General features: G+C 45.3%; 1 protein-coding gene and 1 long non-coding RNA gene across 4 annotated transcripts; one reads left to right on the plus strand and one right to left on the minus strand.

Moving 5' to 3' along the window:
* Nucleotides 1–6,096: 6,096 nt before the first annotated feature.
* LOC132531972 (uncharacterized) lies at nt 6,097–8,040 on the minus strand. The gene is made up of 3 exons (XR_009544253.1): nt 7,863–8,040; nt 6,634–6,693; nt 6,097–6,277 (listed from the first exon to the last, which is right to left on the minus strand). It is a non-coding gene; the product is annotated as an uncharacterized LOC132531972 (long non-coding RNA).
* A 788-nt stretch (nt 8,041–8,828) lies between these two features.
* ST3GAL5 (ST3 beta-galactoside alpha-2,3-sialyltransferase 5) lies at nt 8,829–58,315 on the plus strand. Of its 3 annotated transcripts, XM_060168717.1 has the most exons (8): nt 8,949–9,021; nt 9,357–9,570; nt 34,306–34,429; nt 36,925–37,036; nt 46,954–47,297; nt 51,186–51,372; nt 52,831–52,989; nt 57,159–58,315. In XM_060168717.1, the coding sequence occupies exons 3-8, from the start codon at nt 34,308–34,310 to the stop codon at nt 57,405–57,407; spliced, it is 1,173 nt and encodes a 390-aa protein (XP_060024700.1). In that variant the 5' UTR covers nt 8,949–9,021; nt 9,357–9,570; nt 34,306–34,307; the 3' UTR covers nt 57,408–58,315. The 3 variants fall into 3 exon arrangements, with proteins under 3 accessions (XP_060024699.1, XP_060024700.1, XP_060024701.1); XM_060168716.1 differs by lacking the exon at nt 9,357–9,570 and having other exon boundaries at nt 8,829–9,021; XM_060168718.1 differs by lacking the exons at nt 8,949–9,021; nt 9,357–9,570; nt 34,306–34,429; nt 46,954–47,297.
* Nucleotides 58,316–71,356: the final 13,041 nt, after the last annotated feature.

Below are 71,356 nucleotides of genomic sequence, written 5' to 3' on the forward strand. Positions count from 1 at the left end.
GAGCCATTTGGCAGGTGAAAAGAAACAGGCCATCTGGAGAGGCCTCTGAGACCTCGGTAATTTGAACCAATGACTCCCCGCATTTTTAGTTATTGTAAAAAACATTTAGCAACCTGGAAGGACATTCCTTAAAAAGGAAAAAAAGATTATTCATGATCTCACCACCCTAATGCCACAACTGGTTTCTTTTTCCAAGTTATCTTCCAGTTTTTGGCCACATGATAGAAATTTGCATACAATCTGTATCCTCTTTTTGTTGTTGTTGTTTTCACTTAAGTTCTGTCTTAAGCCTTTTCCAGTGTTGGAATAATCTTCACATTTGTCTCTCTCTCTTTCTCTCTCTCTCTCTCTCTCTCTCTCTCTCTCTGTTTTTTAACTGCAAATATTCCAGCCAATTTGATTGAGGCATAATTAATGATTCCTTAACCCTTCGGGATGTTGTTCATTCCCCTGAATCTTTGAAGTTGACTCCTGGCAAAGCTGGAAATGAAAGGAAGTTTGTTTCCTAGGCCCATCTGCATGCCTTACAGATCTTATATCCCTGCTAGCAATTTTAGCCCAAGAGTTCTCTCGCCGTGGGAGCAATCTGCTCTCCAATCCCAACCTGCAAAGCCTTGCCCCCATTCGATGGGCTATTAAAAAAATAAGAATATAGTTCTATTTTTTTCTCAACATAAAAGTGATACATGCTCATGTTATCCAATCTGAAAATACATAAAAGCAAAAGAAAATAAAAATCTGCTATAATCTTCCTATTCAAGATCAGATGCCACTGTTCCTTGTTCCTCTCAAAAATGTTGGCACTTTTGACGTCACTCATCTGTGCTAGGTTCCTTTCCTCCCAGATCCTACTCTGCCTTCCAAGTTCACTTTAGAAGCTAATTTGTGTTGCAGTGATGAGGACTGGATGAGTAAACCCTAGAAAGTATATTATCCTGAGGTCTCAGGCACCTGTTGAGGAAAAAAAGAAATACACACAAACAGGTACATAATGCATCAACTGCGGCACCTGAGGTTGGCTAGTTTAACCACAGTGGAATTCGTTGGCTAATAAAACTGGAATGTGTAGAAGTAGGATGGGCTGCAGGTCTGGTTTGATCAAGTGGCTCAAAATGTCAAAAAGGAAATGGTTTCTTTCTAACCTCTCTCTCTGCTTTCTCCACAACATTATTTTCTTCTTAAGGTAAGTTCTTCTTACTTGGCTGCCTTTTCAGCAATTTCTAAGACTACGTATTGCCTGGCTCCTGTCTTGCAGGATATGAGAGCATCTCTTTCTCACCACTTGATAAATTCCTGGGATCTCCTCTGATTGGATCAGTCTTGTTCCTATGGCCACCCATAAACCAATCCTAGTGGCAAGGAGGATGAGACAACTATGGGTGGTTGAAACCAGTAGGTCTTAAACTATAGTCTCAGAACCCCTTTACACTCACAGAAATTAACGAGGCAACCAAAGAATCTTTTTAATGGAGATTTTATCTATTGATACTTGCCAAATTAGAAATTAAATTCATCGACACCGAAGAAATACAAAAGATCATAAGAGATTACAATGAACGATTTTATGCCAATAAAAAGGACAACCTAGAAGGAATAGACAAACTCCTAGAAATGTACAATCTCCCAAGGCCAAACCAGGAAGAAATAGAAAATATGAACAGACCAATTTCCAGCAATGAAATTGAATCAGTAATCAAAAAATTCCCAACAAACAAAAGTCTAGGACCAGACAGATTCATGCGTAAATTCTACCACACATGTAGAGAAGAGTTAACACCTATCCTTCTCAAACTATTCCAAAAAATTGCAGAGGAAGGAATACTTCTGAACTCTTTCTGTGAGGCCAGCATCACCCTGATACTAAAACCAGAAAGATACCACACAAAAAAGAAAATTACAAGCCAATATCACTGATGGGCATAGATGCAAAAATCCTCAACAAGATGTTAGCAAACTAAACTCAACAATACATTAAAAGTATCATACATTATGATCAGGTGGGATTTATCCCAAAGGTGCAAGGATAGTTCAATATCCACAAATCAATCAGTGTGATTCACCACATTAACAAATTGAAGAATAAAAATCATTCGATCACCTCAATACAGGCAGAATAAACTTTTGATGAAATTCAACATCTATTTTTGATAAAAACTGTCAACAAAGTGGGTATAGAGGGACCATACCTGAACATAATAAAGACCATATATGACAAGCCCACATCTACTATTATACTAAATGGTGAAAGCTGAAAACATTTCCTCTAAGATCAGGAACAAGACAAGGATGCCTACTTTTGCCACTTTTATTGAACATAGTATTGGAAGTCCTAGCCACAGCAATCAGACAAGAAAAAGAAATAAATGGAATCCAAATTGGAAAGGAAGAAGTAAAACTGTCACTGTTTGCAGATGACATGATACTATACACAGAATATCCTAAAGATCCCACCAAACAACTACCAGAACTCATCAATGAATTTGGTAAAATTTCAGGATAAAAAATTAATACAGAGATCATTTCTATACACTAAGAGTGAACTATCGGAAAGAGAAATTAAGAAAATAATCTCATTTACAATCACATCAAAAAAAAAATACCTGGGAATAAATCTAACTAAGGAGGTGAATGACCTCTACTTAGAAACCTATAAGATTCTGATGAAACTGAAGATGACCCAAACAAATGGAAAGATATACACATAGATTAGAAGAACTAATATTGTTAAACTTACCAAGCTACCCAGTGCAATCTACAGATTCAACATAATCACTATCAAAATACCAATGGCATTTTTCACAAAACTAGAACAAATAATTCTAAACTTTGTTTGGAAACACAAAAGACCCCAAGTAACCAAAACAGTCTTGGAAAAGAAAAACAAAGCTGCAGGTATTATGCTCCCTGATTTCAAACTATATTACAAAACTTCAGTAAGCAAAACAGTATTGTACTAGCACAAAAACAGACACAGAGATCAATGGAACAGAATAGAAAGCCCAGAAATGAACTCACACTTATATGGGCAATTAATCTCCGACAAAGTAGGCAAGAATATATAATGGGGGAAAGAACATCTTCAATAAATGGTGTTGGGAAAACTGGACAGCTACACGCAAAAGGACCAAACTGGACTACTCTCACACACCATGCACAAAAATAAATTCAAAATGGATTAAAGACTTAAATGTAAGACCTGAAAGGTCGAAGAGTATAGGCAGTATACTCTTTGACCTCAGTCTTTGTAATTTTGCGGGGGGATATTTCTCCTCAGGCAAAGGAAACAAAAGCAAAAATAAAAAAAATGGGACTACATCAAACTAAAAAGCTTTTGCATAGCAAAGGAAACTACCAACAAAACGAATAGGTCACCTACTGAATGGGAGAAGATATTTGCAGGCGATATATCCAATAAGGGGTCAATACCCAAAATATACAAAGAATTCATACAACTCAACATCAAGAAAACAAACAACAGATTAAAAAATGGACAGAGGATCTAAATAGACATTTTTCCAAAGAAGAAACACAAATGGCCAATAGGCACATGAAAAGATGCTCAACATTACTAATCATCAGGGAAATGCAAATTAAAACCACAAAGAGATACCATCACACCTGCCAGAATGGCTATCATCAAAAAGACAACAAATAACAAATTTTGGCGGAGATGTGGAGAAAAGGAAACCCTTGTGCACTGTTGCAGCCACTATGGAAAGCAGTATGGAGAACCCTCCAAAAATTGAAAATGGGACTACCATATGATCTAGCAATTCCACTCCTGGATATTTATCTGAAGAAAATGAAAATATTAACTCAAAAAGATATATGCACCCCTATGTTCACTGCAGCATTATTTACAATAGCCAAGATATGGAAGCAACTTAAGCGCCCATCAATAGATGAATGGGTAAAGAAGATGTGAGATACACACACACACACACACACACACACACACACACACACACTGGAATATTACTCAGCCATAAAAAAAGAATGAAATCTTGCCATTTGTGGTAACATATATGGACCTAAAGGTATTATGCTAAGTGAAATAATTCAGACAGAAAAAGACATAGACTGTATTTCACCTATATGTGGTATCTAAAAAACAAATGAACAAACATAACAAAACAGAAACGGAGTTATAGATACAGAGAACAAACAGGTTTTTGCCAGAGGGGAGAAAGGTGAAGGGAGGAAAGAAATAGGTGAGGGTGATTAAGAGATACAAACTTCCAGTTGCAAAATAAATGAGTAACAAGTATGAAATGTACAGTGTGGGGAATATAGTCAATAATTATTTAATATCTTTATATGGTGACAGATTGTAACTGGACTTATCATGGTGATCATTTTGAAATGTATAGAAATATTGAACCACTATACTATATAACAGGAACTAACATAGTGTTGTAGGTTGATTATACTTTAAAAACAAGCAAACAATAAACAAGCAGACTCAGAAAAAGAGATCAGGCTTGTGGTTACCAAACGCAGAGGATGGGGAGGAGGTGAATTGGATGAGAGCAGTCAAAAAGTACAAACTTCCAGATATACAGTAAATAAGTACTAGGGATGTAATGTACAACATGATAAATATAATCAACACTGTTGTACATTATATATGAACACTGTTAAGAGAGTAAATCTTAAGAGTTCTCACCATGAGGGAATAATTTTTTTCTATTTCTTTAATTTTGTATCTATATGAGATGATGGGTGTTCACTAAACTTATTATGATAATCATTTCATGATGTATGTAAGTCAAAGCATTATGTTGTGCATCTTAAATTTATACAGTGCTGTATGTCAATTATATCTCAATAAAACTGGAAGAAAAAATTAAATTCTTTAAAAATAACATAATTCATAAAAAATAATAAAATTATATGTTAACATGTTGGCAAAAAAGCCTATGTTTTCCAAAACAAAAAGATGGTGAGAAGAATGGCTTTTTTAAAAAACATATTTGCAAGTCTCTTTAAGTCTGGCTTAATAGAATTAAGCTGGATTTTCATATCTGCTTCTGCATTCAATCTGTTGAAAATCGTTTTGGTTAAAGTACGTGAAGAAAACCTGCTTCACATTAACATGTAATTGGAAAAGCGAGGAATATTTTAATGGCCTTTTAGGATAATTGTGGATATTCTTTGATAGTACACCAAAACTCTACAAGAGGTGATTTCTTAAAAGTTTGTTGCATTGTGGAATCTGAAACCTTATCTATGAACTTTTCCTACTGTTAAATTAAAATCCATTGGGGAATTCCCTGGCGGTCCAGTGGTTAGGACTCCGCGCTTCCACTGCAGGCGGCAGGCGTTCAATCCCTGGTTGGAGAACTAAGATTCCCATATGCCACGTGGCTCGGCCAGTAAATAAATAAACAAGTCAAATCTGTTTTATATTAAAATATAAATAAAATAAAAGAAAACCTATTGTCTGCCTTGCATTTAAAATGGATCTTTTACCCATACATGATTTTGTAACATCATGCATTAGCCATTTGGAAAACATCGATTCACTGAGTAAATGCAGGTCTTCCAAATATTGGCACACAATACATTATCCAATGTCCAAAAATCACCTTCATTTATATTACCATTGATCACATCAGAAAAGTCCTGAAATACTGACAAGCTGTCAAGCTGATGGTGATACAAGTTTTCCAAAATTCCAAATCCCTTTTGAAATCTGGAATTTTTTCACCATTGGCAACAAGTAGTCAATTGTTGTCCTTGAAGAGACAGGATTGCTTAGTTGATTTTCAGGAAAATGTCTACCAAATACCCAAGTTGAAATAACCATAATTTGTCAGCTGTTTTCTCAAGCAAAAATGGTGTTCCATGAAAAAAACAAAACAAAAACCAACCAGCTAGTTCAGCTTGCAACTCAAACGATTGCATGAGTGCTTCTCCTTACACAACCATCATACTTCAGTTTGCAGCAAAAGTGTTTTATGTGCAGTTTCCATTTTGCCATATAAAATATTTAAAAGGTGTGTACTCAAGAGAGATTGAGTTTTTTTTTAATTTTTAAATTATTTATTTGGTTGGTGCAAGCAGCTTTTCTCTAGTTGCGTTGAGCAGGGGCTACTCTTCATTGCGGTGCGCGGGCTTCTCATTGTGGCGGCTTCTCCTGTTGCAGAGCATGGGCTCTAGGCGCGTGGGCTCAGTAGTTGTGGCTCACAGGCTTAGTTGCTCCACGGCATGTAGGATCTTCCCGGACCAGGGCTCGAACCCATGTCCCCTGCATTGGCAGGCGGATTCTTAACTGCTGAGCTACCAGGAAGGTCCCAGAGATTGAGATTTTAATGAGGTAATCACATTTTTGCTGCTCCATCAAGAACATTCTTAAATGAAACCGCATTTTTTTTTCACCATGAACGTGTGGTGGTGAAAATACTACTACAGTTGCATACCTTTTGCACACCTTTGCTTTTGCACCATCAGTGAGAAAGGTAAATAAAGTCTTAGATTATAATGAGATAATTTTGACTTCAGAGATACTCTGAAAGGTCCTCAGGGATCCGATCCCCACCCCCGCCCCTCCCCAGCCAAGGGTCTGCGGACCATACTTTGAGAACCACCAATCGCAGCCCAGTCATAGAGCTAAGAGTGGGGCAGACTTACCTAAACCGTATGTTGCATCACAGAGGGGGAAGATGGGATGGATGTTGGGGGCAGTGCCTGCTAGAAGAATGACCAAAGTAATGAGCATAAGGAACTAACAAATTACAAAATCATGGGTGCTGTCCCAGATTCACAAATAGCCCCACCATTTTTCTAGTCAGGGTCCAAAGGCTTTTCTGAGACCAGTCACTGACTTGAAGAGATTCTAGTTGAGGCTTTGAGATCCAGTGGCTGATTCTCATCTACCGTTTGGGGATCTCTGTCTTAACCCTGAACAGTAACTAAGCGTGGCAGGGACTCCCCTGGCGGTCCCGTGGTTAAGACTCTGTGCTTCCACTGCATGGGGTGCAGGTTAGATGCCTGGCCAGGGAACTAAGATCCTGCATGCCCTGTGGTGTGGCCAAAAGTAACTAAGGGTGACCCTGCGGGCAGTGGAAAGGATGTTTAGGGCACAGCTTGTCTTGCTGCACAAGTGGGTCAGCTTCTCTCACTACCCTCCAAGCCAGAGTACTGCTGACCCCCGTGCCAGCCATAAAGGGTGTCTGGGCCATGCCTGCCTCAGGGCTGGCTGAAATGCGGAGGTGGATGGATGAGGGTCCTGCCCAGGAGAGGACAGTGGTGGTGATAAGGCCTCATCATGGTTCTGCTAGTGGTGGATTGACTGGAAGGTCAACTGTTCCTGCTCTAAATAAATACTTCCAAACAAGGCCTGGCTTTATGGACAAGCAGTATCTGGGAGAAAAGGGGAAAAGCCAGTGAGGCAAGTAGAGGTAAAGAGTATCTGATAATCAGGCAGGCAGCCGCTGAGGCAAGTAGAGGTAAAGAGTATCTGATAATCAGGCAGGCCTCTGCTGGTCTCCAAGAGAGGAGGGGGAGGTGCTCAGCATTTTCCTTGCAGCTGTCACTGACCCCGGAGACAACAGGGAGCTAGGCTGCTGCTCTGTTGGCCAGCCTTGGCCAATACACTGGATTCAGATCTCCTAGTGACAGCTTTTCCTCCAACATTTTCAAAATGCTCATGTGTCTTCAAATTAAAATAATCCAGAAACATTTTTACTACAAAATCCCTCTGAAAGGTGTGAAGGCAGAGTCCTTCCAACCCTTCATCTCCGAGATTTCCCTTCTGATTTTGTTACCCAGATACCACAATTTTTTTTCCCCCCAGCACCCCTGCCCCCACCCAGGGAAGAACACAGACAGCTCCAAAGAGAGTCTGGAGCTATACAAACCGTGTGCAAGCTGTTGAACAAAAAGAGTGACAGGACTCTCGGTGCACGCAAATATATTTTGCTCCTTGTCTAGGATCTTCTTTTTCAAACGGGAACTGGAACCGGTATCACAGGCACACGACTGCGATGCTCTGTGCTCACCAACCCGAAAGGAAATTATGAGAGCAGATCAACTTCACTGACTTTACTGAAGAGTCAACAAGTCCTACGGCACAGCAATGTACCAGGCGCATTATACACACCTGCCTGTGTTAAAGAAATAACATATCCGTGCTTTCAAGTCCTCTTAATTCCTGAATTTGGGGATTCACTAATATTCACACTTTTAAAAATTGGATGACACTTCCGCTCCAGAATCGAGGGGGACTCCGGAGTTATGGAAATGGGAGCTCCAAGCACAGGTTCTGATCCTGGCTCTGCCACTAAATGCCCTAATGATTTAGGGTGACTCACTTCTGCTCTCTGGGTCTTAATTACCCATCTGTGAAACTAGTGCTCCCTCGATTTTTTCTGATACGTGGAACAACAGAAAGCTGTTCGGCAAATGCCCAGACACACTCAGGCTGCTCTCATTGTGTCGAGGGCTCCAGGAACTCCAAACCAGTATTGCCTGCGGGTCCGTCCTAGAGAATAAAGCACGTGACTACATAAAGCCCCTTGAGTCCTCTGTGCAGTAAAAGCCTATAACCAGCCTATAAACACCTTTTGTTCCTTCGCCATCTAACCGCACGCAGAGATCCAGAGGGCGGTGGGTGCCCGGGACCCTCACCCGGGCCAGCACACAGCCAAGCGCGTTTCCAGCTACGGGCGTCTGGCTAGGGGTGGCCAGTTCCCCTAAGCCCGCAGGGTGGAGGATTGAGCATCGGTGGAGCAGGGCAGCCTCTGGGGCCCTCGCGCGCTCCGATTGGTTCTCGTGTCCTCGTGACTCCAGGCCCCGCCCCACGCCCCTCCTCCGCATCTGAGCTGGGGAGCGGACGGTCCGGGACTGAATGGGCGCTAGCGCGGCGCAGGGGGCGGGCCGGGGCGCCGGGCCCAGGACTGGTGGCAGGCTGGCGCCCGCTCCCTAATATGCGGACGAAGGCGGAGGGCGGCGCGGAGCGGCGTCCCCTACAGCCGCGGACCAAGGCGGCGGTGGCGGCGGCGGCACCTGCCGGTCGAGGTACGTGGCGCAGCCCCCTCCTCTGCGTAGCGGGGCCCGCGGGCAGGGGGCGGCGGCTCAGATCCGTCCCTGCCCCCGCGTGGCTGGGCCCGGAGACTCCGCCCAAACCCCCGCGGGCAGCGCCCAGGGCACGGTTCCCCAAAACGCGCCTAGCGGGGGCGCAGGCTGGGAGTCGTGGCCTCGCGCGGAGTGGACCGGCGGGAGGCGCCGCGGCCCGCGCAAGTGTGGACGCGGTGGAGGCGGAGGGGTGAACGACCGGGACGTGGGGTCCAGGCGCGGTGTCCCTTTCCCCTCAGTCTTTCACATCGACTTGGGGTTTAATTCATTGCTGGAAGCTTCCGAGCCCAGGAGAGCAGAGTTGACTCATTTCCCCGGGACAGAATTGGGGGACCCTATGACTAGCAGCTCCGGAAAGCAGCTCCTTTGCATCCATCGGGAAAGCGTGCGGTGTCTGCAGGTAGAAATTCGCCAGTGATCTTCCCTGCTTCCTCAATGCGGCCAGCCCTGCGGAAGAGACACGTTTTGGTGACCTTTGGTTTCTCCTGAATTGTAAGCAGTGGCATTCATATGAGCCTTTAGTGTGTAAGTAATGCAAGATTTTCGGGGAGCATCTTCGAATAGGAAGAGGCGAGGGGTCCTGCCCAACCCCACATCAGGTGGGTGACCTTGGCGGACACTGATCCCCCTGTAGGACTCCATCTCCTGATCTGTACTGGGAGGTTTGACCTGCTGATGGCCAAGGCCCCTTTCAGGCCCCTGGTTCTGTGGTTCTGACTGCAAAATGTGTTGACCAATGAAGAGGGTCCTGCAGAATCATTAGCTGACTTGAAAGACAAATTTATGTCCTCATGTCTTAATTCATGTTTACGACGTTGCTTAGGTATTGTTCATTAGGTATTAGGTATTGTTCATTTAGGTATTTCATTTAGGTATCATTAGGTTCAATTAGGTATTGTTCATTTAAAAGGGAAAATGGTTTTACCTGCTACCCTTCATCTGGCACCCTCATGTTGCCTGCTCATTAGGCCACGCACCATGCTGGGTGTTGGGATTACAAAGAGAAAGGAGACGCATCTCCTGCCCTCTGGTGTTAAGCGGAGCCCTTCTCTTGGTAATCCTCTTCCACAGAAGAGTTGCGCTATCCTGAACCTGGAAGAGGAATCCTGTCTGTTGAGTGAAGGGGCACAAACTCAAAACTGTCAGGATGGGTTGTGGTTTCACTCACATAATCCTGAAAGCTTGATGGTTTAGAAGAATGTCTTAAATTTCTAGTCGTAGAGCAGGGGATCACCTAAATTCCAGTCAGTGCTGGGACAAGGAGAGACTGATGTGAACTGGCAGAGCCCTGTGACTGGAATGTTGTTAGCCTTTTCATGTGTCTGTCCGTTGTCTGAGTGCCGCTGTTTCTGTAAGATAAAATGAACCTTGGTTACGATTAGTAGCTGTGTCTTCCTCTAGGCGAGAAAAGAAATGGGTGAGGTGGGAAGGCACGAAGGTGTTTGTAGAAGACGGAGAGGGCCAACAGGCAGAAATTCTAAAAATGCACATTATGACTACTTATTTTGAAAATGCTGATAATTTTGGCACAGACTGCCAAATTGTTTCATATTACCACAATAGATTAGTATTGAATTTTTGTAATTTAATTTTTATTGGAGTATAGTTGATGTACAATGTTGTGTTAATTTCTGCTGTACAGCAAAGTGTATCAGTTATACATGTACATATATCCACACGTTTTTAGATTCTTTTCCCATATAGGTCATTACAGATTACTGAGTAGAGTTCACTGTGCTATACAGTAGGTCCCTATTAGTTATCTGGTGTATATACGGTAGCGTGTATATGTCAATCCCAATATGTCAATCCCAATCTCCCAGTTTATCCCTCCCCCCACCCCCTTTAGTAACCATAAGTTTCTTTTCTACATCTGTGACTCTATTTCTGTTTTGTAAATAAGTTCATTGGTACCATTTTTTTAGATTCCACATATAAGTGATATTATATGATATTTGTCTGACTTCACTTAGTATGACAATCTCTAGGTCTATCCATGTTGCTGCAAATGGCATTATTTCGTTCTTTTTTATGGCTGAGTAGTAGTATTGAATTTTAAGACTATATTCAAGACAGGATAAGAACAAACCCTTTGTTCTTTGATGTGTCTCCTTCAGTCCTTCCCTGCTTTCCCTGCTGGTCTGTTTGGCAGGAGTTTATCTAGCAGGTTGGCTCTTGGGAGGTGAATGGGACAGTAAAAAAGGTTCTGGGTCCTCTGTGTGAGTCATCCAGGTGCTGAGGGCGGAAGGGCTAGTCTTGGAAGAGGGTCAAACCTCACTTTCCACACCTTGCTAGTTCCTGAGAAGCGATTTAATCTGAACTGCCTGTGGAGACACTCCCAGAGAGCATGCTCTATGTTTTTGGTCTAGCTGGGAAGCCTTGGCAGAATTAAAGCAACTGGGAGTATACACACATTAATGATGGAACGAACTTCCCTAACTGCTGAGGAAGGAGAAGCAAGGGCTGGATCGGTATGAGGGGTATAAGTTAGCAAAGGCATCCAGAAGTGGGTGAATCAATGGCCTAGTGTGGGAGGGAGCCATGACTGCATGACTGTGGTTGGTGACACGCAGGCTGTCCGGGGAGAGAGACCCAGCTTGAGCACACGTGCAGAGGGGGAGTGAGGAAGAGGGATAGGGGAGCGGGAGAAAAACGAGGTTGGAGGGCTACAAGGACGCTACCAGGCTTTCCTTACCTGGACAGCTTTTTCTTTGTTTTTCTAAGTAGAGCATACATACTAGGAAAGTAGGCATAAGTATACTACTGTTCAACAGATTTTCCAAACTCAGCAAGACATTTTTGTTCCCCCTTTAGAGTGTGGAAGAACATCCAGGATTAAGTTACTGGATGGTTCATCAACGCCTTATACCCATGAATTCTTCCCCTTTTCCAGTTTTAAATATCTGGAATTAATAGTTCAGAATCAGGTGGTATGATTTGATTAATTTAAACAGGGAAAAAGTGATACAAATAACAAATTTGTTTTGATGGAATAGTAGGTTGTGTTTTGAACATGAAGTCTGCCTTTAAGACTAGGTGTCATTTTCATAATTAAAGGCTTATATGTATTGAGTTCATCAACTCCTTTCTGCTTTTCACAAGCGTCTTGTTCTCAGTTCCAATCTAGACTTCAGCAGCAAGAGAGGAGAACAGAGTTGTGGTACTTTTACAGGGCTGCCAGTACTCTCCTCTCTTTGCTTGTCATTTTCTGCAGTCAAGTCCTTAGTCGCCCAGGATTTGGTAGCTGGTTTCCTTGCTTATTCTTCCTCTAGACCAGCTCTGTCCAACGGAAATATAACCCAAGCCATGTATATAATTAAAATTTTTCTAGTAGCTACATTTAAAAAATTAAAAGGAAACCGGTGGATCAAAGTTTCAGTTTCCCAGGAAGATAAAAAAAAAACCTTCTAACTCTTATGCTTATTCTTCTAACCTAATGACACAGCTTCAAACTGTATAAAGTAAAAAGTGACAGAATGACAGAAAAAGTTGACAAACCTGCCGTAATAGTGAGAGATTTTAGCATATCTCTTTCCGTAATTGATAGAACAAGCTTACTAAAAACCAGTAAGGGATTTTTTTTTTCCCAATAAGGGATTGATTCAACAAGCAACACAATTAATAAGCTTGATCAAACTGATTAAATAGAAAACATAGTTCCAGCAAGTGAAGATTATATGTTGACAAAAATCGAACATATACCAGGTCATAAAGTAAGTCCTAACATTTAAAATAATCGGTATCGTATTGACCAAGTTCTCTGAACACAGTGAAACTAAATTATGTATCAATTTAAGAATATAATTTTAAAAATTAAAAATTTTGAATTTGAAAGATAAAGAAGTAATAACAATGAAAATATATAAATCAAAACTTGTAGAATGGGGCTTCCCTGGTGGCGCAGTGGTTGAGAGTCCGCCTGCCGATGCAGGGGACACGGGTTCGTGCCCTGGTCCGGGAGGATCCCACATGCCGCGGAGCGGCTGGGCCCGTGGGCCATGGCCGCTGAGCCTGCGCGTCCGGAGCCTGTGCTCTGCAGCGAGAGAGGCCACAACAGTGAGAGGCCCGCTTACCGCAAAAAAAAAAAAAAAAAAACTTGTAGAATGAATTGTACACGTAAGGCTTGTGGGATGCAACTAAATCAGTATTTAAAGAGAAATACACAGTCTTAATTACTCATATTAGCAAGAAAATAGTCAAAAACTAATGAGCTAGTCAGCTAAATTAGGAAGAAGTTAGGAACACAGCAATTAAAATAAATCCAAGGAGTTAGAAGGAAGGAATTTAAAAAAAAAAGGTGACTTAATTTTAATAATATATTTTAGTTAACCCAATATGTATAATATATTATGAAATCAATATAAAAATTGTTATTGAGCTATTTTACATTCTTCTGGTCAAACTAAGTCTTCAAAGCCTTGTGTGTATCTTATACTTTTATTAGCGCACATCTCAATGTGGTCTGGCCATGTCTGAATTACTCAGCAGCCACACGTGACTATGGTGTCTTCGCCTCCTGTAAATGTTGAGGAGATCTGTGATGATAAACAGGACAGTCAGAGCTAACAGTGGTGGGGTTCAGTTATCTGCCAAGTGAATCGAGGGTCATGGGAATCTAAGAGTGTTTTGTGGTTAGCAGAGGGTGGCTCTTTTTGAAAATCTTATAAGCACCCCCCCCAACAAACCCACATGCTACAAAACATAGGACAGAAACAAAGATAAATGCTCTACTGACTCACTTTGTCCTTACCTGTTTTAGACATGTTACGTATATGTGTGTGTGTGTGTATATATATATATGTATATATGTGTGTGTATATATATATATATATATATATGTTCTTTTAATTTTCACAAAAGCCATATGAGTTTGGTACCATTATTATCCCCATTTTACAGATGAGGATATTGAGGCTCAGGGAGGTTAAGAAACTAAGAAACTCGAGGGGACAGAGCCGGGATCCAGACTCAGGCAGTCTGGCCTGGAGGGCGCAGATGAGGCAAATGCATCCCTGTCTTTGCAGTGTACAGGACATTCCTACCCCACCCCTCAGAAGGGCTCCTAAGAGGATGATCTGAGGTGGCTGAGGCAGCTCTGTTCCCTGGTCCAGGTTCCTGCGTTTCCAGGCACAGCATTGTCACTCTGCTGGGTCTCCACGACAGCCTCCTCACTGGTCCTGCCTCACAAAAGGACTTCCCCATCTCCAGTCCTGCCTCAAGAGAGGTCTCTCCAAACTCCAATTCCAGTTCAAATCCACACCCCAACCCCCAGTTGCTTCTTTTATCTTAGGATAAAATTCCAACCCACCATGGCATGACCTGCTTCCTTTCCCAGCCTCTGGGTACGTTGTTCCCTCTGGGGCTAGACCTTCAGAAACTCCCCTCAGTGCCTACTGTCCCTGCTCAGGCGGCACCTGACTCCCCACCCCCAGCAAGTCCTACCCATTCTTTTCCTGGGGTGGGGGTGAGCCTTTTCTAAGCCCCTCCCAAACACACACATACACACGTCCTCCAAATGTAAAATACCTCCTGACACTGCCCTCATGTCCAATGTAGAGTGAGTTAAAAAGAAAAATGAGGAAAATAATTACATTGGTGTTAGATCTACTTGTCTGATTTTGAAAATGAGATGAGAGCTTTTAGAAGAGGCTGTTTCTGTGTTGCTTCTTACTCTACCCCCAGGCACGTACTCCCTGCCTGTTTAAAAACGGGGTTACGTGAATGACAGTATGCCTGTTTGGGAGCTTGCCCAAGTGCTGGTTTCCCAAATTTTTGGAGCAGAGAGTAAAAGGGACATGTGATTGGGGTGTGAAAGGCAACTGTATGTTTTAACCATGCCTCTTACAGACCTAAATACATGTTGTCAGTTTTAGGAACTCAAACATGCTTAACTTATTCTGGGCTTAAAGCGACCCAAACAAAACTTTCCTTTGTCTCCTGTGTTTGCTCCCTCTCAAGTCTCTCAACTGCCAGGGCCTGTCAGCCTCCAGGTTGTTCCCTGTCGCTGTCCCTCCAGTTCCTTTTCTGGGGTCATTACCACTTTCTGGTAATGGATTTGGGGTTTTACATGACTAGTATGGTTCTTATGTTCCAGTAGAACAAAGAGGGTTATTGAATACAGCCAGCCCTCCGTACCAACCAACCGTGGCTCAGAAATACTCAAAACGGAAACTTTCTTGAAAGTTCCGAAAAACAACGCTTGAGTTTGCCGCATAGTGTCAACTACATACATAGCATTTACATTGTATTAGGTATTATAAGTAATCTAGAGATGATTTAAAGTATACGGGAGGGGGGCTTCCCCAGTGGCGCAGTGGTTGAGAGTCCGCCTGCTGATGCAGGGGACACGGGTTCGTGCCCCGGTCCGGGAAGATCCCGCATGCTGCGGAGCGGCTGGGCCCGTGAGCCGTGGCCGCTGAGCCTGCACGTCCGGAGCCTGTGCTCCGCAACAGGAGAGGCCACAACAGTGAGAGGCCCGCGTACCGCAAAAAAAAAGAAAAATAAATAAAGTATACGGGAGGATGTGCATAGGTTATATGCAAATACTGCACCGTTTAACATAAGGGACTTGAGCATCCATGGATATGGTATCCAAGGGGGGGTCCGGGAACCAATTTCCTCTGGATACTGAGGGACCACTGTACCGGATTAGTGCATCAACTGCCTATCGAATCCTCCACCTTCCCTTCCCCATTGACCAGCCAGCTGCTCCCTGAGGACTATTGCTAAGGTCCTGTTTGGGGATGTCTCTTCATAATCCCAAACCTTAAGAAGCCATATCCTCACCCTTTCTTTCTGGGGTGGGGTCTTGGTTATTTTAGAATTTGCACACTCACTTTTCCATCATCTACCTGGTGTTTCCCTTTATGCTGCTGTTTGGGGGAAGGTCGCCATTTTGGAGCTTGTTTCTGTTGGGTCCCGGAGTTGCTTTTGTTAACTGTTCATTCTACTGACTTTCACTTTCTCCTGTTAAGTATTCTTTATTCAGCCTGACTCCTTGTATTTCCTTTAGATTAAGAGGGAAATCTCCCGTTAAAAAGGCAGCTTCTAGATTTGGCTTTATTTATAGCACTCATGAGGTTGCCACAGACGTGCTCTGCTGTAGCATATTCTGCTCGTCTAATTTGCTGTCACGTGGAGGCCCACCGCCAGAGAGCTGTTACGTAAGGTGTTTTGTTAGAGCTTGGTGGGGCCCAAGGAGGACAGGCAGTTCTCTGGGCAGTTTCCTCAGTTTATCCCAGTGTCCTGTCTTATTCCCTCTGGCCTCCTCCTCTTTGATGGGTGCCCACACCTCCGCCGGGAAATCATCTCAGCAGATGGTGGAATGGTGGCAGCTGGTGGAGCCTTCTTGCATACTTTGCTATTCTTTTTCTTTTTTTTCTCCCGTTAGCGGCCTGAATTTGTTATGCAGGCCGGATCTCGGCTGGCTGGGTGCGACAAGAACAGCCCCTGCCAGCTCAGTCACCAAGTTCCGTGGCCTCTTCTTCCTCCACCACTCTTGTCGGCCCCCATCTCGCCGTCCCTGCTCTGGCTCAGCTGCCCCATCACCCCTGGCTGCGGTGGTCACAGCAGCCCCTTGACCACTCCGTCCCGTCGCCTCCTACATCCCAGTGTGAGCTCTCCGCCCCCCTGCTTAAGAACCACTTAAGGCCGCTTCCTCCTCTGGGGCCAGTTGGGAGGGCCTGGTTCCTTCTTTGTCACATCTTCTGCCACTTTCCCCCAGGTCCCCTGTGACCTGGCCTGAGCAGCCCTCTCTGGGCATCTTGACATGTCCTTCCTTCCATCCAGAGTGCCTGCTCTCTCTTCTTTCTGTCTCTGAGGTCTTGCCTATCCCTCAAAGATCCGTTTACACATCATGTCCTCAGGGAGGCCTCCTTGATTTCATCTGATGGAGCTAGTGGTCCCTTGGCCCGGGGCTCTCCAGGTTCCTCTGTTATTTGGCATTTTGAGTAGTTAACTATTTTTTGCTTTCCCTAGCTGGGTTTTTCATTTCAAGAGAAAGGCTGTGTCTTAGTTTTCTTTATATTCCCAGTGCTTGGTGTATGCTTATTAAATGTCTGTTTAAAGGATTATTAGGTGAACAAAGGAAATTATACAGCAGTACAGACCAGCCCTCCCCAGCTGGGGCTCTACAAGAGAATTAAGCCCTAATGCGCTAAGGTCACCATTGTATACTATGAATGAACTTCTCTCCTGTGCTTCTGGAGTGATTCTAGTTATATACCATCCTTGGGAGAATTAAGAAAATAGACACTCAGGGACTTCCCTGGCAGTCTAGTGGTTAAGACTTCACACCTTCCAGGGCAGTGGGTGAGGGTTTGATCCCTGGTCAGGGAGCTAGGATCCCACATGTCTCGCAGCTGGAAAACCAAAACGTAAAACAGAAGTAATATTGTAACAAAGTCAATGAAGACTTTAAAAATGGTCCACGTCAAAAAAAAAAAAATCTTGAAAGAAAATAGACACTCAAATCCTTTTCTGTAGGGCTTAATCTCCAGTGGACCCAGCCTGAAGAGGGCTAGTATAGGTAATATGATCCCAAACCTGATAAAATATACATACGCCAAGAGGAAAGGCAGATGGAATATAGACCAGAATGTTAGCAGTGGATATCACTGCACTGTAGTGTAACGACCGGTGTGTGATTTCAAAATGTTCTCTCTGAAGTTTCTAACTTTGCGATAACAGAGTTGTTGTTGTTGTTGTTTTTAACGTTTCTTGAATAATCCAACTCGGAGTTCCTAAACCTGATTGTGCTTTAATATAAGGCAAGGGAGAGTTGGAGTTTTGTTTTTGAATATAGCTCCCTGTGCCATGCCACAGCGGACCAGAAATCACCGAGCTGACCCCTCAGCATTGCCCCTGGAGAACCAGGCCTCCACAGGAGGATGGGTAGCTGTCAGCCCTCTGAACCTGGGTGTTGCCACTGGACACTTGTAAATGAACGGCTGTGTCCAGCAGGTATGACTCAACGTAAGAGAAAATAGCACAGTCATAGGCACTCATGGTATACTCTCCAAAGCAAATCTAGAGGTGTTTTTTTCTTAATAGCAAAGAGTGAACACACCTTGTGGTTATTTGAATTAAGTCTGGTAGAGGCGTCTCAATGCTACTTCTTGCTCATCAGCTACTGCTTCAACCAGCCCTGGATTTTTTTCCTGAACTTTGACCTTGCTTGACCTCACACAGAATTGTATCCTTATCCTGGGTGCTGAAACCAGTAGATTGGATGAGTAACAGGGTAATTACTTAGTCTCTAAGTATCTCCCATCAAGTTACTTATTAATTACAAAGGGAAAAGAGTAACTTGACAGTAGTTAAACTTGCCTTACACAGCTTTTTTTTTTTTTTTTTTTTTGCGGTACGCGGGCCTCTCACTGTTGTGGCTCTGCCGTTGCGGAGCACAGACTCCGGACGCACAGGCTCAGCAGCCATGGCTCACGGGCCCAGCCGTTCCGCGGCATGTGGGATCTTCCCGGACCGGGGCACGAACCCATGTCCCCTGCATCGGCAGGCGGACTCTCAACCTCTGCACCACCAGGGAAGCCCTACAGCAATATCCTTGTCTCACAACCTCTGCAGGTGCCCCTTCAGCCAATCTGTCACACAACTGCCAGTAACTAAAACCTAGAGCTGATGCTTTGACGTCCTTGCTCAAAGCCTTTTAATGTTTCCCTGCTGTTTAGAGAATATACCCCAACACATCACCATGGTAGACAAGGCCTTCCAGAAGCTCATTCCTGTAGACAGCTGTTCTTCCATCACTTCCTGTCAATACTCAATGCCTGAGAACCACGGGACTGAGCTGTCATTGGTTTCCATTCTTCTGTTCTCAGCACCTTTTTACCAAGCATGTCCCCCTCCCCTCCCACTCTCTTCATCTGGCTACCTCCAATGTGTCGTTTAAGATTCAGCTCAAGTGTCCCATCATCCTCGTCACCCGAGGATGGGGCTAGACCCCCTCCTTTACTCTCCCATTGTTCTCTTGGATGGCTTCATCACTGCTTTCATCACACAGCTGTATAACCAACTGCTTTGTGTGTGTCTCCTCTACTGGAAGGCAGGGGCCGTATCTTCTTCATCCTTGTATTCCAAATGCGGGGTACGTAGTAGGTGCTCAAGAAACGTTCCTTCCGTAACCAAATAAAAAATTTGCGTTGGCACGGTAGATCTGTACTGGACCAGTTGGCATGCAATGTTGCAGCATACAAAATGAGTTCACTTATTTCCCTTCATTTTATCATTGCAAGGACAGGGGATGAGCAGGCCATACAATGCCCATTATAGATGAGAAATTGAGGCTCGGGGAACCTAAGTGGTATATCTGGTGTCAGACGTCTTTTACATGGTAAAGCTCTCTCTCTCTCTCTCAGACCTGGATCTTCTGACTTGTGGTCCAAGTCTTTCTCTCTGACAGATTTCAGTCGTGATTTTTGCTGGTTGGCTAAGTGTTGGGGGTGAACTTCACGGAGAGCAGGTGTTTTGTTCATTTTGTCCACTGTTCTTCAAATGCCTAGAACCCATGGTAGGTACTGAATACACATTTGTTGAATTAATTAATTCATGAGTTAGTGAATGCCAGCCTGAAGTCAAGTTTTGTTGGTTGCAGTGGGGAAGCCAAGCATTTGAGAATTCAATAACAATGTATGAAAGAGATATCAAACTATCCCTCAGTTCTAGAGACAGTAGAGCACTTTCTCTCCTGAACCAGATCATAGGATGTCTGTAGGGTCTCTCAGAGCTGAAGTCCATGACATTCCACTCTCCCTGAGCAGGTGAGAAGAAGCGTTAGCTGGCGGTCAGCTTCTACCACACCAGGAGTGGGGTTCTTGGAAAGGTATTATCCCTCCCAACTGTCAGGACTGGGGCTGGAGCTCATTGCCTTCCAAGAATGTGACTGATGGCAAATTCAAGTTCAAAAGAAGATTGGATTTCAAGGCAACTGGAAGCTATTCTGTCAAAGCCAAGTTTTACAGGGAGAGTTTCTTCCTGTCTCCTCTCTTCTCCTCCCCCCACCCCCAGGGCTTGTGGAGACCTGAAAAAGAACACACAGTGCTCAACTGTTTCCCTAATTGAGAAAAGGAGAGACAGAAAACCAGGCTCTGGACTCATTCACGAGCCCAGGGAGGATCCAAGAAGTGCATCTCCCTGGGTGCCTTGGTTACTTGCATTGAGTCCAACATGGTGACCAGTGGATGCCTAGGCTGGGCCTGAGCACTGTGTCCAGCACTCAGCATCCTCCCTCAGGAAAAGAGACCTTTACCACGCTGTTGACTGTAATGGAAAAAGAAGGGGCCACTAAGAACAAATTGAAATCTTACGTGCAGAACTTTTCCAGTTTACTATCCCAACAATACCGCGAAGCAATTACACAGGTGCCACCAACATTTTGCAGATGAGACATCTGGGACCAAGAGAGGTGAAAGGTCATGGTCACACTGCCAGCCGACGGTAGTGCAGGCTTGAAGCACGCCCTTGATGGAAGACAGCCACCAATGCCTGAGTACCTCTTCCGTGCCTGGGACACGTCTAAGCACTTTCATGTATTAGGCATCTCATGTTCACAGCAACACTGTGAAGTAGATGCTACTTTTATTTCCATTTCATAGAGGAGGAAACAGAAGCTCAGAAACATGAAGCAAATTGCCGTTAATAGTGGAGCCAGAATCCGTTTTTTTTGTTTTTTGTTTTTTTTTTGCGGTACGCGGGCCTCTCACTGTTGTGGCCTCTCCCGTTGCAGAGCACAGGCTCCAGACGCGCAGGCTCAGCGGCCATGGCTCACGGGCCCAGCCGCTCCGCGGCATGTGGGATCCTCCCGGACCGGGGCACGAACCCATGTCCCTTGCATCGGCAGGCGGGCTCTCAACCGCTGCGCCACCAGGGAAGCCCGCTGCCTTACCCAACTTTGACCAATTGATTTAACATCACCAGTAATGGGACAAAGCAACATCAGGTGCCTCCTGAGAAAATGCACCAAGACGGACGAGCACCACTTCTGTGATATTCCTGCCGGAAATGTGTAACTTGAATCATGAAGAAACGGACAAATCTCCACTGAGGGACATTCTACAAAACGGTTAGCCTGTACTTTTCAAAAAAGGCCAAAGTCATGAAACATAAAGGAACTCTTTCAGATCAGAGGAGGCTAAAAAGATATGACAGCTGAATGCCACATGTGATCCTGTTTTTGCTCTGAGGCCATTATTGGGACTGCTAAAGAAATTTGTCTGAGGTCTTTAAATTAGAGAACAGTATTAAAGTAACAGTAATTTCCTGATTTTTATCATAATACTGCAGTTGTGTCTGGGAATGTCCTTGTTTTTAGGAAATACTAAAATATTTAGGGGTGAAAGTCATTGTGTCCTCAGCTTACTTTCAAGTGGTTAAAAAAATAGTATCGGCTTCCCTGGTGGCACAGTGGTTGAGGCGGGAGAGGCCACAACAGTGAGAGGCCCGTGTACCACAAGAAAAAAAAAAAAGTGGTATGTGCATCATATAATAGAATCACCAAGCAAATGTGGTAGAATGGTAACAAGTGGGTAGTCTGGGTGAGGGGAATTCTTTGTAGTTTTATTGCAGTCTCTCTGTAAGTTTGAGATTATGTCCAAAAATAAAGTTTTTAAAACCCAGAAGCCTCCAGATCATGGTGCCGCGGCCAGCGTAGCATCAGAGGCCAGCGCTCTCAGTGGCTGCCCTTTCCAGGGTTGCTACTGAATCATTTGCAGCAACACTGAGCTCTCTTCAGAATTGGTTTTGTAGAATACAGGATAGAGACCACTCAGTGTGGTTTCACCTGACAGGAAGTTTCTCCAACTTCCTGTTGATGTCACCACCACTGTTGTCCCAGAAGGCGTCGCTCCTGCTGCATCCCCGGGTATCTGGTCAACCAACTCCAATGCACACATTTGCCTGGTTGAGAATAGACCTCCAGCTGTCCTGCGAAAGAGGCTTCCCAGGCAGAGTGTAACTTCATTAGCACCCAACCTGCTTCTTACATGTTAGCAGACATCCTCAGAGAGGTGACTTGGCCACCGTGACACAGGCAACAGCCAAACAGTTAAGTATTTTCTCCTTCTTTTCTTGAAAAACAAAACAGATCCAGTCTCTCTTTTATTTCTATTGGATTTTCCCTCAGCTTTATTGAGATATAATTGACATATAACATTGTATGAATTTAAGTTGTACAACATGTTGACTTGATACACTTGTATGTTGCCAAATGACGACCACCATAGCCTTGGCTAAAACATCCATTACTGCACATAGTTATCTTTTTTGTGTGTGTGTGGTGAGAACATTTAAGATCTATTCTCTTAGCAACTTTCAAGTATGCAAATACAGTATTATTAACTATAATCACCATGCTGTGCATTAGATCCCCAGAACTTATTCTTATAACTGGGCACTGACACCTCCCCATTTCTCCCACCCACCCCCCCGGCCCCTGTTAACTACCACTCTACTCTCTGTTTCTACGAGTTATGCTTTTTTAGATTCCACATATAAGTGTTGTTCCAGTTGCTCTTTTATTTCCTTGGTGGTGAGTGGGACAATCATTTATCTCCCTTCCTCACCCTTCCTCACCATACACACGCAGTGATTCTTGTTTGAAAAAGTATTCCTATCCCTGTTCTCTGTATGCCAGGTGTGCCCTGGAGACTGTACAAATAACCAATGATTGTGATATCTGGACGCATAGAAGGGTCTGGTCTTCACATCTGCCTCCTGTTAGGATCTTGCTGAGTTTGGGTTAGCTTTTCTGTGGGGATCTGAGTCCAGGCTGCTGACCAGTGCATTCATTTATTCATTGGTTCATTCGTTCAAGTATTTAAGTGCCTTTTACATGCTAGGCACTGTTTTAGGTTCTGAGGTTACAGCAGTGAACAACACTGACAGTCTAGGAATCTTATGTTTTAGGGGGGAGAGCAGACAGTAGGCAAATACGTACGGGTCGTAATGAGTGTATGAGGTAAAGTAAAGCAGGAAAGTGAATCACAGGGCTTAGGGTGAGAATGCAGTGCTACAGAGGGTGATCAAGGAGGCGACTTTATTTATTTATTTATTTATTTTGCGGTATGCGGGCCTCTCGCTGTTGTGGCCTCTCCCGTCGCGGAGCACAGGCGCCGGACGCGCAGGCTCAGCGGCCATGGCTCACGGGCCCAGCCGCTCCATGGCATGAGGGATCCTCCCGGACCGGGGCATGAACCCGTGTCCCCTGCATCGGCAGGTGGACTCTCAACCACTGCGCCACCAGGGAAGCCCAAGGAGGCGACTTTTGAATAAAAACCAGGATAAAGATGGTGCGGGAGGGAGCCTTCTGGAAGAGGGGTAGAGGGAACCACCAGTGAAGACCCTGAAGTGGAAGTGGGGATGGCCTCCCCACCCCTTGAGGAATAGCAGGAGGCCTGCTAGGCTGAAGCAGAGAGGAGGCGAGTGAGGAGAGTGCAGGGACGGGGAGAGGGCTCCAGATTTGACACTGCAACAGTCGATGTCCTGTTAATATCTTTTGTCACTTCAGTAAAGCCTTGGAGAAATACCATCTGCAGTTGCCGGGCATGTTCTCATTTTGGAAAATGTTTACGTACTGTGAGGGCTCAGTTAATTGCCTTGAACAATTTTAAACATATAAAAAGCAGGCGATTGAATGATAGTCATCATGTATTCTCCGCATTGGAGCTATACCAGTTGATTAGAAGTAGATTAAAAAGCATACCTCAGAATCATCTTGCAGTTGCTTGCATCTTGGTAGGTGGTCAAAATTAGTAGAGTGTAGACTACATATTCGCAGAGCAACACTTTTATTTGCTTTCTCAGAAGACAGGTCCTCATAATTTTGTGCAGTTTGCAGGAGGATCTGAAAATCTTTAGGCTGAGATCTGTTGTTAATCGCAGCTGTGAGAAGCTTGCTGGAGAGCAAGGGTTCCTAAAGGGCCATACCCACAGAACTCGGGGGAACGTGCTTAAAATGCACATCTGGTGTCCTCACCTGGTCCTGCCAGGTGGGAAATTCTGGGGATGTTACAGCAGCAAGTGGTTCTTGTGCGTGGTCAGGTTGGAGAACCGCAGGCTGAGACGGGTGGAGGCATTGATCAATTAAATTGAACAAAGAAGCTTTGGGGAGATGTCTGAGCGTGATCTCAGCATCAGTGCTCTCACCAGCACTTTTGTTGTGGTTTTGACATCATGGGTGAAATCTCACATTCCTAAAATAGAAATGAGACACTGCCTACCCAGCAGAAATAGGAAGGTCCCATATAGCAGAGGTTTGCACCCTTTGCCGGTGGGCATGGACTGAGATGGTTAAGGTGATCTGCTTGAGTTGCATGGATCCAGGAGTGAAAGCGGTCCTTCCTCCCCCATGCACACCTGTGAACCCGCCTCAGCAGGCTGGTGTGTGAATGCAGGGCTGTGCCTGCCAGTTGGTTCCTGTTCCATTGTACACATGAGAACACGACCACGTATCTTGCTGAATCAGGATTTTCTGAGCTTATGCAACCCAAACCAAATCTAGAAAAAGATTGGATACCGAAGGTCAAGTAACATCAATTTTCAGCCCACAGTCTTTGATTTTCAGTTTTTGCATTGTTTAATTACCTGCAATCCTTTAAAAACTACAGCAGTATTGAGATTTTAATATATATAGTGACTTTATCCCAATGGGTAAAGTCAGGGGCGATTTTGTCCTCCAGGGGATGTTTGGCAAGGTCAGAAGACATTTTTGGTTGTCACAACTGGGAGAGAGGGCAAGGACCAGAGATGCTAGCAGCATCTAGTGGGTGGAGGCCAGGGATGCTGTGAAACATCCCACAGTGCACAAGACAGCCTCCCTGCCTCCTACAACGAGGAATTACCCAGCCCCAAATGTCAGTAGTGCCGAGGCAGAGGAACCCTGCAAGCGATCAACTCCATGCCTCTTATCTGTGTTATATGTTAGGATTCTAAGCGAGTGTTCCTGTTTGAAACACAAAAAGAGTTCCACGGCTGAAACTGGTTTGAAATTAGCCACCTAGATTATATGAGGATGCCTGTCAGCTTGGTTGGACAGGGAGCACAGGTCACCAAGACTCTGTGAGCCCCAGATAAGGCCCTGGCTGGTGTGCTTTTGAACTTTTCCAACGAGACCATCTTCCCCCCGCCACTTCTCCTTCCTGTTGGCTGGGGGCAGAAGAAAGTTTAGTTTAGAACTTCACTCTGACCCACTGCTTCCCAGCTTCTGGGCCCTAGCCCCGTGGCTTTGGTGACAGTACCTGTGGGTGGGCTTTGGGGAGGCCACCGTGCCTGTGTCTGCGCTGGATGTCAGGCACCACACTTGTGAACAGCCTCCTTTCCTGAAGCCCTCCCCACGCAGTTGGAGTCACGTTCCTGTTGTCATTTCCCTGGACCTCGGGTTTCTAGAAAGCGGGGACTGAATCCATTTCATCTTGGCATTCCCACAGAGCATGTTGGAGGAACTGATGAAATTAGAAGTCACCCTTTTTTCTGTGTACAGTGGGGGCACCCATATTACTTTTTTAGGTTAAAGCGATCCAAAATGCATTTTGTTTTAGGAACTGTTGTGCTCCTTTCTTAAATAGTTGAATTTCCGGAGCGTTATGGAACCCAGGCTTGGAACTGTCACAGCAGAGTCACAGATTTTACTTGAGGTTTCCTTTTCTGATTTCCAGCAGCACCTCCTGTGCTTCTTCCTCACCTCTCCAACCCCTAGAAGGCTCTGCCTTTTGTTCTTCCCCTTGGAGATCTAATCTCTTTAGAACAGCCTTAATTGTTCCTTTATCTAAACAGCCCCAGGCCCTTATCTCGGCTGTGGCTGGCCCTACTGCTGATTTAGAGATTCCCTCTGTCCTCCTTCATTACTGGCAGAATCCTAATTTTGTGTGGAAGCAGCCTGCCCAATTTGTGAAAAGCTCCTGGCCAACTTTGCGGCCGGGGGAGGGGGGGGTAGTCACGTGATGCAGTTCTGGCTAACAAGATAGAATTGGAAGCCCGTCAGGGATTTCCGGGGAAGTTTTTCCTTTCCTGATGGGGGTGCCTCCCCTTCCTCTCTGGCTCATCCCTCTTCTCCTTCCTGCTTGGAGTTTGGAGCAGAGGCTGGTGGGAGCCAGGGACAGGGACAGCTTTGCAGAGCCACTGCGCCTGTTCTGTAAGAAAAACACACGCCTGGGGAATTCCCTGGCAGTCTAGTGGTTAGGACTTCAAACATCCACTGCAGGGGGTACAGGTTTGATCCCTGGTTGGGGAACTAAGATCCCGCATGCCTCGTGGCATGGCCAAAAAAAAGAAAAAAAAAAAAGACACCCCCAGTTGGCTGAAAGCCTCGGCTGGTGCCCAGGTTTCTGTTACGTGCGACCAAGTGCACCCCTGACTGATACTCCAGCTTAGATCCCTCCCCAGGGCTCCAAGCTGGCATTTATCAGCCTAATGGCCCACTGGCACTGGGGACTCCGCAAGGGCACACGTCCTCCTTGTGACCTCCCTGACACTTGAGTTCTCCTCCCGCCTGCCTGCTTGCCACATCTGACCTGCCTCAAGCCCTGTCTCTTCTGCAGCTGGAAGCCCTTCCTGCCCGCCTGGCCACAGCATGGGGGCTGGGGCACAGGGTCTGCTGCTGAGACCAGTCCAGTCTCTGGCTCTCCCCCTCCACCCCGTCCCTGCTGCCTCCCCGGCGACTCTCTTCCACATCTCATGACCCCCCTGAATAAAATCTTCAGGGGCTTCTCATGATCGTCCGTGACCGTCTGCCATCACCCATATGTTGACCCTGCTGACCTAATGACCTGTCTTAGGTCAGGTTCCCTAGAAGCAGAGCCTGGAACAGGAATTGTGGTCTCAGCTGCTCCCCCAGGGAGCTCTGGAGCTTGAATTGCTCTCCAGGGTAATCCCAGGCCTTTTGTCCCCCTGTCAGTCAATCGTTGGCTGGGGACAGAGGACAGATCCTCAGAAAAGGGGGCAGCGGTGTGCTGTCAGCAGTCAACACTCACAGCCGAGAGGCGGCACCAGCCCTGGGGCGTCAACGAGACCACAGTATTGCCCTTAACTCCTGCCTGCGCCCACACCCCAGGCCATACTTCCGCAGCTGTACCTAGTCACTCGCTCTCCAGACTCCCCAGGCCTCTGCTTTGCTCATTCCTTCTGCCCACGGGGTGGGTCTCCCCTCCTCACCCAGCCCCCTCTGCTCCTGCTGTAGCTGGGTGTGTTATCCTTGGCACTGGGAGGTGTTTAATCTCTGCGCATTCCAAAGCCGTCTCCCCCTGAGGCAGGCTTTCTGTCTTGTCTCCGGTCCTCCTTTATCAAGTACAGTTCTTCATCTAAAACATAAAATCCAAGCATGATTTCAGTGACTGTCTTCTCCACTTTCCCGTGGATGGCGTGTGACTTGTACCAGTCGAGGTTCACAGGAGAGAAGTTAATCAGTCTCGGACCTGCCAAGAAAGGCTGGCTGGAGGGAGGGGCGTTCTGGGGAGTCCAGGCCGCATTTCCAGCTGCGTCCTGGGCGTCTTTGTCGAGTTATTTATCATCTCAAGTTCTTCACATCATCATCACTAAACCACAAAAATTGACTTCCAGTCCTATTGCTTTCCATAACCGGGACCCAGGTTGATCTTTGCCTGCTTCTTTTTGGCGCTAGTCTTCATCATTTCTTTTTTTTTTTTTTGCGGTACGCGGGCCTCTCACTGTTGTGGCCTCTCCCATCGCGGAGCACAGGCTCCGGACGCGCAGGCTCAGCGGCCACGGCTCACGGGCCCAGCCGCTCCGCAGCATGTGGGATCCTCCCGGACAGGGACATGAACCCACGTCCCCTGCATCGGCAGGCGGACTCTCAACCACTGCGCCACCAGGGAAGCCCCTTCATCATTTCTCTTTTTTTTTTTAACATCTTTATTGGGGTATAATTGCTTTACAATGGTGTGTTAGTTTCTGCTTTATAACAAAGTGAATCAGTCATACATAAACATATCCTCATTTCTTGATCGATCTCTGTCCTCGTCCCATCCTCTTCCTCACCAGGATGGGCCTCAGGCTCCCTTTCCACCTGAGCGTCCAGTGTCGTGCCCCGCTGTCCCCGGACAGCCTAGGGTGAGGCTTCCTTCTCTCTTGCTGTGAAGTCCTTCTCAAGACACCTTCCACCTTGAAGGGCATATGCTCTTCCGGCTGCCGTGTTAATATCTAAGCTCTACCTGCTCATCTTCCCAGATTGTCCGCTCCAGCTGTGTCGGTTTATTTACTGCTTTGTCAGTTTCAGGTTTTTGTTAATAATCTGTGCTTTGGCGTGCCTTTATTATTAAAAAAAATAAAGAACCAAAAAAACCTTCACATACAGGCATACCCACCTAATTCCAATATCTACCGTGCCTAAGCACCCCCAGGTGGAAGGGCGTGGACCTGGACATGGATAGATGTTGGCTGAAAATTTCAGCTCCCTACTTGTGTGTGACCTTCGGCAGGTTAAATGCAGATAGCAATTCAAAAAAGTAGGTGTTTGGGTTTTTTAAATATTGATTGATTGATTGATGTGGCAGCATCGGGTCTTAGTTGCGGCACGTGGGATCTTTGTTGTGGTATGCGGGCTTCTCTAGTTGTGGTGTGAGGGCTCCAGAGCGGGTGGGTTCAGTAGTTGCGGCGTGCAGGCTTAGTTGCCCCGTGGCATGTGGGATCTTAGTTCCCTGACCAGGGATCGAACCTGCGTCCCCTGCATTGGAAGGTGGATTCTTAACCACTGGACCACCAGGGAAGTCCCCAAAGAAGGTGTTTTTCGGATTTAATGATATCGTGTGTAGGCTTATTCCTCCCAATAAATATTAATGTCCTACCCTCTCTTGCACCAGTAATTGGCTCTACAGTTAATCTGACAGTTTGTCATGTACTGCTTTGCAGCATCTGTTGTATTCTTATCTTGGATGGTTAAGTCTTAATTTGAAAATGTTAGTGCCAGTTCTACAAGTGGACTGAAGGCCTGGACCTTGCCTTAGTATTTCTTCATCAGGGCCTTAATAAGAATGATTTCTTCATCAGGTATACAGGCACTTGAGAAGCATCTGTGACAGTTTTACCTGTGAGTAGAAATATATAATTTTGAAAGCCAGGCCTTTTCTGCGTAGAAAGGGTTAGTGGAGGCTCTTACTCTGGCAGTCTGAATGAAAGGAGGGACACATTTATGAGCCTTGGGACCCTAGCACTTAGAAGGAGGAGGTGGTAGGGGACGAGCTGCCCGTGAAGGAAATGGAGAAGCAGAGCCAGGAGAGTGCCACGGGACAGATGGTGATGGCTTGCCAACACACGTCCTGGGAGGAATGCCTGAAACCAGCATCACCTCTGAAACCTCATAAGAAGCTTGAGTATTTATTCAGTAAATACGTATTAGTTGCCTATTGTGTGCCCCTTACCATCCTAGGCACTGGGAACTCAGTGGTGAGCAAAACAAAGACCCCTGCTTTCATGGAGTCTACATTCCGGTGGGGAAGACGAGAGATAAATGTATATTAAAAAGACAGAAATGATGTGTAACACGTCTCATGATGATAAGCGTTTTAATTGAACTTTTCATTGCAACCCGTCCTCCACCAAACAGCACATTAAAGACAAAAGAAATGAATGGACACAGTGCAGATGGTGCAGAGATGATCATGACTAGAAATACGTAAACCCCAGGTTCTCCAAGAAATACGTAAACCCCAGCATCTTAAGGCCACCCAGCCGTACGTCAACAGCACGTGTGTGAAGATGACTCTGCTTGGCCCTCCTTTTGTCGTGTTGAATCTATATGGTCCCTTCTAAATTGGAAGAAGACATTCCAACCCAAGTAGGAGGATTCACTGACTTCACGGGAAATCAAATTCTCCTACCTTGAGTAGGTGCACCCTAGAACACGATTATAGGTATATAGACATAATTTTTTACAGACCTGCTTTTTTCTTGCAGTATCTTTCTGTGCCAATAAATGTATGAACCGAATACCTTGAGTGCTTCTCAGACTTTAACGTTCGTATGAATCCTGTGATTCAGCAGATGGAGGGGGCAGTGCTGAGACTTTGCAAGTCTAACCTGCTCCCAGCTGATGCTGAGGCTGTGGTCACAGATTCCACTTCCTGTAGCAAAGGCTTTAACAACTGCAAAGTATTCTAAGTGGTTTGCACCATAATTTACCAACAAATTCCCCTGCTGCTCGACATGTTAGATGTTTCAGTAGAGTTTACACTTTACTCTTTGCTCTTAGAATTGCTGTTAACGTTCAGTTTTAGTTTTAATCTTAAATATCATTGGGAAAGTACACTTGTGGGGGGGGGAGTTTATCTTGTTTGATAACAGACCATAGGCGAGTCATGCCCATTCCATTCAATGTGGGATGTTTCTTAAGGGCCTGCTGTGTGCCAGGCCCTATCCTAGGTGTTAGGGTTACAAAGATGAGCAGAGCCCCGGCCCTGCAGCTCAGTCCTCCAGGTGCTTGCAGAAAGGTAGAGGAGACCCCAAACGTACACAGAACATTTCAGTTCATAAACAGAGATGGGGAAGTGCCCAGGGACAGTTATGGTGTTGAAAATGATCTTCACAGAGAAGGAGAAGGGTTTAAGGATGAAAGGAGACACTCCACCAGGCAGATCGTTGGTGGGGGGGATTCCCACCAGGATTCCAGACGGAGCGTGCATCTGTACAAAGGCACGGAGGCAACAGTGTGGCACATCCAGCCTTCTAACAGTACTTCTTTGTGGCTAGAGTGTAACAGACAAGTTTGTCACCTGACGTCACAGCACCTGAGATGAGCTGGGAGCCAGTAAGCAGGTACACGGAAAGATGGCTTTGAAGGGACAAAACTGAGACAGGGGAGTCTGGGTAAGTGACCTCCACTAAGAGAATGCCCGTGGGCCCGGGAAGTTCAAGAAGGTATGATTGAGAGGCCCTGGGGATTGATTGAGCCTGGAGATGCCAGGGAGAAGTCTGGGGTCAACCTGCAGGTTTGGACTTGGATGACTGAGTAGATGCTACAGCTACCAAATGATGTGTGAAAAGATTCTGCTTTGTGATTTTGTTTGAGGAGAAGATAGCAGGCAGGTCGTTAGCTGGACAGGTCTGAGCTGGGTGAGAGGCCTGCAGAGGGTGATGGATTTGGGGTCTGATCCCTTGAGGAGGTGAGTAAAAGGCAAGCGGTGAACCTTGTCGTGAATATACGTGAGCGAGGAGGAAATGGTGCTGAGGGTGGGAACCGGGACCCTGGGGTCCTGCACCGTGTGTAGGGGAGTTTACCATTGCAGAGGTCGGGAGGGAAGCGTGGTTCTAAGGCACCCGGCGTGGTGCGCAGACCGAGTGAAGGAGCGGCTGGGCCGTCAGGGTGGGGAGGAGAGGCCGGTGAAGGAAGCTGGGCGTTTAGAAAGGGGTTGTACAAGAGTTAGAGTCAGTTGCCCCAGACTTCTCAGGTGGCAGGTGGAGGAGCTGAGCCTAGGGGTCTCTCCTGAGATCCCCTCCAGTGTGATAGGAAAAACAAAACAAAAACACGACTGTCTTTTTCTTTTCTTTTGTATCTCTCTCTCTTCTTTTTTTTTTTTGAGCGTTTGAATGATGCGTGAGTGTGTTGTGTGGCAGTAGTGGTGAGAAGAGGAAGGAGTCCAGGACTGTAGACCCTCCTCTCACCTCCAGAACCTCTTCCTGTTTGGTTCCACTTTCCTAAAAGTAGCAGAAGAGAGTCATCTGATGTCCCAGTCCGTATCCAGCAGGAAACCAGAAACCATGGAGATATGAAAGGCTGCCCCCTCCCTTTGCCTTCCAGTTTTCCACCCAGACAGCACACAATCGCGGTTCCTCAGGAAGCTGGGTGGCACAAGAGAGAGTCTGGGAGTGCAGTTTGCAGGCTTGCGGCCTGAGTGGCAGAGCAGATGAGAAAGAGGGGGCAGAGTAGAGCCCAGAGCCCACAGCGCCATCCAGCGCGCCAGCCGTGGGCAAGGGTGGGATCCCGGTTCCAATACCACCGTCTGCTTTGTTCTCGGGAGGTCCACGCGGGTGTGAAGTGTCATTCTGGTCATAAAAACACGGGCATCATAGAATCTTCCTTTTTATAGATGGCCTGGTCATAGGCAGCCCCCTAGGACCCACCACTTGGCTGACTGTGCATCTAAGTAACCACGAAGCTGTGGTGATTGAAAACCTTCCAGGGTCTCAGTTGATCTCGCTTCTCCTTTAAGAATTCAGTAGATTCTTCAGCAGAGGTTTGCTAGTGAGGCCCTTGGCTCAGTTTTTTGAAAGTACTCAAATGGAGTGATGCAAATCTATGAAAATTCTTGTACTCTAGTGTTACACAGTTAAAATTGCAGTTGAGGGAGAGTGTTTACAGTAGCAAGAAATCAAATACGTGGATGTCAATTTGATAAAAGATTTTTTTTTCAAAGAAAATGGCACAGCACTAATGGGGGAAATGAAGTGAATAATGAGGTATAACTTCCTCCTGCCTTCAAAACTAAGTATAGTAAAGACATTATTTCTTGAATTAATATGTAAATATCATAACACAATCGGTGCCTGTATTAGCTGGGATTTAATTAACAGTTGCTTCAACAAGATGGAGGGTTATTTCTCCGTCATGTAAGAGTCCAGAGGCAGGCAGTCTAAGGTGGATTGGCAGCTCTGTCCTTGGGGTGGTCCAGGGACCCGGGCCCCTTCTCTCTTGTTGCTCCTCCATCCCTTGGGTGACATGCTGCATGGTCCAAACTGGCTCATCAAGTGTCAGTATTTCAGCCAGCAGGAAGGGGGATAAAGGAGAAAAGGGCGTATGCCAAGGAGAGCACCCTGAAAGTTCTCCGGGTCACTTTTGCTTGTATCCCATTGACTAGAACTTAGTCACAAGGCTGTACTTAGCTCCAAGAAATGTAGTCTTTTTTCTGGGAGGCCATGTGCCCAGCTAAAAATCCAGAGGAGAGAGGAAGGGGGAAACTGATATGAGGGGAGATGTTTTGATTTCTACTACAATACCCCTTGTAATATTGCTTAAAAATTGAAAATTTGAGAATAAAATTAATTCAAAAGAATAAGTAGGCAGGCATACAAGAGAACATATGTATTTTTTAAAGAAAACCTCTTTTAAAGTTGCCATTAAAATTTTTTTAAACTGCTATGTTTTCTTTTTCTTTTTTTCTTAGTGTAACCCTTTTCCTGTCTTTTAATATACCACTTTCTTTTTAAACTTTTATTATCGAATATTTCAAAAAGTTTTGAGAATTGTATAGTAAGCCCCATGTACCCATTGCCCAGATTCTACAGCAGTTTAAAGTTCAACTTGTGTCAGCTATTTCCCACAAACACTTAATCCCCTTCCTGGTTTTTTTTTGAAGCAGATTTCATTTCTCCTGTTTCATCTGTAAATAGTTCCGTAAGTATCTCTAATAGTTAAAGACTCAACAAAAATTAGACTTTTACTTTTGGGATAGTTGTAGAGTCACACACAGTTGTAAGAAATAACACAGATTACTCACTTTCCCCCCAATGGTAGCATCTTGCAAAACCGTAGAATAGCACAACTGGGATAGTGACAGGGGTACAGTCAAGATACAGAATATTTCCATCACCAAAAGGACCCCTCCTGTTGCCCTTCCATAGCCACTGCACCACCCCCTCCCTAACCCCTGACACCTAATCTGTTTACATTTCTGTAATTTTGTCATTTCAAGAATATTATATAAATGGAATCCTGCAACATGCAACCTTTTAGTGTTGGCTCAGCGTAATTGCCTCAAGATTCATCCAGTGGCGCGTATCAATCGGTCACTCATTTCTTTGGCTGAGTAGTATTTCATGGTATGGCTCTACCGCATCAAAGCTCTTTAGGAGGGTTTCCCTGGGGGCACAGTGGTTGAGAGTCCGCCTGCCGATGCAGGGGACACGGGTTCGTGCCCCGGTCCGGGAAGATCCCACATGCCGTGGAGCGGCTGGGCCCGTGAGCCATGGCCGCTGAGCCTGCGCGTCCGGAGCCTGTGCTCCGCAACAGGAGAGGCCACAACAGTGAGAGGCCCGCGTACTGCAAAAAAAAAAAAAAAAAGAAAAAAAAGCTCTTTAGGAAATTCCCTGGCGGTCCGGTGGTTAGGACTCAGCGCTTTCACTGCCAAGGGCCCAGGTTCAGTCCCTGGTCGGGGAACTAAGATCCCGCAAGCTGCGCAGAGAGGCCAAGAAAAAAAAAAAAGCTCTTTAAAAGCATAATCTGCTGAACTCACTTTCCTCTTTCCTTTCTCCTGCCCTCTCCTCTCTTCACAGCAATGCCAAGCCAGTACAACCGTGTGAAGCTGAAAAGCGATTGCTCGCAGCCCTCCCTGCAATGGTACACCCGTGCTCAGAACAAGATGAGAAGACCCAGCTTGTTGTTAAAAGACATCCTCAAGTAAGCACGAGCCCTCAGGTCGCAAGACACCTCTGATTTGGGTCAACTGGGTAGAACTGGGGGAAAAATTCAGTGAGAACCGTGAAGATGGCTCTCATCCGCAGTCACCCTTGTTCAGGATCATTTAAAGGCACATCTGGGTTTCCCTGGTGGCGCAGTGGTTGAGAGTCCACCTGCCGATGCAGGGGACACGGGTTCGTGCCCCGGTCCGGGAAGATCCCACGTGCCGCGGAGCGGCTGGGCCCGTGAGCCATGGCCGCTGAGCCTGTGCGTCCGGAGCCTGTGCTCCGCAACAGGAGAGGCCACAACAGTGAGAGGCCCGCGTACCACAAAATAAAAAAAAAAAAAGAAAGAAATAAGGCACATCTGAGTCAAGGCTCAGAGCACAGGTGCTGTGGGCTCCTGCATCAGGCTGTGCTTGGTGGGAGTCTCCAGGCTCCACAGCTTCCAGTGCACAGCCCTTCCAGCCGCTGCCCAGTGCAAGAGGGCTGTCCCCTTTGCCTTTGCCATTTCCGGTGAATCTAAAAATACAGTTAATTAAAGTCCCCTACAGGCATTTGAATAACATTGAACATCAAACACTAAAAAGGATGAGAGGGGTACCAGCCAGGTCACCCGTACATCCTAGTAAGAGATAGAATTGTTTTTTTGTTTTTTTAATATTTTATTATATTTATTTATTTAATTTTGGCCACTCGGCAAGGCTTGTGGGATCTCAGTTCCCCGACCGAGGATTGAACCCAGGCCACTGCAGTGAAAGCACCCAATCCTAACCACTAGACCACCAGGGAACTCCCGAGATAGAATTGTTAAAGGAGGAACTTGTCAGTTTTACTTGGTACCAGCCAAACTAGGTGGTAAACTACCCTTTCTTTCATGCCGACAGGTAGAAATCCAACCCTGAAATCTAGCCTCCCATCTCATGTTACTAATTCGGGAGGTGTAGAAGAAGAAAGGTGGGAAAGGAAATGTATGTTAATAAACACTCAGATCATTTTCCATCTCCTTTTGTCATCAACCAGTAATTATCGAGGCCCCCATATGCCTGGCACCATGCTGGCCGCATGGGAGATAGACCTGGGCCCCGTGCTGCTTACAGTGTGGCCGAGACAGACTTGCAACCAGGAATTACAGAACAACGGAATCAGGGCTGTAGATTCTGGGCCTGCTTTTAACTTTTTCTTCCTTCCTTTTTTTTTTTCTTTTCTGGCCACACCGCACAGCTTGTGGGATCATAGTTCCCCGATCAGGGATTGAACCCGTGATCCCTGCATCTAAAGCTTGGAGTTCTAACCACTGGACCGCCAGGGAATTCCCCCTTTTTTTTCTCTTATAATCAAAATAAGGGAATTATTAATGCACTGAATATAATACCTTTTCTGGGACTGGAGAAAAGAATAGGTCATACTGCATTCACAAGATTCAAAAGATGTTAAAGGTACTCAGTAAAACATCTTCCCATCCCTGCTCCCCACATTTCCTCTTTCCACTTAAAGATGACCAATATTAGCAGTCTTGTGTATGTAAGAAATACTGTGTGTGTGTATTCCCCTCCCCCGACCGTCTCTTTTTTATGCAAATGGTTGCATCCCATTCACTTAGCGTTGTATTTGATCCCAGAGAAGAATTAAGATGCTTGTCCAAGTTTTCATGGTAGAGTCTATTGAAATGAGAATCAAGAAGTCTTGAAAACACTTCCTAGCAATACTTTTTTGCAACATAATCCTCAAATATTAAGAACTATTTAGCATCTATGGTATACTATGCTAAATGCTATATATATATATTTTTTTTAATTTTAAAAAATTTATTTACTTATTTATTTGGTCACACCGGGTCTTCTCTGCGGCAGGTGGGCTCCTTAGTTGTGGCTCACCGGCTCCTCAGTTGTGGCACGTGGGCTCTTTAGTTGTAGAGTGAACTCTTAATGCGGCATGCATGTGAGATCTAGTTCCCTCACCAGGGATTGAACCTGGGCCCCATGCATTGGGAGCGCAGAATCTTAACCACCGCGCCACCAGGGAAGTCCCAAGACTGACTTTTTTTTTCTTTTTTTTAATTGAGGCAAGGAATATGACTTTATTCCAAAAGCCAGGCATCTGAGAAGATGGCAGACTAAAGTCTCAAAATAACCATCTTCAGGACTGACTATTTTAAAGTGGCAAAAAATTGAAGCTGAGATTCTGTCGTTCAAAATTTATTACTTAGTTTTTTTTTAAGTCCAGTAATCTATATTGTGATTCAGATTTTATTGCAGTACCTTTGCAGAAAAATGTTTTTTCTATATTTGCTTATAACAAAGACAGTCATAAATGACTTATCTTGTTAGAAAAATAAGAAATGCTGCCTTAAATTAAGAGGTCTTCTTAAAGACTGTACTTTTATGCTGTGTGGCAGGCAGACTCTATTTGGGTTAGGTTTTCAGTTATTTCACATGATCTCTCTTGATCATCACATGACGACGTCATTACACGTAATTGATTTTTTTTTTCTAGGTGTACATTGCTTGTGTTTGGAGTGTGGATCCTTTACATCCTCAAGTTAAATTATACTACTGAAGAATGTGACATGAAAAAAGTGCATTATGTGGACCCCAACCGCATAAAGGTTAGATATTCCATCAGTGTGGTTTCAATTAGAATATTTCCAAGTGTACGCTTAAATAGTAATATTGTCTCTCGAGTGTTATAAATAAATGTTCATGAAAGTTATCAACAGAAGGGAAAACACTTAACCTTAGCACTTCAAAACGCCCACCTGACACTCACTGTTCTTCCCCCATGTACTGAAGTCGTGGGGTGAGGTGAGTTCCATTTGACCCCGTAGGGCACCTGTCATGGAGTTAATATACCATGACGCTGCCAGCGTACCAGTACTTAAAGCAGATCAGGAAGAAATTCTTTTAGTATCATTTGTCGTTGCTGTGTTTTATTTTTCGTTTTAATGATTTCACATTGTATTTCAAGATTTTTCCTTCAATGTATATTTATTTTTTTAATCAGTTGACATATTAAATCCTGATTTCACTGATGGTTTGAGTTGTAAATTATCTGATACTGTTCAGCCTTGGACATAATGATAACCGACCTGTGTGGCTGCTTTACATATATTATCTCATTTAGTGATCATCATGACTGAGAGATATCCCAGGGTCCTCTGCATCTTACAGATGATGGCCTGGGAGGTTAAGCTGCTGGCCCAAGTTCACACCTAGTTTAGTTAACTATTTTAGTTAATCTAGTTTAGTATATACTGTGTAGCTGTTCTGAAAATGCTTTAGCAATAGAAACTCATTGAACCCTCATAACAGTCCTGGGGATACAGCTGCTGTTATCATCCCCACGTCATAGATGAGTATAGGGAAGAACCTTAAGTAACCTGTCTAAGGTTATCTCAGCAAGTAAGTGGTGGTGTGAAGGCTTGGACCCAGCAGTGTGGTTTCAGAGTCCCGTCTCCTGATGACTCTGCTCTCTGCTGGGGTAGGGAGCGTCCACCGAGAGGAAGCCAGAAGTTACAGGTGGCATGATGCAGAGGAGAGAGCTCAAACTTCTGACCTGGATTCAAATCTAAATGCCACTTCGTAACAGTGAGACCCGAGGCAAGTGACTGAATCGTTTGGAGTCCCAGTTTCCTCAGCTGTGAGGTGTAGATAACAGCGTCTGTGCAGTGGGGTGGTCATCCAAGTCCAGTAAGCTAGTAGGCACAAAGCTCCTTTTCTAGGCCTGGTTTTTATTCACGTGTTTCTCTTCTGTATATGCTTTGAAGTACCTCACATTTTTCATAGTACAGACAGGTATAAACATGTAAATGAAAAGAGTGTATTGTAGTTAATACATGCACAGCTTGGCCTGTGCAGAACCCTTGTATCTCAGGGGTCTTGCTGATCACGGGGCCTTCCTCCCCTGCTGTTTCTGTCCCTCAGATGTTGGCCGACTCAGTTCATCTCGGCAGCATGAGCCCCTCCTCTCTGCTGGAGCAGGATGTGGTCCCGCATCATCCGCTCGGGCTTTCCCTCCCGAACGGCTGGCCTTGCAGACATTCCCAAATCCCTTTCAATTCCGAGGCCTTCCACAGCTCGCTTGGATAAACTTTGCAGACATCCTGTCTCTGTTTTTTGTCTCCTGGAAAAACCCTGAAATGCTGACACTTGACACTGTGATATATGATTGCTGGTATCTGTGAACTCGTCCCTTTGCTACACTTCTCCACATTCTCTGTGCGTCCCCTCTGTCCTGTCCATTTCATTCATCAGGCTGTTGACCTCCTGACCAACAGCAGAGATCATTGCTCTCGAGTCTGGGTTAATTGAGGAGAGATGTGAGCTCTCTGTGCAAGAGTAGAGCACTGTGTGTACTTGTGAGATGGATGGAGAAGATGTGGTTTGCTAACACCTTGGGTGAAATCAGCTTAGTGGTTTTCGTGCCTGGCCAGCGCTGTCTGCATCAACTGTGCTGTGACGGCCTACAGCTGTTTTCTTTTTAGCTACATTAATAGGCCAGTGGTGGTCTGTTTAAGTTTCCCCTAAGGAATTCTAGTGACTTTTAAAATTTGTTTGGCCCCACCTCGTGGCTTGCGGGCTCTTAGTTCCTCAACCCAGGATTGAACCCGGGCCCCAGCAGTGAAAGCACCAAGCCCTAACCACTGGATCGCCAGGGAATTCCCTAGTGATTTCTGAGAAGGACCAGGGAAGAGATTCTAGACCTTGTCCCCGAGGAAGCTTTGAAGGGATGGGAACATTTGCATAGAGAAGACCAGTGCAGGACACATGGCAGCTCCTGCCGACAAGCCAGAGGCCTGGCCCGGGGGAGAGTCAGCCTGCCCCAGTGGCCTCACTGGAAGAACTTTGGGTCAAGGGTGACAGCCAAGCCGCAAGGAGAAGGGTTTGATGGTCCACGACGTCCAAAGATGGAAAAACTGAGCTACCTTTGTGGCGAATCTCTGGAGGTCTTTGACCAAAGCCAGGATAACTGTTTTGGGGTGGAACCCAGGCATCAGACAGTTGGTGGCTCAAGGGCCCTGTGCTCCCTTCCAGCCCTGGAATTCCGTGGTTCACTGCAATCGTCTAGTACGTGGCCGGAAAGTGTAGGCTGGTTTCGTAACCTGGGTTCCAGCTTCCTTCTTCCTCATTATGGTTTTGGTCTGATAACTAATGATGTTGACCATCTTTTCGTGTACTCTTTGGCCATTTGTAGGTCTTCTAAGGAGAGATGTCTATTCAGATTCTTTGCCCAATTTTTAATTGGCCTGTCTTTTTATTATTGAGCTGTTTAAGTGTTCTCTGTATATTCTAGATACCAGTTCCTTATCAGATGTATGATTTGCAACTATTTTTTTCCCATTCTGTGGGTGGTCTTTTTACTTTTTTTTGATGGTATCATTTTTAGCACACAAGTTTCTAATTTTGATGAAGTCCATTTTATCTACTTTCCATTTTGTTCCTTGTGCTTTTGATGTCATATCTAAGAAACCATTGCCTAATGTTTTCTTCTAAAAGTTTTCTAGTTGTAGCTCTTATATGTAGGCCTTTGATCCACTTTTGAGCTACTTTTTATATATGGTGTGAAGTCAGGGTCCAGCTTCATTCTTTTGCTTGTGGCTTTCCAGTTGTCCCAGCATCTTTGTTGAGCACTTTACTCTGTGTTTGCTGCGTTGTGTGTTTTTTTTTAATGTATTTTATTGAAGTAGAGTTGATTTACAATGTTGTGTTAATTTCCGCTGTATGGCAAAGTGATTCAGTTTTATATATTTTATATATACACACGCACACACACGCATATATTCTTTTTCATATTTTCCATTATGGTTTATCACAGGATATTGAATATAGTTCCTTGTGCTCTACAGTTGGACCTTGTTGTTTATCCATTCTCTCTGTAATAGTTTGTATTTGCTGCATTCTTTCTTCTCTGCCTGGAGCCCTTCCTTTGCCTCTCTGTTATTCATCTTGTACATCAAATCTCAGCTCAGGGCTTACTTTTTCTAAGATCCTTCTCCGATCACCCTTCCCTCTTGTCTTCTAGGAACCCCCTCATACCTTAATCTTGACAGTTACCACTGTGGTACTTTAACTGTTTTGTCTTCCCCACTTGTCCTCCAGGCAAGCCCTTGGGAGATAGGGATCGTGGGATAACATTTTACATTAACGAATATGTACTTATATGTATTGAACTCCAGAGGGAGGAGAGATGTTACTCAAACCTCAGCACGGTGTCTCATCTTTGAACTCCAGATTGTACAGAAAATCCACAGTTAAATTTTAACAGGCAATTCTTTGAAGACTTGCAGTTATGTATATTAAGTTTAATATCCCTTTGAGGAATAGGACAGATACCTCCTATCCAACTCTTCATATCCCCCAGTAAACAGACTCTCCCTTCTCTTTCCCCCTAAACCATGGCATGTGAGTCCCCCGCTTTAGGCTGGTGGGACCAGTTTTAAACCTAAGTTCACTGCTGGGCCAGTAACAGCCTCTCATGGGTGCTAGTGCCCTGTCCCGACTGGCTCCAGTAAGGATTCCTAACTCGTCCCTGATGGGGGGATGGAAGGACCTGATGAGTGAGATCAGCCTCCCAAGCCCCACTGCCTGCGTGGAGAAGGGGTGACGGCTGCCTGAAGGAAGGACACTACGGTTCCCGAAGAGGAAGGAACAGGAAATGGAGACCCAGGAGGTAGCCCACGGTGACCGCCACGTCAACCAATTTCCGAAAGACTTCTAAAAAGATCATTATTTTTTCCAATTAGAAAGTCCCCCGTAATGGTGTGGAAAGAAGGAGGAATGGGGGCACGGTTAAGTCAAACAGGTTTGTGCAAGTCTCCGTTCAGAAATTAATAAAGTAGAAAGTGAAAGCCTGCTCTAACCGTGGTGGAATGAGGGGTGACTTTTATTCTATTGCTTGAGACTTTTTTTAAAAAATGTAGCTTTTAAGCACTATTGACTCTGTCAGATCGCCCTACTTTTCACAGTGGTCGTGACAGCGTGTGCAGAAAGCCCATGTCTCAGCGGGCTTTGCAAAGTAGAGGAACAGCAAGAGTTAGATACTGCTGAGGATTTGGGGTGGGGAGTAGCAGGATATGAGACTGAAAATGAGACAGGGCCAGAGCGTGAGAGGCCTTGAATGCCACACTGAGCAGTTCCTGACTTTGATATCCGGTCACACGTCCCTAAACAAGAAGAGAAATCCTCTCTCAAATCCCCAGAATAGAGGAAGTAGCCAGCAAGCCGGCTGGTATGAAGGGCTGGGAGATGGTGTTCAGCATGAGCTCTCTACAAAGAAAACCCTGCCTCCAGGCTTCGGTGGAGATTGAGCCTTACTACCAAGAGAGTTTGGACGAATCGGAATGATTGTGGCTGTGTATCAGCAGAAGAGGGTCTCAGGGTCGTGAGAGTGGGGCCCTGTGAGCTTTGTTGATGCCATTCAACAACTTGCAAGGTCAATAACCCTGCTGGACTCTGAACACCTGGTTGCATTCTGCCTGCATGTATACAGCGGAGGTGTGGCCATGTTTGCTGTGGGTTTTATATTTTCTATTTAAAGATGTCCCCGAACGTGCCATTTGTGAAAAAAGACGAACAGTGGTCTCTGCAGGGATGCTTGGATAGTTTGAATGTGGTGCAGATGTGAAATTGCACTTAAAAGATGTGTGAAGGGTTTCCCTGGTGGCGCAGTGGTTGGGAGTCGGCCTGCTGGTGCAGGGGACACGGGTTCGTGCCCCAGTCCGGGAGGATCTCACATGCCGCGGAGCGGCTGGGCCCGTGAGCCATGGCCGCTGAGCCTGCGCGTCCGGAGCCTGTGCTCCGCAACGGGAGAGGCCACAACAGTGAGAGGCCTGCGTACCACAAAAAAAAAAAAAAAAAAAAAATGTGTGAAGAGCACATTCACATCAATTTAGGTTCAGACCGCATGGTAGCACCAGTTTGAACTTGGCCTTCTCTCAGGAACCAAAGACCACACATCGCCCTGGGGACTGCATCCTGGGCTGTGTGGTTCATCATGGCCAAGTTTACGTCTTCACCGTGACTCCATAGACCTACACTCACGTATCCAAAGTCAGCAGAGTAGGACTCCCCTGGCGGCCCAGTGGTTAAGACTCCGCGTTCCCAGCGCAGGGGGCACGGGTTCGATCCTAGGTCGGGGAACTAAGATCCTGCAAGCAACGCAGTGTGGCCCAAAAAAAAAAAAAAAAAGTAAGCAGAGTAACCCTGGGCTGAGTTAAATCAGTCCAGACACTCGCACTTCCAAACCAATCCCTTTCTCTCCTGGGTCCTGCTCTTGCTTTTCCCAGACCATCCTTCAGTGGTCTCATACAGGTGAGGAAACTGAAGCCTTGAAAAGCCTTAAAGTTCATGCTTTAACCAAGTGTACACTACTGATAAAGAGATCCGAAACGGGGTCTAGATCCAGATCGTCTGATGGTTTTCTTCTTAACCGTGTATTGTGATAAAATATACATACAGAAGACTTCCACCTTTTAAGCATCCAGTTGGAGGAGTGTTAGTAAATTTATAGTTAAATGTACACCATCACCACAATCCTATTTAGAACATTTCAGCACACAAGTTAGATTCCCTCTCACCCCTTCTGTGGTCAATCGCTACCCTCAACTACCAGCCCGAGGCAACCATTGATCGGCTGAGATTTTACTGTGCTGTTCCCTCTGTGACTTGTTTATTCAGATTTTTCTGCTTTTCACCGGTAAAAGTCACAGACAGCTGACTCATGGAAGTTAAACCAGAGTTTACAAACGTGGAAATGAAAGTGTCGTTGCATAAGTCATACCCTCGGTTCATGCGGTCCGTGGCAGAGTTGGGCTTCTACCCAGGTCCAGTCAGCTCCAGGCCCCAAACTCTCCTTCATCCCACATGCTGTGCCCTGTCCTGGGTTTAAATCAATAAATAAAAGAACACATTGCCTTTTACTAAGAATTATGCCACTTACCTATATTTCTGAGAAGGGTTGTCCTAAAAATTATGGGGTAGAAATGAAAATGGAGATTTTTACTGAGGAAAATTCGTTTTTTAGTATCCTTCAGGGGATTCTCACATCGTGGTTTCATATCCTTCAGGGGATTCTCACATTGTGGTTTTCCGTGGTACATCGCCACATCAGTGACAACTGAAACTGCCTGATGTCTGTTTATTCTCAGTTGTGGGCAGCCAGCAAGCTCAGCCTTGAAGCCTTTCAAGAAATGAAGCTCTTGTGTCCGTGCCTCGATTTGGGAGAAGAGGGGTTCCTGTATCTTTGGGGAGGTCACCAGTCCTCTGGTTCCCAGTGGTTCTCGTCCGAGACGGATGCCATCCGGACCCCACTGCGTCCTTCCTCTCTAGCCTGCTCCGGCTCCCAGGCTTGGCACTGTCTGCAGTGGAGAAGAGGAAGGTCGAGATGCTTGTGGTCATGACCGCAGCTCCACGAGGCGAGCTGTCCTCCCAAGGCATTTTTCTTCTGAGCTTTGAAACCTGAAAGAGGAAGGAGGGAGGCTGAGCCACTTATGGGGCGTGTTACATGTTTAAACAAGTTGAAACAAGGGAAGGAAAGGAATCGCTGTGGCTTTGGCCATTTCCAGTGGCATTTAGAACATTGTCCCTGGGATTGATTGACTGCACCTGCGGAGGGACGGGAGGGGTCACCATCAGAAGATGCTCTTTCCACAGTCTAGAAAATTAAGTTTGAAGCCTGAGATGGAACTCTTTGCCAGAATGGAAATGGAATGAAATGTCACTCCTTCCAAATGAGACTAGAACATTTGGCGCCCAAGAGAGTCGTGCTCCGGTGTCCGGCTCCATCACGTAACCCCTCTCTCCAGTCCTGAGTCAGTCACTAAGCTTCTGTCTCTTGGCGCTTCTCGGATGTTCATTTCTATCCCAGGAGATTTGTAAAACAAGATGCTTGGGATGTCCTTCCATAGTGAAGAATTAGACCTTTTCTTCTCTAAAAACTTGTTCACAACCCTCAGGCCCGGGGTGTAGAGACAAGTATGGACAGTACGTGTGGCTCCTCTGCTTGCCCTGCCCCCCAGTTGGGCATTAAGTGCCTGTAGGTGCAGAGTGTCACCAACCTGGAGGTCCGGTCAGGGGGAGCCCTCCACGCAGGGGCTGTTCTGGGTTACGACCGATTTCCTCGCGAAGATGCTAATGTATCAGTGGTCACCTGCTCTCTGTGGGCAGAGGCTGGGATTGTAGGGGTTTGGGAGGTGATCAGGCGACGTGAGCCTGCCAGCTCAGCCCTCTTCCTGGGTGTGCCGCCTGCAGCCCACAAAGCGAAGACGCTCAGGACCGTCTTGCGAGGCGTCCTAGGTGTCGTGCCGGTGACCTCAGACAGTGACCTCATGTCGTGTCTGCGGCATCTTCTGAGGCTCAGAGAAAATCCATTCCCTTCTTCAGACATGGGGCCAGACTCTTAAGATGTAGACGGCGTGCTCTTCCCGGTACTAAGAACTTTTTGAAGCTGTAATTTAAAGAAAAGGGAGTGGGGTTCTCCTGCAGTAAGATGATGATTTCTACAAAAATTCTATTATACAAAAATCAGACAAGACTTTGAGGAAAAACATAGTTGAGACAAACATTTAAAACTGTATATGGCAATAATAATCCTCATAATAGTACTGACACAGTTCAAAAGACATATTCAATCCTAAAAATAAATATCCCAGCAAATAAATAGAGGAACACACACACACGCACGCACGCACGCACGCACGCACGCACGCACGCAGCTTGGTGGGAGGAGGGATACGGTAGGGCCAAGACTGCTGCATGTGGTGATGAGGACAGAAAGCTCAGTGATGCTGCCAGATGATCCCGAGGCAGCATTTGGCCAGACTGAGCCCAGGCGCAGACTGGGGGGCAAGTGGGTGTCTGTCCCTTGTCTCTCCGCGTCTTGCTGTGTTCAGCCGGGCTAGTGTACTTGGCCTTCAACAGTCATTTCTTGTTGTTGCAAAATATTAACGTGCAGGGAAGATGGTACACAAAACCAAGGCAACTTCTTTGTTGACCGGACACCGTGGCAGGTTACACCTGGTTCCCATTCCAGACCGTGTGAAGCTCATTACTCCCTCTGATAAATAAGCCTGTTTCTCATCCAACTAGACAGGAACCTGAAATAGGAAATCTTTTTCTCTTTTGGCTGTGCTGCACAGCATGTGGGATCTTAGTTCCCTGACCAGGGGTTAAACCCATGCCCCCTGCATTGGGAGCTCGGAGTCTTAACCACAGGACCGCCAGTAAAGTCCCGGAAATCATTTTTTTTTAATTGTGTTTAAAAAAGAAACCCACATAAAATTTACCGTCTTCATTATTTTTAAATGCATAGTTTGGCCCTGTTAAGTATATTCACATTGTTGTGAAACAGATTTCTGGAACATTTTCATCTTGCAGAACTGAAACTCTACCCATTAAACAGCAGTTCCCCATTTCCCCTCCCCCTCAGCCCCTGGTAACTACTGTTCTTCCTATTTCTACGAATTTGACTGTGTGAGATACCGTCTATAAATGGAGTCCTACAGTATTTGTCTTTTTGCGGCTGGCTTATTTCACTGAGTATAATGTCCTCAAGATTCATCCATGTTGTAGTGCATGTAAGGATTTTTGTGTGTGTGTGACCACACCACGCGATTTGTGGGATCTTAGTTCCCCGACCAGGGATCGAACCCAGGCCTTCGGCATTGGAAGCACAGAGTCCTAACCACTGGACCACCAGGGAATTCCCATGTCAGGATTTTATGAAACATGAAATCTTAAACACCTCAAATTTGAACAGCTTAAACACCTCAAAATTTACTTGTTCAAAATTTATTTGAAAATTTGTTCAGATTTGTTCAAATCTTGTTCAAAATTTATTTGAACACCCCGAATTTATTTGAACAGCTTAGGCTGGGAGGGTAGGAGGTGGGGGTCCTTCCTGTTCTACTTGTGCCGTGAAATAAATACCCTTGTTGAGTTTGTCTCCTTGTCATGTGCTTCTCCCATGTTTCCCCCTCAAGTTTCTAGCATAAATTAACCCTTTAAAGCAGATTTTTGTTGTTGTTTTTTAAAATTTATTTATTTTATTTATTTGCTTTTGGCTGCGTTGGGTCTTTGTTGCTGCGCGCGGGCTAGAGGGGGACTACTCTTCATTGCGGTGCGAGGTCTTTTCATTGCAGTGGCTCCTCTGGTTGCAGAGCACGGGCTCTAGGCGCGCGGGCTTCAGTAGTTGTGCCGTGTGGGCTCAGTAGTTGTGGCGCGTGGGCTCAGTAGTTGTGGATCAAGGACCCTAGAGCACAGGATCAGTAGTTGTGGCGCACGGGCTTAGTTGCCCTGCAGCATGTGGGATCTTCCCGGACCAGGGCTCGAACCCGTGTCCCCTGCGTCGGCAGGTGGATTCTTCACCACTGCGCCACCAGGGAAGCCCCCTAAAGCAGATGTTTTGTGTTACAAGACAGTCATCCACAAGGGAGCTACACCAAACATCGCAGGACAAAGTGTCACCTGTCAGAGTATATTTATGATGCCTGAGAGCCTTTGAAGCTCAGGCCTGTGTGCTTCATTCCAGAGAGCCCAGCAATATGCCCAGGAAGTCCTGCAGAAGGAATGCCGGCCCCAGTTCGCCAAGAGGTCGATGGTGCAGCTCTTCAGGCACAGGTACACCTCGGACCTGCCACCTTTCGTGACGAAGGCCCCCGCAGGGAGCGAGGCCGAGTACAAGTACGACCCTCCTTTCGGATTCCGCAAGTTCTCCGAGAAAGTCCAGAGCCTCTTGGAACTCCTGCCCGAGCATGACTTTCCTGCACACTTGAAAGCCAAGAGCTGCAGGCGTTGTGTGGTCATTGGAAGTGGTGGAATCCTCCACGGGCTAGAGCTGGGCCGGGCCCTGAACCAGTTCGATGTTGTGATAAGGTACGTTGGCTTTCAGACCATCCTCTCCCCTCTGGACTTTAGTTCTCTGCTGTGGGTCAGGGCAGCACCAAAAACAGGAGGGACCCAGGCAGCCCTACATGTCCCTGCCTGCAGGGGACTCGCTGTTTGAGAAGTGGAAACAAAGACATGAAAGGATTGGACGCCCCAAACTGTGCAGTACTGACCCTAATTTTGGTAAAAACCCTTTCAGAGGAGGTGAAGGTTGGAAGGATCGGTAGATTCAGATAAGCCAGCAAAGGTGGAAGGCTGTGCTAGGCAGGGCCCAGAGGAGGAGGCAGTGCGGGGAGCTTGAGTCAGTGGGACGCCTGGCTTCTGGGAGCGGGGCTTGGGGTAGGTGAGCCCTGGAAGGTGGTACCGGTTGGGACCAGAAAGCACACAGAGGTGTTTGAAAGCCACATAACAGGCAATAGGCAGTCATCCTACATTACAGGAGTTTGTGATAGTTTGACAGTCACGTCAGGGGACGCCAAGATTTCTAGTCTGGGGTCTGAGACGTCAGTGGGACCGCTGTCAGAAACGGAGAAGTTGAGGAAAATCTCTGGCTAGTGAGGGAGGATGACAAGATCCATCTCAGATATTTTGAGCCTGAAAGTGGTGCTATATCCACATAATGCCTTTATCCCCAGTAGCTGTGACTTCGGGTAAGTTTCCTTGCTGTCCTGTGTCTCCGTTTCCTCGCTGTCCTGTGCCTCCGTTTCCTCATCTGTAAATGGGGGCAGTGATGGCACAGACCTTACAGGGTGACTGTGAAAACAAAACGAGTTCACATCTAGATGTAAAGCACTTGGAACAGTGTCAGAATCAGGGTAGATGCTCAGTACATGTTAGCAGCTATTTTGGGAGAATGTGTAGGAAGCTAAGGAGGAAAGGACACAGGGTGTAAGATGTTTGTAGGAAAGAACCAGACTTTTGTAAGGGCCAAGAGATAGAAGAAACAAGAACTACGTTTTCAGGTGAAAGGTGGGAAGTGAGGGTGTGGGAGTGGGGTTGTGGGGTTTGGGGGGTGAAGGAGGAGGGGACTGCTTCCTTTCTCTGGGTGCTTCCTGTGTGCCCGACGCTGTCACGTGCCCTGGATGTTCTCGTTCCATAGTGAAGCCGTCCCCTTAGCCAGTGTCAGGCATGAGGACACAGAGACACTGTAGGGCACAGAGTCCAGGCCAGAGCCTAGCATTCCGAATGCAGGGTTTTGAGGCTTCCAGAACCTCACCCTGACTCTGTGTAAGCAGCTGAATGATCAGCTGTGCACAGGCAGCACTGGGGGAGGCAGACAGGACCCCGTATGCCCTTCTAATGGTGTGCGACCGATATACGGGAGGAGAAGAGGTAAGAAACTGGGGTGCGCACTCCGGTCCAGAGGAGAGATGCAGTGGAAGAGAAGGGCGGCCTTGAGCTGACCTTGAAGAATGGTGGCATTTAGCCCTTTAGGAAGGAGGTGGCCAGGAGATCCGGATGGGGAAGCTTACCTGGCAGGAGGAACGAGGGCCTGGGAGAGGGAAAGGGGGCTGGGCAGGTGGCTCAATGCCCAGTGATGGGGAGGCCAGGCTGGGCAGCACGACTTCAGGCACAGGCACTGGGGGACACGGAGCACTGGGGACCCAGGAAGGGGACTTAGACTGATTATGATGGAGATCAGTTGAAAAACTTTTTGGGGGTAACTTTTATTTATTTTTTATTTTTTATTTTTTTTGTGGTACGCGGGCCTCTCACTGTTGTGGCCTCTCCCGCTGCGGAGCACAGGCTCCGGACGCGCAGGCTCAGCGGCCATGGCTCACGGGCCCAGCCCCTCCGCGGTACGTGGGATCTTCCCCGACCGGGGCACGAACCCGTGTCCCCCGCATCGGCAGGCGGACTCTCAACCACTGCGCCACCAGGGAAGCCCTATTTTATTTATTTATTTTTAAAATTAATATTTATTGGAGTATAGTTGATTTACAATGCCGTGATAGTTTCTGCTGTACAGAAAAGTGAATCAGCTGTGTGTGTGTATATATATATATATATATATCCACTCTTTTTTAGATTCTTTTCCCATATAGGTCATTACAGAGTATTGAGTAGAGTTCCCTGTGCTATACAGTCGGTCCCTATTAGTTACCTGTTTTATATATCGTAGTATGTATATGTCAATCCTAGTCTCCCAATTTACCTCTCCCCCCCTGGGGTAACTTTTAGGTTTAAAGCAATTCTGAACTTAACAGGAAAGTTGCAAGAGTAGTACAAAGAACTCCCATTCACCCTTTTCCCAGACTCCTCAGTTGATAACGCTGTATCACACTGGCTTTATAATTTTCTCTCTTTATATACTATTATTCTTTTCTGAACCCTTTAAGAGTTAGTTACAAATCTCAAACTCCTTCTTTACCCCTAAATACTTCAGTGTGCATTTCTTAAGAACAAGGACATTCTCTTATAGAACCGCATGACGATATTCAGAATTAGGGAATTAACACTGATGCAGCACAGACCTTAGCTACAGTCCTTATTCAGACTTCACCAGTTATTCCAGTCGTGTCCATTATTTAAAAAGAAAGGAAAAGAGGGCTTCCCTGGTGGCACAGTGGTTAAGAATCCACCTCCAAGGCAGGGGACACGGGTTCAAGCCCTGGTCCAGGAAGATCCCACATGCCACGGAGCAACTAAGCCCGTGCGCCACAACTACTGAGCCCACGTGCCACAGCTACTGAAGCCTGCTCACCTAGAGCCCTTGCTCCACAGCAAGAGAAGCCAGCGCAATGAGAAGCTCGTGCACCGCAACGAAGAGTAGCCCCCGCTCGCCACAAGTAGAGAAAGCCTGTGTGCTGCAACGAAGACCAAAAAAATGCAGCCAAAAATAAATAATAAAATAGAAAGGAAAAGAAAAAGAAAATACCTCATCCAGGATCATGCCGTGCATTTAGTTGTCATGTCTAATAATAGCTTTTTTTTTTTTTTTTTTTTTTTTTTTGCGGTACGCGGGCCTCTCACTCCTGCTGCCTCTCCCGTTGCGGAGCACAGGCTCCGGACGCGCAGGCTCAGCGGCCATGGCTCACGGGCTCAGCCGCTCCGCGGCATGTGGGATCCTCCGGGATCCGGGCACGAACCCGTGTCCCCTGCATCGGCAGGCGGACCCTCAACCACTGCGCCACCAGGGAAGCCCTAATAATAGCTTTTAATAATCCAGGAGTTAGGTATCTGAGATCTGGAAGAGGAAGTGACGGTGGAATAGAAAAGAAAGGTTTGTACAGGTGTGATAATACAGGGAAAGAACCAAACAGACTTTTTTTGAGATTTCAAAACTGTGTACCTGTGTGAGTGGTACTGCTTTGGGAAGAATTCTTAGCATTTTCCCCAGAGCATCCACCCCGGCAAAGCCTTCATTGATCTAACAGTTCTGAGTGCCCCAAATTCCTGCTTTAATGTAAGACCAGGTTGCACTTGGACCCAGTGCCCTCCTCGGGCCCAACCCTGTCTATATATAACTATGGTTTGTGTCTGCCTTTCCCCGGTTTTTAGGTTTTCTTTTTTGATTCCCTTTTTGAAATTCTGGCAAGAACCACTAATATCTAAGCACAATGGGAAGCTTTCAAGGAAACATTACTAGTGCCCAGAGTGTAATGTGTTTGGGTTGGCTTAAAGTGGCAGGACTAGATGGAATTGCTTGTCATTCAGAAATTGGATACGGGAGTCTCTTGCAGACTGAAGACTGCATTGATCAAGCACCTGGAAAGGGCAGAGCTGAGGGATGACAGGGCTGCCGGGAGGGGTGCCCTACCCCCCAACCACACCCTCGTTCCCAGTCCTAAAAAAATGTGGAAAACACGCTGCAGGAATTTGGCATGTGTTAAAGTGGTTAATGTCAGTTTATCTTTGTCCTTTTTACTTAAATAGGTTAAACAGTGCACCGGTTGAAGGATATTCAGAGCATGTTGGAAATAAAACTACTATAAGGATGACTTATCCAGAGGGTGCACCACTGTCTGACCTCGAATATTATTCCAATGACTTGTTTGTTGCTGTTTTATTTAAGAGTGTTGACTTCAACTGGCTTCAGGCGATGGTCAAAAATGAAACCCTGGTAAGCACTAGAAATTCAGCCATCAGATATGCCTCCGTAAAAAGCGAAGGGGCCTCTGACTGGAATTAACAGGTTTTTATTTTTAAACTAACACACATGCTTTCAAATAAACACTCCCTTTGTAGAAGCCCCTCAGAACTTCCCCTGGAAATTGCTTTCAGAACTTGACTGAGTCACATGTGGAAACTGGGATCATTACTTAGTGGAAATAACAAGCTTGGGACCAAAATGGCTATCATTGAGGTTGGCCACCCACCTTCATTCACCAGACATGAATTTACATGGCTTCTGACTATTTTCAGAAATTAGTTTTATGTGCATGAATATAAACCATTATTGAGGCAATTCAGAAGAATATACATAAATTCTCCGAAGAGTATTTTCAAAGAGATTCTCCAAAAATGCTTTGGTGGTGGTTTTTTTTCCCTTTTTTTAATGTTTATTTATTTGGCCGCGCTGGGTGTTAGTTGTGGCAGGCAGGCTCCTTGGTTGCGGCATGCAAACTCTTAGTTGCGGCATGCCTGTGGGATCTAGTTCCCTGACCAGGGATTGAACCCGGGCCCCCTGCATGGGGAGCGCGGCGTCTTATGCAGTGCGCCACCGGGGAAGCCCCTGGTGGTGTTCTCACTGGAGTCAATTCACGGCGTTCCAGAGGGGCAGATGTGGAGGAGATGGCCCCAACTTGGTCATATTCCTTTTCTTTGTCTTTACAATAATCTATCACCTTACTTTATAGTCCCCCAGCCCCCCACATTATGTTGAAATGAATTCCAGAGGTCAGCTGTTAAGCAGTGTGTGTGCGTTTATATGCACTTGCACAAACCAGCTGACTGTAAAGTTAACAGGACATATCAGACTTTTCACAGAAGCTTCACGTGCTGGAGAATTTGTATCTCCAAAGCTCGATTCCGTACAGGTTACTGTGGTCCTCTGGATTTTCTCTTGGGTAGTTGTTCTAGTTGAAAGATGAAGCACATACGAAATGATTTACAGTCAGTTACCAAGAGACATCACAGGACTAGGAAGTGGAGTAAGTGGAGAAGGGGGTGCGTGGTGGGGACCTGAGCACAGGCGGGGCACCCAGAACAGTTCATACCCTCGAATTGGATCTGTTTGCTTGGTTTTCCCTGGGCAAAATGGTGGCTTTGGATCCTAAAAAGGCTGACTCTCTCAGGTCATTACCTGAAGAATTTCTTCCCCAAATCAATAAGAGCTGCTTCTGCAGTTCCTTTCCTTGTCCAGTGCCACCTTCATAGATCAGATCCTTAGAGTTGCTTGCCTGAGTTGAGGTACTGGATTTGCATAGATCTGTGACTTGGCCACAGAATGCAGCCTACAAACCCACAAGGGGCCACACCCACGGTTCTGGCCTCATTAGCAGGGGATGCGCTCTGCCCGCTTCACTGATAAGATCACTTGATTAAATCCCCCTAACGATTGCTTGCTTTCTTTCCTTAGCCGTTTTGGGTGCGACTCTTCTTTTGGAAGCAGGTGGCGGAAAAAATCCCACTCCAGCCAAAACAGTTCAGGATTTTGAATCCGGTTATTATCAAAGAGACTGCCTTTGACATCCTTCGATACTCAGAGCCTCAGTCAAGGTTCTGGGGCCGAGATAAGGTATTTTTGTCGCTACTGAAACTTAACTGTTCTTCTCTGTGTTGGAAAGGAGGCACCTATACAGCTTTCACTTAGGCTCAGCTGTATACCCAGAAGCATCTTCCAGGGATGAAACCTAGTCATTGATTAGATGTTCCACGTGTTTTTCCCTCTCTACATCTTCACCTTAGGGCTCCCCACTGATTGATCCCCCCACTCCTGGTGGCTCATTTCACTAGTACAGTCAGCACTTCAGCACTTCGGTCACTGAGATATTATTTAAGGTATTCTTACTCCAGGATTCCATATAATTAGCTGCAGGACACTGAAAGGAACTTCGGTGGTCAGAAAGTTCTTTACATTTTAACTCTACAGGCCACTTGGGTGAAAATTGACGTTTATCCTCACTTTATAGGTGAAAGCAGTGCTTTTCAGTTGATGCCTGGATCCCACCCCAGATGTTCTGATTTAACCTGTCTGTGTTGTGGTCTGTACATTGGGATTTTCAGAGTTCCCTGGGTGATTTTTATTTTTCAGCCTGCTCTGAGAACCTTGGTGCTATAGGCTGTTCACTGCAGTAGGTTCTTTACCTGCAATTAGCCTGTGTTGCTACTGGGCGGAGATGCCTTTATTACCTGTTTCTTCATGATCTGAATAGCTAAACCTGTGTCTTTAAATAAAACTTTTTTAAAAGCAGTGGAAATGGTTTAAGCAAAACATTTATATTTAAGGAAAAGCAAGGAATTTTGAAACATGGGGACTGCTACCCACACTGGGGGCCTGAGATACCTCCTAGGAAATGGGGCTGGTCCAGGGTGCAATTTGCAAATGGAGCTAGACTCAGGGGTCCTCATCCAATAGGCAGATGAGCAGGGTCTTCTATTTGCCCTTTGAATCAAATTCTAATTAAAAAATTGCTTTAACACAACTGTGTAAATTTTAAAGGAAGAATTCTGTGCTTGTTAAGGAAAACAAATACCTGAATAGTCTCCTTAAAAACAAAAACCTAGTTCTTCACTGCGATCAGTAAGAGCTAAATCCAACTCTGGCTCCAACTTCAGGCTTGAACACCCAGCTCGGGTGAAATGGTTCACATAGTGGAAGCTGTTCCCTTCGCAGTCCGCTGTTTTCCTCCAGGGCTCTGGCCTTTCCATCCATGGGGAGCCCAGGAGGGCCATGTAGTTTCTGCCCATTGCAGGAACGTGTCCAGAACCCGTGATGTGTTTTCCCTCTCATAGGAGAGCAGCCCTACCCCCGACCAGTGACTGTCGGGTCTCTGATTGGCTTTAGCTGGGCTCTCCCACACAGAGCACATGGGTTCCTCCGGAATGTGGGCTTACAACTTTTAACCTGTTGGCATCACTTTTAACAAAACAATTTTATAAAAAAGACAACATACTTTGGCAAGATTCTTAAACTAAGTTATAAAGAGGTTTCACTATAAATGCACTTAGATTTCTGTATCTTTTAAACTGCCCCGTTTCTTTATTAGATTCCATAGTATTTTTTTAAACACAGGCAGATGCTCATTTGTTGGTTTGCAGGTCGATTTTATTTTAAAAATAACCTTTAAAAAATGGACAGATTTAATTACGTGAAATACGAAATTGCTGAATGGCGAAGGGTATCAGAAACAAAGTTAGTGGGGGAAAATTTATCATAGAAATCACAGAGTAAATATTCTCAAAGCATTTAGAGATCTTATTAAATCAAAAAGAAAAAGATGAGCCAATAAAGAAATGAGGAAAGGATATGAACAAACATTTCACAGAAGAAATTAGTACAGCCCAGGAATACATGATAAAATGTTCATCTTCACCAGTAATCAAGTAAAAGCGAATTAGAGCCACAGTGACATTCTTTGCCTGTTTTCTTAGCAGAGATCTAAAAGCTTGATAATGTCCTTGTTTGGCAGGAATGTAGGTAGAATTATAAGTTGGCACTTTTTCCAGAGGGTGGTTTGGCAATACATATATCACTTTAAAATATGAATAGTCTTGGGCTTCCCTGGTGGCGCAGTGGTTGAGAGTCCGCCTGCCGATGCAGGGGACGCGGGTTCGTGCCCCGGTCCGGGAGGATCCCACATGCCGCGGAGCGGCTGGGCCCGTGAGCCATGGCCGCTGAGCCTGCGCGTCCGGAGCTGGTGCTCAGCAACCGCAGAGGCCGCAACAGTGAGAGGCCCGCGTACCGCAAAAAATATATATATATATGAATAGTCTTTGACCCCGCAATTTGACTCTAAAAATTTTATTAGAAGGAAATTAGAGAAAATCTGCAAGGCTATTCTAGGATGTTCATCGTAGCATTGATAGCAAAGGACTAAAAACAGCCTAAACATTCATCATTAGAGAATTGTTTAAACGTTATGGTATAGTCGATGCAATATCGTGTGACTGTTGAGGATGAAGAAAAACTAATGGATATGAAAACACCTCCACAATGTATTAAGCAAGAAAGTCAAGTTACAGAACATTTATTTAATCCCGTTTTTGTTTAAAAACTAAAAATGTATATATAGTTGCATAGGAAAAAGCTTGGAAAGAATGACCAAACTGTGAAGAATGCCCTTCCCTGGAGAGTGAGTCTATAGGAGGCTTTTACATTCTACTTTATAATTCATCATTTGAATTGAATATTTGCTTATTTTTTATCATTGTCAAAATGGTATTCTTCTTTTGGATAAAAGCGGTAACTTGGAAGATGGCTTCTGATCTAAAATTGCATCGTCAGAAACTCCCTCATGCATCTGCCCTCCCAGCAGACAGAGAAGCCTGTTGGACAGTGAGGGCTGCTCTTGGGGGACGTGTTCTGGAGATAACGTGCTCTGGGGAGCTTTTGATAGTTTCTGAGTCTCTCTCCATGCATTACCCCTATATACTCCTCCACAGACAGTGATGGGTACTCCTAAGGTGCTGTGTGCCGAGCTGGCCGCAGGTGGAGAAGACAGGGCACACTGCCTTAGAGTCCTAAGCCCAAACAGGAGGCTGGCTTCTTTAGGGTCAATTTCCCTTGGTTTTTATTTCCAAACATGTAACATGACTGTTGAGTTCCTTTTTAATAAGGGAGGTTGGCTTCGAGAGGTAGACGGGACACACTGGGGAGCAGGAAGCAGTTTTTATCAAATGATGGGTTCCCTGGATGTTCGCTATTCCCACCTTAATCTCTGAACTCTGAAAGGTTCACTGTTGTTCCAGTTTACAGAAAAGGAGAGCTGGTCATGGAAGTCACAGACTCGGCTGAGATGAACCAAGGAGGTATATTTGCACATGAAAGACGATACAAGAGAATATCGAGTACTAGATGGGCAGCAGTCTTCAAGGAGGGCTTAGGCACTGCAGGGCTTTCCGTATTCCTGTCTGCCGCCCTGTGTGCTGTCTTTACCCAAGTCTGTGAGGGAGATCCAGAGAACCAATTCCAGACGTACAAGTGGCAAGATGTTGGACGTGAAGAGGGAGTGGTGATACAGTCAGAATACAAAATTCTGGACATCTGGCATTCTAGGCCGAAGTCAGCAGGGGTACATTTTGGAAAAAACAAATGTGAAAGCCCGTAATTTGAGGCGAAAAATGTACTTGCCTGAACAGAGAGCCAGCAGAAACTGGCTGAGCTGCAGGACGTGTGAAAATGGCCTGGGGGTGTTATTTGCCAGAAAGGCAAGTAGGGGTGAAGTAAGACTGTCTTCACAAGTAAGGGGTGAAGACAGTCTTCACCAACGAGAGCTGAGCCCGCTCTGTTCTCAGGCAGAGGCTGTACAGGAGCCAGCCAAGACGGGACGGGTTCCCAAACCATGTCCGGAGAAGGGCTGTGGCCACTTGTCCCAGAGCAGACCTTGTAGACGTTTGTCGCATGAGAGAGGAAATGGGTTAGTCTTGCTATTATGGTCCTTCTGTGCAGGACCGGTGGGTGGAAGTTTTAGAAAGAACACCTTTTAGCTTGGTGCAGCAGGACCTGCCAGGCTGCCTCTTGCTTGTGTGTTAAAAGAATTCACATCACAGACCATGATTTAGAGTCTAGATTCCTGACCTGGATGGCAAGTCAGACTTTAGAATTGGGTGATATTTGAAATTGTGTGATGTATAAAATTGCAGCCCCCAGTGCCACTTTCATCACTTTGCATGGCATGTAGCCTACCTGTAAAGCAGCGACTTGTGCTAAGACCTTTTTTTTTTTTTGTCTTTTCTCCTTTCCAGAACGTCCCCACGATTGGTGTCATTGCCGTTGTCTTAGCCACGCATCTGTGCGATGAAGTCAGTTTGGCAGGCTTTGGCTATGACCTCAGCCAACCCAGAACACCTTTGCACTACTTTGACAATCTCTGCATGGCTGCCATGAACTTTCAGACCATGCACAATGTGACCACAGAGACGGGGTTCCTCCTGAAGCTGGTCAGAGAGGGCGTGGTGAGGGATCTCAGCGGAGGCATCCATTGTGAATTTTGAACCCAGAAAACCTCACTTGAAAATGCAGTTCTGACCAGGAGGGCTGTTTTTCACAGCCTTCTTGACGCGTCCTGCAAGAACTTTGAAGTGCAGCTGGTGTTTTTTAACTTTTAATTTAAAAAACAAAAACAATACAAAAAGTTCTGTTCTTCCCACTTTTTTTCCCTATTTATTTGAAGCCAGTGTTTTTGCACAAAATTTTGTAAGTTAATTTTGAGAATGGGAAAGACTTTCCAAAGAGAATTGTATGTAATGATGTTTTATTGTATTTTAAGAAAGTTATTTAATTTGTAAAAACTCTGTTCATGTCTACTGCACATAGAATCCCAGGTCATTATGTGGAAGAAGGGAGGCGACTCCTTTGATGACAGCCCTGAATGCCTGACTCTGGTTCTCTGTTAGTCTGTTCGGTGGGACAGATGTCGGAAGCACTTCCAGGGTGACGTGCTGGGTAGCTAAACCACTGGGACTGGTTGGGCCATGCTGCTGCATGAGGCCTGGGCCGGTCGGAGAAGTTCACCGTCCCTCTCTGTTGATCTGCCTTCTGCAGGAAGACTTGTAGGAATCAAGCAGGGGAGCTGTCCTGCAGGTCCCAGGTCAAGGAGGGACACAGAGACATTTTCTGTGTCCTCCGAGTACTGCAACGCTGCCCCAGGCGGACAACTCTTGGATTTCTTGAGAGTTTTTAACTGCCTTCCAAACACTTAAATGTTAATCCAGATTATTCCACTGTCTGTCTGAGGTGGCTTATAAAAATTAGGACAAAACCTCTGTTCTCCAGAGTCGTAGAGGAATAAACTCTTTCCAGGAATAATCATGTTTTCTGAAACACTGAAATGAAGTCTTCCCCGTGTTATAAATTGCCTGTTTAAGAAAAAACGTTTTTTTTTTTTTGAATGCCTCCTTGGCAGTGTGTACCAGGCAGTGTGCTGGTCCAAAAAAAAAAAAAAAGAATAAAAGCTTTTGAGGAACTCTTACAGTCTAGTTAATTTGAGTGCTTTTCTTTTTTCCCCCAGAAAATAAGTTTATAAGTCTAGCTAAAATGTCCTTCTTGGATGCCACTGCTAGTCAGGACCTCACTGCAGATACCTGTGAGGAGGGCTGGGGGATGAAGGGGTCTCCTCCGCTGGCTGCTACTGCCGCCCCTCCCCCAATTCTATTTCTCCCACAGCCCCCGGTGCAGCTCTTGACTCCCAGGCCAGGCCGATGGCTCCCGCATCTGCCGGCTCCTTGGCATATGCGGGGCAAGGAGCCAGGTCATAGCTCTGAATGAGTCCCTTGGATCTCCAGGGTTCTGGGGTCAAGCTCAGAGCAGCCTGCGTAGCAAAATAGGATTTCTCTGGTTTTATGTCTTTTCTTAAAATTTTCTATGGATTCTACTCTGTAAGACACTGTTTAGGAAAAAATGCTTTAAAATTCCTATCTGGGGCTTCCCTGGTGGCGCAGTGGTTGAGAGTCCGCCTGCCAATGCAGGGGACACGGGTTCGTGCCCCAGTCCGGGAGGATCCCACGTGCCGTGGAGTGGCTGGGCCCGTGAGCCATGGCCGCTGAGCCTGCGCGTCCGGAGCCTGTGCTCCATAACGGGAGAGGCCACAACAGTGAGAGGCCCTTGTACCGCAAAAAAAAAAAAAAGAAAGAAAATTGCTATCTGTTAAACGGTGAGACTTAGCTCTGAATACTGAGACTCAGGAAAACGGCCTGCAGCTGTCCTGTGTTTCAGGTGAGGCCAGGCCTGCACCACACACCTCCACCCCCTCGTTCCTCAGGGGCTACTTAGAGAAGCCCAAATGCTTATTAGAAAAGACAAGAAACAGCCAGGGTCCAAGAGTTGGAAAGCTTTCCCGGTGCATCCCTTCACGGGTGCGCGTGGTCTCGTGGTCTCGTTTCCCCTGCCTTGCACAGCTGCTGGGAAGTAGCCCGTCCAGCACTTCCTCAGCTTTCAACAAATACCAGACCTGGCCTCATCCCTCCCCTCCTACTCTGTATGTCTTTTTTTTTTTCATTTTTACATTGTTTTGCCCGTGCCTCTCAACGTTTAATTACTGGCAGGCAGTAAGTGCCCTAAGTGAATAAAAAGGCGTATTTTTTTCAATGACCTTTCATGGTGTCCACCAATCAGAGTTGACCAGAGACCATCTTTGAGAACTTTAAGCACTTCAGCAGTTTTCATTAGAAGTTGCTTCTCTGCTTCAGGGTTGTGTCTCCGCCTGCTTTTCTGGGAACAGACCTCCAGGTGCCCCAGGGTGTCACAAGGTTGGTCTCCAGTAACTGAGTTTCCTCCATCACACTTTCAACTTTGTGCAGCCTTGTAGGCACACATGCTCTTACGTGGATGTAATCATCGGTTTTGAGGCAACTTAGGATGACTTACACATGGTCTGTACTTTAACATACTTCTCACTAGAACTTTGAGCCACAGAAAATTTTAGTGAGTTTTAGTTTTCTGTTTTTTCCTACAGAGAGCTTATTCTCTCCAGAAACCTAGGCTGGCCGTAGAAAAATGTTTTTGGGACCAGGATGAGTATCTCCTGATGACGTGTGCCACGTTTCTAGGCAAAGATAAATTGGGATCTTCTGAACAACTTCATTCCTCTAGGTGTTACCTTGTCTTCTTCACTGATACTTTTGTGTCACGGTGGTGGTGGTGTTTTTTTTTTAAATTTCCCAACAATGTACTAATAAGGCATTGGTGATGTCTATTCTCACAGATTTGGGGGTGGGGGCGGGTCTCATCATCTGTGGACCCATTAGTTAAAATAAGTTGTCAAGCCCACTTTTTGGACTGTTTCTGTTGAACTATGACCTCTTGACCGGCAACGGTCAATCTGGTTTGCAGACATGGGCTGATTGTAAAAGAGAACAAGAAGTAGTCACACCCTAGTCTCCCCAGGGTATTAAAGATTTCTGAAACCAAGGACCTCTTTATTTTAACTACATTCTAACTCCAGTGCTTTTGGACTTGATATCAAAGGGATTGTTACATTTGCCTTATTTCTGTCTCAGGAGAAACTTTCAGACCAGCATCATAGGAAGATTTTGAAATCGGATCTATTCTCCTTGGCAGGTTTACAGCATCCAAGTATGGGTTATTTTTTCTTCCTTTCTTTGGTGCACTTCAGTCAAGCGCATTAAGAAAGACGGAAATGACTAGTTCTGTGATTTAGCAGAATTCCCCTTAGAATGAAGTGAGCTTTTAGAATGCTTGTGTAGCAAGCAGGAACTGTGCAACGCTGGGCCTGACTTCCGTTCACGCACATGGTGACAAAATGCTTCCCTCAAACGAAGGACTCTGTGTTGCTGCCCGTGGGACCGACACCGTCTTCCCAGACGCTGACCCTCCCTGAAGGCCGCCCAGATGACCGCACCCTCAGCTCTCAGACTAAAGTGCAGACAACAGGGGAAAAGACCCAGTACATAGCGCACCCCCTGCCCTTCCCTGGAGGGCCAGGCACCCTGGCCCAAACTTGTCTTTTTCTCTTCTTTCCTACATCCCAATGCCATTTCAGCCTGTTTTTGTGTTCACAGAACAAGGTGTTTATCTGTATTTACCTACAACCGACACAACATAAAACTGAAGTAAATTGAAGAGAACCATTCATTCATATGCACATTCAAATTTTGACAAGAGGGCTTCCCTGGTGGTGCAGTGGTTGAGAGTCCGCCTGCCGATGCAGGGGACACGGGTTCGTGCCCCGGTCCGGGAGGATCCCACATGCCGCGGAGCGGCTGGGCCCGTGAGCCATGGCCACTGAGCCTGCATGTCCAGAGCCTGTGCTCCGCAACGGGAGAGGCCACAGCAGTGAGAGGCCCGCGTACCACAAAAAAAAAAAAAATTTTGACAAGAAAGTAGTGCTCCCCAAAAGGAAACTGCAGTCTTCGTAGTTGGACTTTCATTACCCAAATGATTCAATTTGACTAGTTCCCAGTATTAAATTCCAACCCATTCTGCAGACAGGAAAAGTAGCCACTCAGCGGGGCTGTGGTGAAATGAGAATAAATTACATGCTGTGAAATTTAGTTATGACTTTTTTAAAAGCAGATTTTTCCAATGAGCTGTGTCAATAAGACATGTCCAAAGAATGACAGGTTTATAAGTTTCCTTCTGTCTGGCAGAAGTGAGATGTCAAGTTTTGCTCTGGTGTCAGGCAGCCATCCAAGATTGGGCAGATGTAGCCATTACAGCCTTTGTGTAGCTGGAAATATTAACAAAGTGAACTTTCAGAAAATGTACAGTAAGAAACTATTCAGGAGATATGTCATAACAGCAATAACTTTGTACACTAAAAACTTGTAACTTCTAAAGGAGTAACGTATTTCCACTCTGTTCTCTGTTACCTGGCTTATATTCTTTTGATTTATCGAAGAAAATCAGTTTCAAGAAAAATGACATTAAAGACAATGACGGAATTCCCTGGCGGTCCAGTGGTTGGGACTCCGCGCTTTCACTCCTGAGGGCGCAGGTTCAATCCCTCGTGGGGGAACTAAGATCCCACAGGTCACACAGTGTGGCCAACAAATAAATAAATAATAAAATAAATGGTGGACAAAATACTTTCTGACTATGAGGTTTTGTTCTAGAGCTGCTTCCTCTTCCAGTGTGATATTTAGTATGAACAGGAAGACTCAAAAAAAATATATGTACACACACACACACACACTCCAAACAGGCAAAACTATAGATTCCAGTGTAAACCAAAAGTCTTGTCCTAAAGTTAAAAGTTGAGTGGAATGTCCCAGCAGTGGCCTTTCCCCCTCTGTCTCGTCTGTGGCTCATCTATGTCACTTTGCTCTAAATTGACCTAAATTTAAGAACACGGTGTGTACTGTGATCCTGGAGGGTGAGCTGAGGAGAAGTGAGAGGGACAGACCCTCTGTTCTCTTACTAACCTCTCCTGTTCTCCCAACATCACCACCACTCATGATCCGGAAACAGGACCAGGAATCAGGAAACATCTGGTCGACCTCTTGCTTCACGGCTGAGCATTTAGGGTTCATGCACGCCAGCCTGGCACCTCTCATCTGGAAGGGGTGGGCAGTCTCAGTTCCAATTATACTGTCCAATTAGCTTGTCAAATATCCTGGTTTTGACTTTAAATAGTATAATCACCATACTCATTGCTTTATAGATTTATTCCTAGTGACCTATTTTGTGTTTTTTTCAAGTATTTATGCCAAGACAGTTGGAGTAACTTTCAGAAGGGGTTCTCCTGACCACTTACATCTCAGCCTGAAGCTACTTCAAAGTTGCTCCAGAATTTTCCCCAAACCTTTCTCTATAGAGAGCCAGTCCTGATTTTCTTCCCCTCTCCCTTTTCTCTGCCCACCCCACCCCCTGTTCACATCCTGTACTAAACATTGATTTCGCTTCTCTCCAACTAGAAAGAATCCTTCCTCTTTAGGAAGTTTGCGAAATTAGGCTGACAACGGAGGAGATTCTGGCCTGGAGCTAGGAGGCAGATTTAAAAACCACAGCCTGGTGTCAAAACTTCCTGCAGAAACAAAGGACTATCTAATTTCTATTGTCCAATTTTGAATACTCCTGAAAAAAGTTAACAGGATTTTAAATATCATTTAGCATTGAGATATGAAATAGAAAGAAGAAAAGCTTATTTAGATCATTTTTCATTTCTTCAGGCTTTTTGAAGTCTCTGTGCATGACCTCCTTTGCATAACAAACTTGGGTTTCAGTAGCCCTGCAGCTGGCCTATGCACTGGGGAAATCCAAAACGTCTATTAACACCCACTGCTGCAGCTTTGTTGTAAGAGAGAAAGGAGAGGGAAATATTTTGACATGTTTGTCCTATTGGCCAACAGCCCAAAGTTGGTAATGTCCACAGCGACAGCATGGCGGGGTGCTGGTCCACCATCAGCTTTGTGGGTGCCTCCACATTAGTCATTGTCTGGCTCAAAGGTCTGTTGGCCTCATCTCTGGGAGAGGTCTGACCAGGTGAAAACAAAGGCCATGCTGATTCCTACCTGCTCCAGATGCAGCCCCACATTCTCCAAAACTTGGAACTGAAACCCTGATTGTTCTATTTTTAAAAACAGTAAAATATACCAGCTCCTAGAATACAAAAGTGAGACCAACAGTGGGCGCCCCTTCTGCCGGCTCGATTCTGTGGCTCTGGCTAACGGTTCTGTATGGAACACCATTGGTTCAAACGCTGAGAACAGCTGATGGTCTGCCCACGGTTCCAGACAGATGCTCTTGGCTATACGTTAGTACTCAGTGGACCTGCCCCAAAGATCCTGTCCCGTGACACCCGGGGCTAGCTCCTCTCCTGCTCTGCCAGCATGGTCATCCTTAGGGCGATAGCCTTCCTAGAGCCACGGCTGGACCCTGATGGACAGACTGCAGACAAAATGGACCCTGTCCTAGTGCCCTGGAGTTCAGTCTAGAGGAGAAAAAACATTAAAGACATGAACATGACAATGCAGGCATTAGAGCACAGGGGAGGGCACTGTAGAGCCAGGAAAGTCAGCCTGAGACCAAGGGGGCAGTTAGAGGAGAGAGGAGGAGTGGGGAAGCAGAGCGAAGAGATTGGTGGAGGTGACACAGCAGGACCCGCTTTATCAGAGCAAACCCAAAAGGCAAGTATGCATAGGCTCAGGGTGAAGCGTCTAGCGGCATGAAGCCCTGCGGGCCAGGCCAAGCTGAATGTCGGGGTAAAAAGCCATCTGGAGCCACCAGGGGGTGTTACTGGGAGAGCCACTTGATTCCGTTTATACTGAAACACATCTCTGTGGCTGCAGGTGGACGGAGAATGGGGGTGGGGCCGATGGGGAACCGGAAGCAGAAAGGATGGGAAAACCAAGGAAGGTGATTTCACGGTTGGCAAGACTAAAACGTGGGTGGTGCTGGAGGGCTGGGCCTGGTGGGCAAGGTGGCCCTACCTCGGCCATGACACCCCTGTATGCTTTGGGGGGAACCACAGTCCCTCTCTGAGCGTCTCATCTGTTAAACAGGAAATGGGGGGGTGGGGTGGGGAGGGCAGCACACATTAATTTCTCTTTAAAAAGAAGAAAACCCCGACACGAAAAGGAGTGGCTGTTAGAATGGGCCACAGCGCCGCCTAGTGTCTTGCGGTGCGTGCGCGGCTCTCAGAGCCCCGGGCTTCCAAGCAGCCCCAAGGGCGGCCGGTGGGACCCACTCCTCTGCGTGTCAGGCCTCTTCTTCGGCTGGGCTAATTTCCTCCTTCTTGCACCATCTCTGACCACTTCTCTTTGGGTTCTCCTTCCTCCTCCCAAGCCTCTGGCCGTGATCCTCTTTTCCCCTTCCCGTTGTAATTTCTCCCTGGAGGGTCATCCACTCCCATGGGTCACACTTTGATACAGCCTCTCTTTACTCCACACCCAGGTCTGCAGTGAGGCCTCCCCGTCAAGTCTCCAGAGCCACAGCCCAGCGTGTCCACCTCCTTCAGGACACTGCCTCCTCCCCAGCTAGCCTGGACCTCAGACTCCAAATGCCAAAAATTCCAAGGCTCTTCTGCTGAACGACTCAGTTTCTGATAGGCAGAATCTCACAGGTACCATGACCCAGAGTCCTCCAGTTTCAGGTGGAAGGTCAGATGGATTCTGCCTTTGCAACACCTCTGACATCCAAGTTTGTCCCTTGTTAAGTGGACGGTTTGGGAGAGTGAGGCTCTGGGAGGCAGTGGAGCTCCTATAGACCCTGCAGAGCCCAGCTTGGCCTTGACACTTCCTTGATCTGCTGGTCCCTGCCCACCACAACTCCTGACTCCTAGACCCGCCATCAGGAAGAAACACTACTTGTGTTTCTACACATCCACAGGAGATACTGATACATTTAAACATACATGCTGGGACTTCCCTGGTTGTCCAGTGGTTAGTGGCCATTGTTCTAGAAAATGTCCTGCTTGGCCTAGTTTGCATAGAGCGTTGTTCAAGTCATTTATTGTAGAGCGTTGTTCAAGTCATTTCTTTCCTTGTTGGCCTTCTGCTCAGTTGTTCTATCCAATGTATATAAAACAAGCCTTAATAAACTTAAAAGGATTGAAATGATGCAAAGAATGTTATCCAATCACAATGCAGTAAAATTAGAAGTTAGTCAAAGAAATAAATTAGGGAAATTCACAAGGATGTGGAAATTAAATGACACACAACTGAGTAGCCAAAGAGTCAAAGAAAAAATTTATGAGAAATTAGAAAATACTTTGAAATTAATGAAAATAAAAAACACAATGTACCAGAAATTGTGGGATGAAGTTAAGCAGTCCTTAGAAAGAAATTTATAACTATAAATGCCTACATTAAAAAAGAAAATCTCAGGACTTCCCTGGTGGTCCAGTGGTTAGGACTCCACATTTCCACTGCAGGGGGCGTGGGTTCGATCCCTGGTCGGGGAACTAGGATCCAGCATGCCATGTGGTGCAGCCAAAATAAATAAATAAATAAAGCTTAAAAAAAAAAAGATATCAAGTCAACAGCCTAACCTTCCACCTTGAGACACTAGAAAAAAGAAGAGCCAACTAAACCCAAAGCAAGAAGAAGGAGAGAAATTACAAGGATTAGCATAGAAATTAATGAAATGGAGACTAGAAAAATTATAGGATCAACAAAACAAAAAGCTGGTTCTTTGAAAAGATCAACAAAATTGACAAACCTTTGGCTACATTGATCAAGAAAAATGAGAATACTTAAATTACTAAATTAAAAAATAAACAAGGGTATATTACTACTGACCTTCCTTATAGAAAATAATCATAAGTGGCTACTATGAGCAACTGAATTCCAACAAATTAGATAATAGATGAAGAGGAAAAACTCCTAGAAAGACATAGAAACTAATTCAAGAAAAAAAAATCTGAATAGACCTATAACAAGTAAAGAGATCAAGTTAATAATTAATCAATAAACTTCCCACAAAGGATAGCCCAGGCCTAGATGGCTTCATTGGTGAATTCTACCAAACACTTAAAGAATCAATACCAATTTTTCACAAACACTTCCAAAACACAGAAGAGAACACTTCCCAACACATTCTGTGAGACCAGTATCACCCTGATATCAAAACCAGAAAAGACATCACAAGAAAAGAAAACTATAGAGCAATATCTCTTATGAGTATAGATGCAAAAATCCTCAACAAAATATTATCAAATCTAATCCAGCACTCTATTAATAGAATTATACACCATGACCAGGGATTTATCCCAGGAAAGCAAGGTTGGTTTAACTTGGAAAAAACACTTTTTGTAATACACTATATCAATAGAATAAAAAACAAAATTCACATGATCATCCCACTAGATGGGGGCAGGAGAATCATTTGACAAAATCCAATACCATTTCATGGTAAAAAAAAAACACTCAACAAGTTAAGAATAGAAGGGAAATTTCTTAGCTGGATAAAAGACATCTACAAAAGGCCCACAGCTAATGGGTTTTCACTTAATGGTGAAAGACTAAATGCTTTCCCCCAAACTGGAGATTCTAGACAGGGCAACTAGGCAAGAAAATTAAATATCAGTCACCCAGATTGGAAAGGAACAATTACAACAGTCTCTGTTTTCAGATAACATAATCTTGTACATAGAAAATCCTAAGGCATCCACTGAAAATGATTGAAGTAATAAATGAGTTCAGAGAGTTTGCAGAATACAAGATCGACTTATAAAAATCAATCATATTTCTGTATAATAGCTTTGAGCACACTAAAAATGAAATTACAAAAACAATTCTATTTACAATAGTATCGAAAAGAATAAAATACTTATGAATATAAAAGTATACTTTTAACAAAAGAAGTGCAAAAGTCATAGTCTGAAAACTACCAAACACTGTTGAAAAATTAAAGAAGACCTAAATAAGGGGAAAGACATCCCATGTTCATAGATCAAAAAACTTAAAATTGCTAAGATGGCAGCACTCCTCCCAAACTGATCTACAGATTCAGTGCAATCTCTATCAAAATTCCAAACGCCTGATTTGCAGTAATGGATCAGATGACCCTAAAATTCATATGGACATGCAAGGAAACACAAGTAGCCAAAGTAATCTAGAAAAAGAAAAAAAAAGTTGGAAGATACACACTTCCAAATTTCAAAACTTACAATAAAGTGACATTAATCAAAACAATGTGGTACTGGCATAAGGATAGTTAAATAAACCAATAGTACAGAATTGAAAGTCTAGAAATAAACTCATACATTGACAGCCAATTGATTTTTTTTCTTTTTCTTTTTAATCCATTCTTTTTCAGATTCTTTTCCCATATAGGTTATTACAGAATACTGAGTAAAGTTCCCTGTGCTATACGGATTTTCAACAAGGGTTCCAAGTCCTTTCAATGGGGAAAGAGCAGTCTCCCCAATAAATGCTGTTGGGACAACTAGATTTCCACAAGCAAAAGAATGAAGTTGGATCCCTATCTCACACCACATACAAAAAACTAATTCTAAATGGATCAATGGCCTAAATATAAGAGCTAAAACTATATATATATAAAAAAAAACTTAGCAGGAAACATAGGGTAAATCTTTATGACCTTGGATTTGACATTGACTTTTTAGATATGACAACAAAGTTATGAACAACAAAAGAAAGGAAGGTGAGGGCATTGGGGTACTTATAGGATTAGCAGGGTGGCCTTAGGTGTGGGGAAAGGTGATTGGATGTATGGGAAAAAGATGAGGTAATTGGTGTTTGGGAAGGTGCATCTGGGTTACATGCTTCTGCATATTCATGTGCTTAGCATGATCTGAGGGTGGAGTTTTCTGGCCCTCTGATGTCAAAAGGCTGTTGGTTGGACATCTGCACAGGCCAGGTCTAGGATTCATGGTCCTAGTCGTCCCCCAGCCGTCTTGCACTGAATAGGAGCTGACTCCAAGTTCCTGTAGAACAGCTGGCTGTGTGAAGCTGGGAAGGTATGTAATTAAAGAGAGGGGGGAAGAAGAAAGAAAAAAACTAAAGTGAACTTAATCAACGAAGGCAGTTTACAAGCAAAGGACTTTTAACAAGTTGTTCCTTTATCTGTTGTTATGTAAGACAAGTTCAAGAATTTCTGTTATCAGCTTCTGTTAATTCTATGGGGCACAGTTTCATAAACAATGGAAATTTATTTTCTCACAGTTCTGGAAACTGGAACTGCAAGTTAGAGGGAGTTGCCAGTAGGTGTCTGGTGTGGGCTTTCCCCTGGGCCTGCAGACGGCTGCCTTCTTGCTCTGTGCTCACATGATGTCTCTCCTAATAAGGACACTAATTGTATTGGATAAGGGCCCCACCATTATGATCTCATTGCAACCTTAACTACTACCTCAGAGGCCCCATCTCCAAATACAGCCACACCGGGAGTTAGGGCATCAACATGTGAATTTGGGGAAGACACAAACACTTGGTGAGAGTTCTGTGTGAGCTCGAGTAGAATGTGTATTCTGTTCTTGTTGGGTAAGTATTCTATAAGTGTCAATTAGATCCAGACAACTGATGGTGCTCTTTAGCTCAACTATGTGATTACTGATTTTCTGTCTCCTTGATCTGTCAGTTTGTTCAGCTTTTCTCCTGCTGTAAGGATGGGAGCAACGACTTCCAAGATTTCAGAGCTAAAACCGGGGTCCCCCTGATTTGCTGTTTTGAGTTACAAATAAGAGGTGGGGAAGTAGAGACAGCCCCCTCCCGGGGTGCCCTTGGGAATGTATGTAGATGAAATGTCTTCATCCATTCATGTTGGAAAGGAAGAAGGTTGCCTTTGGAGTGTGGAAAATAAAGACGGGATGGAGACAGGGGCAGAGGAGAAGGAAGAGGTTTCAGAAGGGATCCTGAGGCTGTGGCCCCAGTACCAGATACAGAAGGCTGCCTAGTGTTCCCACAGGGCATCCAGAAAGAGTGTTTACAAACTCAGAGAGACACTGGAGCATAAGCATGAGGGGGCTTTGGGGACCTTATGTTCGATGCGCAGGTTGGATGCCAACGAGTCAGAATTTCCAGAGGGTCAAGCAGACAGAATCCGCAGTATTGAAACTGTCTACCAGCCACAGAATCTCCGCCAGGCACTGTGCCAGGCACTTTGCAAACATTATCCCTAATCCCTACAGTAAACCTGTAAATGCGATGATACCCCACTTCACAGATGGGAAAACTAAGACCCCAGGGGAAAAGCTGACTTACCCAAGCCACATTGCTGATGAGTCTCGAGGCCAGGATTCATTTTACAGATGAGGCAACAGAGGTCCAAGGATGTGACATCACTTGCACAAGATCACACAGATGGTAGAGTTGTGGACTTTGAATCAATTCTATCCCTTCATGGCACACAACCTTGTACAGATGCTCCACTGCCTAACCGGAGGTTATTGCCCTGTCTCACCCACCCCAGGGCTCAGGAAGGCCCTGGTAAGGATCTTGGCTCTGCAGAAATCAGGGAACCTCAGGAAGGGCTCTCGCAGCCAGAGGCCTTGATCATACAGCAGTGGGGCAAACGGTGTGGAGACATCCTATTACTCTAAAAAGACCCAGGTGTCCCAAGCCGAAAGGTTGCTAAATTCAGGCTGGCATTTGCTGCCAGAACTCCAGTGCAATAGTCAGGCAGTCTAAGAATCCCACACTAAAGATAAATTTTAAAAAACATTTTTTATTGAGGTATAGTTGATTAATAATGTTGTGTTAGTGTCAGGTATACAGCAAAGTGATTCAGATATATATATATATATATATATATATTCTTTTTCAGATTCTTTTCCCTTATAAGTTATTACAAAATACTGAGTATAGTTCCCTGTGCTATACAGTAGGTCCTTGCTGTTTATCTATTCTATATATAGTAGTGTGTATATGTTAATCCCAAACTCCTAATTTATCACTCCCCACACCCTTTCCCCTTTGGTAACCAACCATAAGCTTGTTTTCTGTGTCTGTGAGTCTATTTCTGTTTTGTAAATAAGTTGATTTGTATCATATTTTTTAGATTCCACATATAAGTCCTATCATATGATATTTATCTTTCTCTGTCTGACTTATTTCACTTAGTAAGATGTGAATTTATTAATGATAAATTTAATGCTATGTGTTTTTTACAACAGCAAGAATAATAATAAAAAATCTTGAACTTCATTGCAGCATTGTTGAGAAATAGCAAAAAAATTGTATATTACCTAAATATTCAACAATAATAGCCAACAGCAGTATTCTGAACACTTTATGTGCGTTATCTCATTTAATTCTCACAACCTCCTAATAAGGTAGGTACTATTAACATCTCCATTTTACAAGTGGGTAAAACAAGGCACAGGGAAGTTAAGCAACTGTCCCAAAGTCACACAGCTAGTGCATGGTGAAGCTGGAATTTGCAGTCTCGTTCTAGAAGCTGTTATCCAAAACACCGTTTCTGTTGTTTCAGTAGAATTGATTATAATTGCACCTTAATTAAAAACAATTTTTCCCTAGTTGGAATTATTTGAATTTTCGTCTGACCTAAAGTGGGAGAAATTTAATTACAGAATAGTATATGTAGCATTATCTTATATTTTGGGGAGGTGTGGCTATTCAGGGTCATGACCTTATAATACTTAGTCAAATGTAGTATGGACATACCTATGAGCTATGACAAAGCAATTTCAGTTCTGGGTATACGTTTTAATTGCAGATAAGTTCTCACACAGGTATAAAAAGGAAATATGTATAAGAATATTTATGACAGCATGTTGGGGGGCAATCTGGGTGTCCACCCTGGAGGAGGAGATAGGTCCAGTGTGGTCCATGCACACCCCATGAAGTTAGAGGCGACAGACCTGGTGTAGACGCTACAAGATGGATTATCTTCAAATCAAAGAGCTGAGCACAAAAAGCAAACAAGAGAATGAGATCTGTTTCAGGCCAATCAACAAAATGGAAAGCACCATAAACATTTTAAACAGAGGGGATTGAACACAGAGCATTAGTGATAAAGGGGGTGGAATTGCTGGAGGGACAAAAGTGGAAGTTCAGGCTACCTA

The sequence above is a fragment of the Lagenorhynchus albirostris genome, chromosome 13 (genome assembly GCF_949774975.1).
Source record: "Lagenorhynchus albirostris chromosome 13, mLagAlb1.1, whole genome shotgun sequence".
Lineage (NCBI taxonomy): Eukaryota > Metazoa > Chordata > Mammalia > Artiodactyla > Delphinidae > Lagenorhynchus > Lagenorhynchus albirostris.

Excerpts from the sequence above, each read along its gene's own strand:
- ST3GAL5 (XM_060168716.1), top strand. The coding sequence starts at position 8,931 with ATGCGGACGAAGGCGGAGGGCGGCGCGGAGCGGCGTCCCCTACAGCCG. Across the intron at positions 34,430-36,924 it reads TTGTTAAAAGACATCCTCAA|GTGTACATTGCTTGTGTTTG; the intron begins GTAAGCACGAGC and ends TTTTTTTTCTAG. Across the intron at positions 51,373-52,830 it reads TGGTCAAAAATGAAACCCTG|CCGTTTTGGGTGCGACTCTT; the intron begins GTAAGCACTAGA and ends TTCTTTCCTTAG.